The sequence below is a fragment of the Brachycentrus maculatus genome, unplaced genomic scaffold, assembly GCF_059751285.1.
Source record: "Brachycentrus maculatus isolate JH-2025_06_01 unplaced genomic scaffold, ASM5975128v1 h1tg000136l, whole genome shotgun sequence".
NCBI lineage: Eukaryota > Metazoa > Arthropoda > Insecta > Trichoptera > Brachycentridae > Brachycentrus > Brachycentrus maculatus.
Genome location: NW_028280889.1, coordinates 490,033 through 550,000, shown reverse-complemented (window position 1 = coordinate 550,000; position 59,968 = coordinate 490,033). Strand labels below are relative to the sequence as shown.

At 34.7% G+C, this 59,968-nt stretch overlaps 2 protein-coding genes across 2 annotated transcripts in view; one reads left to right on the top strand and one right to left on the bottom strand.

The window, feature by feature from the left end:
* Window positions 1-3,681, top strand: part of LOC148309212 (uncharacterized) — a 128,974-nt gene extending 125,293 nt beyond the window's left edge. Inside the window, exon 11 of the mRNA XM_088260464.1 lies at window positions 754-3,681. Within this exon, the coding sequence (XP_088116590.1) occupies window positions 754-1,662 (909 nt within the window). The 3' untranslated portion in view covers window positions 1,663-3,681. The remainder of the gene's footprint in view (window positions 1-753) is intronic.
* Window positions 3,682-34,368: 30,687 nt separating this feature from the next.
* LOC148309211 (modular serine protease-like) lies at window positions 34,369-58,544 on the bottom strand. The gene is made up of 13 exons (XM_088260471.1): window positions 58,466-58,544; window positions 56,597-56,636; window positions 54,289-54,482; window positions 51,891-51,927; window positions 49,807-50,015; window positions 49,273-49,318; window positions 48,658-48,857; window positions 46,702-46,902; window positions 45,428-45,589; window positions 43,745-43,869; window positions 40,601-40,780; window positions 37,975-38,134; window positions 34,369-34,580 (listed from the first exon to the last, which is right to left on the bottom strand). The coding sequence occupies exons 1-13, from the start codon at window positions 58,506-58,508 to the stop codon at window positions 34,369-34,371; spliced, it is 1,809 nt and encodes a 602-aa protein (XP_088116597.1). The 5' UTR covers window positions 58,509-58,544.
* Between the last annotated feature and the right edge of the window lie 1,424 nt (window positions 58,545-59,968).

Here is a 59,968-nt window from a genome sequence, read left to right as displayed (position 1 = left end):
TTTTTCATTCAAACCCTTATCCGCACCCCAATAGTGCATAGGGCACTACATATATAATCGCAGTGTTATCTTGATCGTTATCGAAATCTGATCAGCCTCCCGCTTCAAGTACCAGTCCAGGGTGATATTGAAAAAATATTAGAGTGAAAAAATCAATTTTATGAATTAAACCCCCCCCCTTGTAATCGTATTCGGGACCTCCCGAACGGTAGCCGAGCGGCTGTCCATTACACTACGGAGGCGGGCAAAAACTATTTATATAAAATATTTAAAACGCCAGAAAATATCGTTTTCATTTTATTATTTGACCATTTTCTTAAATGTTCTTCTTCTCACATCTTTGTTGAGTTGTCGAAAAATAATTTGGAAAATAACTCCTTTAATTATAAATATATATATATATATATATATATATATATATATATATATATATATATATATATATATATATATATATATATTTATATAAACATATAAATATATATGTATATACATATATATATGTGTATATATATATATATATATATATAGATACTATATATATATATATATATATATATATATATATATATATATATATATATATATATATATATATATATATATATATATTAGATACTGTGGAGCCATATTATATATTTATTTATTTACGAGTAGATAGAGTGTATACTCTAACCTTTTATGAAGGCGTAGTTGGGTGATGTGAATGAATTTAAAGTTCTTTTAAGTTGATTTTGAATATTTTTCTTGCAGGAACATATCCGGCAGTCCAGAGAGGGCCACCTGGATGAACTGGGTCAGCTTCCTACCAAGATAGCTGAACCAGTTTCCAAAATAAGCCTCAAGCAGGATTCCCTGTCACCAAAATCCAGATCCGACCACCACATGGAGAACGTCGACTGCTACGTCCCTGGTGTGGGAGAAATACTTCCCATCCTGCTCCAGGGAAACAAGAGGGAACGATCAGTCGGAGACTCGTCACTCCCGCAGAACATCAGCATGAACAACAGGGAGAATGAAATTATCGTCAGGCAGCAGAGCCTACTAAGGCAGGAACCCATGGAAAGAGACAAAGAACTCGAAAACGACGACCGAGGAGCCAACGATACAGGAGGCAGTGGCATAATCCCAGAAATGTGCGACAGCTCTTGTCAAACTAGAGAAAGCCTGTTCCACACTCCGGCATTCAGCCAACCAGGGTCCGACAGGTCCTTCTCTCCAGCTCCGCCCAGCGTCGATTACTCTAGAAAACCTGGACGCAACAGGGAACACTCCGATTCCAGCGCCAGACCTACATATCAGCAAAACTCCACGCCGTTCAGCACCTTCGGGTACAGCAGAAACACTCGAGGCGATAGCAGATCCCAGGACAGCAGAAGCAAGGACCCAAGATACAAAGCCGAGGCGGTTATAGAAATGGACAACTTCGACAGCGAAGGCAATCACTTGAGCGATCCGAACAGGAACTCAGAAAGCAAGAGGAACACCCACGACCTGGACGAACGGAACCGCAACAAGTCCGAAGAGCTCGCGGGAAGAACATATCTAGAAGACAGTCTTAAATACGACAAAATGCAGAAGAAGCATCTGGAGCGACGGCCGTACAGCGTGGAGACCACCAAGTCCGCTCCCGACGTGATCATCATGACTAAATCCCACTGACACGACGACTCGCTGCCGTCTGAATGGGAGCCCTACAAGCGAAGAGTCCCGAAGAATTTTCTGAGGACAACGGGGGGCGTCCTGAAAAATCCCGGAGCCGGCTTGTGTCCGCATTCAGAGTACAAGTCCCCGGTTGTGTTTGTCAGGAACTGCCAGACGCAGACGTACGACGAAGATTTCTTGGCTATCGAGACCTTGTTCGAAGCACGAGACAACTCTAGGGATTATTTCCTTACATGATATTCAGACGTGTTGACTGATTTGGTCCATTAAGAACAAGGTATTCTTGGCTATTGAGACCTTGTTTGAAGCACGAGACAACTCTAGGGATTATTTTCTTACATGATATTCAGACGTGTTGACTGATTTGGTCCATTGAGAACAAGATCTTCTTGGCTATCGAGACCTTGTTTGAAGCACGAGACAACTCTGGGGATTATTTTCTTACATGATATTCAGACGTGTTGACTGATTTGGTCCATTGAGAACAATATCTTCTTAGCTATTGAGACCTTGTTCGAATTTCGAGACAGCTCTGGGAGTTATTTAAGACAATATACAACTAAATATCATGTCAGAACATGATATTCAGATGTGTTGACTGACTTGGTCTATTGAGAACAAGATCTTCTTGGCTATCGAGACCTGAGACCTTGTTCGAAGGCCGAGACAACTCTAGGGATTATTTTCTTACGTGATGTTCAGACGTGTTGACTGATTTGATCTATTGAGAACAATATCTTCTTGGCTATTGGGACCTTGTTCGAAGTTAAAGACAGCTCTAGGGATTTTTTCCTACATGATGTTTAGATGTGTTGACTGATTTGATCTATTGAGAACAATATCTTCTTGGCTATTGGGACCTTGTTCAAAGTTTAAGACAGCTCTAGGGATTTTTTTCTTACATGATGTTCAGATGTGTTGACTGATTTGGACCGTTGAGTCTAGACATTTGGTTCAATACTTTACGCTTGCAGTATTTTGAGTGTGTTCTAGTTTACCCAAACAAATACTAGATTTATTCCCATATAGTCATTGATAATAAGATATTGTTGACCTTCAACATGACATTTCTTGGTGGAACTGCACATTATTTAATAAAATAACAACTTTACAGTTTTTTCCACATTTATCTCATTCGACCAGTGACCGGGTTTTGTTGTTACCGACATCTTACGTTAAGACCAGTCTGATGATGTCAGTAACAATGAAACCCGGTCACTGGTCAAATTGAATAAATGTGGAAAAAAACGTATATAATTGTATTTTATCATATAGGCGAATAAGTTATTGAACATGAAAGTTTTAAATTTAAGTTTTACTAGGTAAATACCACATTTCTTGAAATCTATTGCGACACGTGTTTCGATGCATTCCGCATCATTTTCAAACACCTTAGGATGTTTGAGAAATAGTGGAAATAGTAGAAATAGTTACCAAGTAAAACTAAAATTAAAAATGGAAGGATATTACCACAAAATGACTGCCGATAAATAACATTATTATTGATGGGTAATATATCCAAAATAAAACACGGTTTGTTGGATTGAATTCTACATTTATTTGTGTATATGTTAGTACGTGACGCGTTTCGTCTTCTTAGGACTTCATCAAACACTGCTAAGGTAGTGTTTGATAATGTCATAAGAAGACGAAGCGCGTCACGTATTGACATATACATATTATTATTATTATTATTTTGACATCTCATCAAAGATGAAGAAGAATATGGAAGTCTGGGCATTTACGGGGCTGACGACCGTCATAGGCTGGTTTAAGTGATCACTTTACACACGTGTAACATTCACCAATTCTACCCATTATTGACAACCGCACTACTCAAATTCTTGGAAGTTCTATATATATGAACCAATTTAGAAACCTTGTTCTTGAATCACTAGAACTTCACTGGAGACATCTATTGTCGAGATATAAAGAAGCTTTTTACTAGGCAGAAACTCTCATATTAGTATGTCAGTTTTTAATAGATTTATATTATCCACTGACACTTCGTGATGGAATTGCATTTTTAATTTATTATTAGATTAAAACCAATATTTTTAGCTTTTCCACTTTTTTTATTTGACCAGCGACCGGGTTTGTCTGTCCGACATCATCAGACAGACCAGTCTGATGATGTCGGTAACGACGAAACCCGGTCGCTGGTCAAATAAAAAAAGTGAAAAAGCTAAAAATATTGGTTTTAATCTAATAATAAATTAGTATGTCAGGTCCGAATCCTGGATTATAATCACACACATGAGAAACGCCAGAAAATGCCATTTTCATTTTTATTATTTAAGCTTATAATTTGACTTATATTTATTTTAATTTTATTCTTCATCTTTGATGAGATGTCAAAAAAAAAATAAGTATTTGGACACACTCAAAATGTTGTTAACATATACATATATATAATTGTAGAATTCAATAAAAAAAACGTGTCTTATTTTGGATATATTACCCAACAATTCAATATGGAATTCTACCAACTGTCTGCAGTTACAATAAATAAGTTTATTATTATTCTTGATCTTAGGTTCTGTAAATTCCCAGACAACTGCATTTTCCTCTCCATTGAACGTTGCTTCATCTCTGTCAAGAGATCTGTTATCAATCTTAATAACTATCCTGTGACGGTTACTTCCAGTATTTGTTTATAATGTGTTCATATAGCTTAGCGGTTGAAGCATCTGACCAGACATCAGACGACCCGGGTTCAAATCCTGGCACAGAGTAGTAAGTTTTAAAATCAGAATTCTTTTTCCCTTATCTCCCCCCCCCAAAGGTGCATAGGGCACTGCATCGTATAGAAGCAGTGTTATTTTGATCGTTTAATACACGAAGGAAAGGTGATCAGCCTGTCGCTTCAGGTACCAGTCCAGGGTCATATTAAATAAATATTTGACTAAAAAAATCAATAATATTTATTTTGACCCTCTTGGGAATCGAACCCGGGACCTCCAGCATGGTAGCCTAGAGCGCTAACCACTACACTATGGAGGCGGACAACCAGAATAAGAAGGTTATTTAAAAATCACAGGCGTGAAAAGCATCTTCATCGCGTTGGCTCCAGGTTTATTGATGGTATATCTTTTATGTGTTAATTTTAAATCAAACACAGATTTTTTGTTATTTATATTCAAAGCATTTACTTTGTGGTCAAACATTTTAATTGATATTAGTAATGTTAGTAAATAACCACTCACCGACTACTTCTGTCTACCGGTTTCGAGACGTACCCGTCTCTTCGTCAGGACATACACTACACCACACCCACTTAGTACTATTCACATACACTATCACTACACATGCAAAACATGCAGAGCGAGTTGTTAGTCCCACCATGCTTTTGGGAAACTAAATAATAAAGTAAAAAATTATTTAGTTTCCCAAAAGCATGGTGGGACTAACAACTCGCTCTGCATGTTTTGCATGTGCAGTGATAGTGTATGTGAATAGTACTAAGTGGGTGTGGTGTAGTGTTGTTCGCATGATTGTTAAATTGTAGTGTATGTCCTGACGAAGAGACGGGTACGTCTCGAAACCGGTAGACAGAAGTAGTCGGTGAGTGGTTATTTACTAACATTACTAATATCAACAGATTTTTTGAGTCTACTAAGTTGTATTTTATTAACAAAAACACATAAAACAAAATATTGTGACAATTTTTTCGCCTTGTTAGGGCATAATTAAACGAATGTGTGTTTTTGCTGATAAAAAACAACTTAGTAGACTCAAAAAATGTGTGTTTGATTTAAAATTAATACATATATAAAATGGAGTTCTACAAATTAAACGCCAAATCAATAAATAGATGGCATATCTGATTTTAAAAAATATGTAATTTATTTATGACAATAATGAGTAAAAGTAATGTTTTCCATGTTATAATAACCCTTTGTTTTTCTTTTATTCTTTATACAGGATGTACTGAAAGTCATAAATAATACTGAAACTAATTTATCTAGTTATGACCTATTGTAATAACATAAAAAGACCTCATATTATTTTTTATTATTATTATTTCATTTTTATTATTTTTTGACATGTCATGAAAGATGAAGAAGAATATGAAAGTCTGGGCATTTACGGGGCTGACGACCGTCATAGGCTGGTTTAAGTGATCACTTTACACGCGTGTAACATTCACCAATTCTACCCATATTGACAACCACACTTCTCAAATTCTTGGAAGTTCTATATATATGAACCAATTTAGAAACATTGTTCTTGAATCACTAGAATTTCACTAGAGACATCTATTGGTGAGATGTAAAGAAGCTTTTTATTATTTTTTTTTCTTTACATCTCACCAATAGATGTCTCTAGAGAAGTTCTAGTGATTCAAGAACAAGGTTTCTAAATTGGTTCATCTACATAGAACATCCAAGAATTTCAGAAGTATGGTTGTCAATATGGGTAGAATTGGCGAATGTTACACGTGTGTAAAGTGATCACTTAAACCAGCCTATGACGGTCGTCAGCCCCGTAAATGCCCAGACATCCATATTCTTCTTCATCTTTCATAAGATGTCAAAAAATAATATGAAAATAACTCCTGTGATTGAAGATAATCCAGATTTTGTGAACAAGTATTTGGACACACTCAAAATGTTTCTGACAAGACCTCAGTAAAAATCTCGAGGATTTCAGGCTATACGATTTTTTATTAAAATATAGCTTTGTTTTAAAAATATTTTGAATATTGAAAGCATTAACTTTGTGGATCATTGTAATATATTATTTTTTACTATTTTTTTTTTTAAAGACTTTGTTTTTTTATCCACTCACAGCGGTCAAACAGGACTCCGAAATCACATGTGTGATACGACTAAACGTACACACAATGATGTATGTACGTTTAGTCGTATCAGGTTGTGGTCCTGTGACTAGTGTCGCGGACTTTTAAATCAGAGTTCTCGGTTCGAACCCACTCTTCCACAATTTGATACCTATTTCTAATAATGAGCCGCTTAGGCTCACAGAAATAGTATAAAATTGAAAAAAATTGTATAAATAAAAAAACAAATATTTCTCTTTTTGAAAAAAAAATATTTATAAAAATAAATAGTAAACCCTGAAGAGGGTGACAAGTTGTTGCTGAAACTAGTAGGTTTTTAGTAAAAATGTGAGTGGATAAAAAAAAAGTCCTTTTTTTTAAAAAAAAATAATTTATTGTTTTAAAATCACTATAAATATTTTATTTTAACTTAATTATAATGTCTACCGGTTTCAAAGCTAACCGCTTTTTTTTTCAATTACAAATGGAAACATGGAAACACGTGTCACAACAGATTTTAAGAAATACTGGTATTTACCAAATTTTAATTAAAAATTATAAAATTCTTTCGAACTTTTAACCAAAATTCCAAAATGGTCTGGAATTTTGAATTAAAGAATTTTTTAATTGATTGAAAAAAACTGAAGCCATTTTTCGTTATTTTATATTAATAGGTTACATATTATTTATTTTTTTCCTATGACGGTCGTCAGCCCCGTAAATGCCCAGACATCCATATTCTTCTTCGTCTTTGATGAGATGTCAAAAAATAACATGAAAAATAACTCCTATAATCGGAGATATTCTAGATTTGTGAACAAGTATTTGGACACACTTAAAATGTTGTAAATTAATAGGTTACGACCAGATCTACTTTCGGTTTTAAGACATTCATTATTTTTAGTACATCCTGTACAAATAAAAATAATATTGTGATTTGAAAAAAAAAAGAATAACTAAATATAATAAAAAGGAATTGATTCTCTATAGGTCTAAATTTTATGCGAACTTAAAATAATTGTAAAAAAAATACCTTAAAATATAATTTTAAAATTTGGTATAAAGTATAAAGGAACTAAAAAGGAATTTTGAATTTGACGCAGGTAACATCAAATTTTCTGGGTTAGTGGGTTTTTTTTTGTAAATGGGAAATTCATTTATTATTTACTTAGTTTATTATGTACAACGTTAATAGATCATTAAGTGGATTTTTGTTTTTTCTAACTGAATAAAGATGTTTTATTTCAATCTGTGTTGGGAACAGGAGGGATAGTCTAGTGTGGGCCAGTCGGGAACTTGTCAGCATTTGCTCATTGCTGGGAGGAAACCACGTTGCACTCCTCAGGAGAAGGCGGACCGCTGACTATCATCAGCAGACCTTCCGTTCCACTAGAAGAGGGTTGGGCATTTTGTGTCCTAGCTTGGTTTATGGCACCAATGTCTTTCACTATTTTCAAAGTGGATTACAATCGGTTGATAAATTTTCCTACATTGCAGATGTCTAGTTTTATCCTTTCAACAACTTCATAAATCAATAATCGACAATTTTCAGTTGTGCATGTTTTCGGAATGCCCAAAAAATGTACTATATCCCAGCAAAAGAGGCATATTTTTAACTTAATATTTACCCGCTACATGGCAGAAAGTGTTGTTTCTGCATTTTGAAGAAAAGGTATTGTTTAATTATTTTTTTAATTTTACTAAATATTTTCCAAAAGGAGAAAAAACAATCAGGTTTTTATATTATATACCTTAAATGATGTGTTGCACAGTAAAAAGTTCAAGAAGTGGCTTGATATATATTTCTAATACATTGTATTATATTTTTAAACTTTAAAAACGTTCTCCTGAAAAATCAAGTTTTTTAAAAATATAATTGTTGTTGTTGCAAGGGGTGAGTGAAATGTCAAATATCATTGACATTTCACTCACCCCTTGTCAAATATCATTGACATTTCACTCAATATATATATATATATATATATATATATATATATATATATATATATATATATATATATATATATATATATATATATATATATATATATATATATATATATATATATATATATATATATTGAAAGAAAAGTATTGGTGTTATTTTTTACAGAAATACTTCAAGTTCATTTCTCGGCATTATTAGAAATAGGTATCAAATTGTGGTAGAGTGGGTTCGTACCGAGAGACTGTGACTCGAGAGTCAGCGACACTAATCACGGGACCACAGCCCGACATATTTTTTTTTTAATGGAAACTGCGATAAATCCATAAATGTTTGAGTGTGAGCACTATTCACGAAAAATCATGTATGTATATAAACATGTTTATACCGAACTCTCTTTTTCCAGCCTATGACGGACGTAAGCCTTTTTTACCCATCCGCCTACTGGCCGCCAAACGTTGGCGGTACCTTTCGTTCATATGTAAACGATCAAGATAACACTGCGTTTATATGAAGTAGTGCCCTATGCACCATTGGGTTGCGAATAAGGGTTTTATTACTATTTATTAGAGCTAACATTACAAAACTGTTATATTTCAACTTAAACTATGGGCAATACATATAGGAATATTCACATTTTTTCCTCGTTTTTAAACCACATCTTCTTTTGGTTTTAAAAATACATATCACACGGAAGTTTTTAACAAGGTTCACGCTTGAAAAACAGTCGAAGAGCCCTTCCGCGTGTATCGCTCACTCCATCCAAGAACGTCATAAATCAAAAAACTTGATTTTTCAGGAGAACGTTTTTAAAGTTTAAAAATATAACACAATGTATTAAAAATAAATATCAAGCCACTTATTGAACTTTTTACCGTGCAACAGATCTTTTTATGTAAAACCTGAAGTATTTTTTTCCATTTGAAAAATAATTAGTATATTAAAAAAAAAATTAACAATACCTTTTCTTCAAAATGCAAAAACAGCATTTTCTGCCCTGTAGCGGGTAAATATTAAATTAAAACGTGCCCTTTTTGCTGGGATATAGTACATTTTCTGGGCATTCCGAAAACATGCACAACTGATTTTTTTGAATTTTTTTTAATTTATTACGTTCTTGAAACGAGTGAGCAATATGTGTGCAGGAGCCGCACTTAAAAGGTCGTCTAGCGAGCTATAGTTTGCCAACTCAAGGCATATGGGTGAATCATTTTTGCCATCCTTAACCCTTTCCGACCCATAAATTTTTTTTTAAAAAAATCCACCAGATCCACAATAGATTTACAGCATAACAGGGTAAACAATACATCCAAGTTTTTTTTTAAATAAAACTACACATGTGTTAAAAACTTATTTTTATTTTGAATGTATACAATCTTGTCTCTTATTATTACATTTTACACTAAATACGAGTGAGAAAAAATATGTTTGCTTGTATTTTAACACTAAACTGATGAAGAAAAAAATGTCGAATGACATTCGATATAGGACCGGAAAGGGTTAATTTTTCAATGATTTTTAAAAATAAATCTAAAATACAATAAGCAAAGTTTTATTTAATTTTTTGATATCCTAAATTGATTTTTACGCAAGGACACCTAGCCACAAACTTCTCATTTCATTTTAGTATCCTTTTTTTACACGGAAAAGCGTAAACGATGCAAACGGAGAGTTCGGTATATTGGACGATGTAAATATTTCAATTGTAATATAGCGAAAAGTTGTTTTATGTAGTTTTTAAAATCTGTTTTTATTTATTAAAATTATTTATGATATTACATATTAAATGATAGTTTATTAAAAAAAATCTTTAATATAATATGTGAGAAATATGAAACCTTGTTTTATTTCCTATTTTGCTTTTATATATATATATATATATATATATATATATATATATATATATATATATATATATATATATATATATATATATATATATATATATATATATATATATATATATATATATATATATATATATATATATATATATATATATATATATATATATATATATATATATATATATATATATATGTATATATATATATATATATACATATATATATATATATATATATATATATATGTATATATATATATATATATATATATATATATATATATATATTATATATATATATATATATATATATATATATATATAAATATATATATATCTATATCGGTAGTATAAAGGCAAAGGGGTATATCTGTCTCAGACCAAATTTTACAGGAGAGCAAAAACAAACTTGTGAAATTAAATATTTTGTTTGGATAGCATATATACATATCTAAATTAAACTAAATAAGTATTGCAACTACAGCTATATTTTTTTGCAAAATTATGAAATACACTATTTTGGACATTTTGACTTATTCACATCATTGAAACTTAGAAAATGAAAAATTTGACAGATATACACGTTTGCCATTACACTACCGATATATATATATATATATATATATATATATATATATATATATATATATATATATATATATATATATATATATATATATATATATATATATATATATATATATATACATATATATACATATATATATATATATATATATATATATATATATATATATATATATATATATATATATATATATATATATATATATATATATATATATATATATATATATATATATATATATACATATATATATATATATATATATATATATATATATATATATATATATATATATATATATATATATATATATATATATATATATATATATATATATGTATATATATTTATTTATATATATATATATATATTTATTTATATATATATATTTATATATATATATATATATATATATATATATATATATATATATATATATATATATATATATATATATATATATATATATATATATATATATATATATATATATATATATATATATATATATATATAGATAACGATAGAATGACTAAGTAGATTTATGTTGCGAATGTGAGCGGGAGGAGAGAGCGAGGATGACCGAAAAAGACTTGGCACGATCAGATGCCTAAAATCTGGTGATGTCAAAAGTATGCGTAATCGGAGCGCATGTATGGCTAGATGTATGGATGTGAAGGAGGCGAGGAGTGTCTGTCAGGACAGAAGAGTGTGGCGGTCCATCCTCTCTGCCTACCGTAAAAACATAATGGTAGTAGTACAAACATACTCGTTTATTAATAAATGTGAGTGAGGAAAGAACGGTAAAACATATTTATGAAGCGAAAGTGGGTGAAAGTGGGAGCCGAGGAAAAAATGGCACGATCGAGTTTGTCAAATACTTGGCCGCGGTCCGGTCAGGAGTCGGAATAGTCGGCGGGCATGTATGAGGCGAAGAATGTTTTCACAGACAGAGCGGTGTGGCGTTCTATTCCGCCTACCCCTGTGGGGAAGCGGCGTGATAGTCAGTTGATTGTTAAAATACGTTTAATTTTTTCTTCTTCCTTTCAATGGAATTAGTCTTGGTTCCATATAGGACAATTAATCTTCATACGGAAATAAATAAATCACATTTCCTTATATCCTTTAGGAATCGTGTGAAAAAGTTTCACGAAGGATTTTTTGCGACAGCCCAAAAATTAAGGTTCTTTTTGCTTGCGTATTCGTGAAAGCCAGGGTGCAACAGAAACTACTGGAATGCCAATGCTTATATGGTTATCTGGAATGTCCCTTAGATACAAAATTAAGAGTTCACACATTCATGGAAGCCTGGCTGTAGCTGACATCAATTGTAAGGTAGACGAAAGGCTATCAAGATGGTATGGGCACATAGGACGCAGAGAACCTGAACATGTTGTGAACCAGGTAATGGCCATGGATCTTCCTCGGAAGAAATCTAGAGGAAGACCAAAGAATTCGTGGATGCTGTAGAAAGATAACATGATTTGAAGGTATGACCTAGGTTATGTTATATATGTTAGAAGGACTTACAGCCTGAGGACGAGGAGAGCTGACCTTAGCATTCTACAAAGACGATAAGTTAGGGTGTAGGAAGAAGTATATATGTATATATATATATATATATATATATATATATATATATATATATATATATATATATATATATATATATATATATATATATATATATATATATATATATATATATATATATATATATATATATATATATATATATATGTATAGCCTAGAATTTTCACTCATGAATTACATGCAATTATAGTAACTTTAAACATAAAGGGTAATTCAACTCACAAGTAGGCATAGGCTATGAAACTTATAAAGTTGAAGCCTGAGTATTGCATAAGTAATGATAAACGGTGTTGCATAAGCCGTAGCTAGATTTCAGAGTCACTTGGAAGTAATTTAAAAAAAACCCAGACATTTATCTCCTTATTATCTACATATGTAGAGAGATTTATCTTATACATGTACGATGTATAAGATATGTCTCTTATATTCATCGTGAATTGAACATGCCACTTTTCCGCACCCCAATCAATGGTGCATAGGGCACTGCATCACATAAACGCAGCTACATTTACAGGGTTTACTACCGTCATAGGCTTGGTTACCCTGTAAATGTCCAGATTTCCATATTCTTCTTCATCCATGTTAAGACATCAGTATCTTCAAAGCCTTATCCGCACCTGATAGTGCATAGGGCACTGCATCCTATAAACGCAGTCTTATCTTGATCGTTGGTACATGAAGAAAAGGTGATTAGCCCTCCCTTTTCAGGTACCAGTCCAGGGTGATATTGAATAAACATAAGAGTGAAAATCACTGATATTTATTTGACCCCCCCTGGGAATCGAACCCGGGACCTCCAGAACGGTAGCCGAGCGTGCTAACCATTACACTACGGAGGCGGACATGCCACTAATACTAAATTATAAATCGCAGTAATAGATACTGCGAGGGGTGGTCGTGGGGTGGTACAGAGGGAGGATAGAGCGGTACATGTCGAGAGGGGGGCCTCGAATTCAATCGTAGAATTCCTGGCTCTCTCGGCCTAGCGGCAATAACAGGAAGCCGGCATTCTTTAAGCCAGGGCTGTAAGCCTTGTTAAATAAATAAACGTCTCTTCCACAATTAATCTGGGCAAACTGGGATGTTTCTTGCATATCAACAAAGACGCATATGAATGTCTAAGTAATTAACAGGGCTTACGACCTGTCAAAGACTGCTTCAAGTTATCACTGCATACACGTGTAACATTCAAAATTCTACCCATGATTGGGATCCACACTACACAAACATTTACATGTCACACATATTTATATACATGACATAAATACTTTAAAATATATACATATATACATACACACACACATATATATATATATATATATATATATATATATATATATATATATATATATATATATATATATATATATATATATATATATATATATATATATATATATATATATATATATGTGTATACATGTATATATTTATGTATATATATATATATATATATATAAATATATATATATATATATATATATATATATATATATATATATATATATATATATATATATATATATATATATATATATATATATATATATATATATATATATATATATATATATATATATATATATATATATATATATATATATATATATACATATATATATATATATATATATTTATATATATATATAAATAATATATATATATATATATATATATATATATATATATATATATATATATATATATATATATATATATATATATATATATATATAATATATATATATATATATATATATATATATATATATATATATATTTATATATATATTTATATATATATATATATATATATATATATATATATATATATATATATATATATATATATAAATAGTTATTGTTGAGTGTTATCATTAAAATAGCGTGGGTTGTAAATCATAGGTAGAATAGTGAATGTTACACGTGCATATCATCACATAGATCACTTCAAGACAGGTCGTAAGCCTTGTAAAGACCTACACTTCCATATTATTCTTCATCTACGGTTGATAAGTCATCAATAATAATTTTTAAAAAATATTTTCATAATACACCCCTCAGTTGCTTTTTATTTATTTTTTATTATTTATTTGATACAACCCTGGAAATGTGGATATCTTCATTATAGACGAATAGGATTCCAATAATTATATATAGGCACATATATATGTACATACGATATAAACCTATAAATATCCCGTATATATGGTAGTGGATCCTATCACCGCTTCACTTTCCTACTTATAGGACATAATGACAAGGCTTTTGATAGTATAGATTTATTTAATATATTGTTATCCACCTTAAAGTCTGTACTTTCTCAGCATTTTTTCTCCGTGTTATAATGGATAAGTGCACACGTTGTGTTTCACTCTCTCTTGCTGCTCGCTGATAGTGTGTGAAGAAGACGTGTATTTACCAGTGGTTACTATTTGTTATTTTATTATTATTTTATGTTAAAGACTTTTTGTTTCTATATAAGTGTATTCATTAGTATATTTTTATATTAGATACTGTATAATAATAAAAATAATCTTGGATGATTTATATAGCGCCATTTTCGTAAAAAAAACTACCTCAAGGGCGCTTTTACAGGTATGGATTATGATATGAAAATGATAATGAGAGAAAATAAAAAAATATACAAGTGAAAAATGACGTCGGCTGAGTCTGAAGGCAGGAAAGTGGAGCTGCCGTATTGTTGCGCTTTCTTCTCGGTCTTCTTAGGCTGGAGTGTCAAAATGTTGGACAGGACGCCTCACTGTGTAATGGTACTGCCGGAGAGCAGCTTGTTAAGGTCCCGTCATTGTGGATATTCAACTGCAGATGGCGGAGGTAATGCTGGTCTTCTTGTTGTCACTGGAGTATGTATTATGTTAAAGGCTTTAGCCGTTTAATGAATACTCAGAGTTAGGTAAGGTAGTATTTATGTCTTCTTCTTCCTGGCTACATCCCAGCTTATTGTCCATGTAGACTGCTGGAGTCAGCTCTCCTCGTCCTCAGGTTATAGGTCCTTCTGACCTGGACAACGTCACCTAGGCCATGCCTTCCAATCACGTTATCTTTCTGCATCACCCATGAATTCCTCGGTCTTCCTCTAGATAACCCTCGAGGAACATCCATTTCTATTGCCTGGTTAACTACATGTTCGGTCATGCAAGAAGTACTTATGTATCAAATCAAACACAGATTTTTTGAGTCTACAACTTAGTAGACTCAAAAATGTTGTGTTTGATTTGAAAATTAATACATAAATTATAATGGAGTTCTACAAATTAACAATAAATAAATAAGAGAGGTGTGTTGAGATATTTTGGGCACAAATGTGTATCAACACTGGTGGGAGCCACTTTATTCCATATTATCCTGGACTGGTACCTAGAGCGGAGGGCTGATCACCTTTCCTTCATGTGTCAACGATCAAGATAACACTGTGTTTATATGATGCAGTGCCCTATGCACCATTGGGGTGCGGATAAGGGTTTAAATGAATATATATATATATATATATATATATATATATATATATATATATATATATATATATATATATATATATATATATATATATATATATATACATATATATATAAATATATATATATATATATATATATATATATATATATATATATATATATATATATATATATATATATATATATATATATATATATATATATATATATATATCTAAATATATATATATATATATATATACACATATATTCAAACCTGGTATTAGGATCAGGTATAAGGATTAAACCCTAATGTATGAAAGTGAAGCATGGAGTTGGCAAGAGATGTAGACTGAATGCAGTTGGAATGCAATCTCTCTAACCTTTATCCCTTATCAGCACCCCAATAATGCATAGGGCACTGCATCATATAAACGCAGAGTTATCTTGATCGTTAACACATAAAGGAAAGGTGATCAGCACTCCGCTTCAGGTACCAGTCCAGGGTCATATTGAATAAATATTACATTAAAAAAATCACTTTTATTTATTTAACCCCCCCCCCCCGAACGAATCGAACCCGGGACTTCTAGTACAGTAGCCGAGCGTGCTGACCATTACACTACGGAGGTGGAGATACATAAATTAATAAATAATTAAATTATTAGTAAAATAATAGAAAATTGATATTTTCAAAACAAATTCGATAATTGGAGTCATCGCCATATATGTCTTGTGTAGGGCACATACTATATTACATACATTTCTCGAGTTGTGGGGTGAATGTGTGGTGTAGTTTAGAGGCGGAAGGCAGGGGATATCAATTAAATCGAAATTATACAGTATAATGTACATTTTTTTTTCAAATCTCAACAAAGATGAAGAAGAATATGGAATTCCGGGCATTTACGGGGTTTACGGGGTTTACGACCGTCATAGACTGGTATAAGTGATCACTTTACACACGTGCAACATTCGCCAATTCTAACCGTGATTGACAACCACTGTACTCAAATTCTTCGAACTTCTAAATATATTGTTCAAATACGAAACATTGAATTCACTATAATTTCCATAAGTTCTATATATATATTATATGAACCAATTTTGAAACATTGTTCTTGAGTCACTGGAACTTCACAAGAGACATCTATTGGTGAGATGAAAACTTAAACCAGCCTATGACGATCGTCAGCCCCGTGAATTCCCAGACTTCCATATTCTTCTTCATCTTTAATGAGATGTCAGAAAAACAATACGAAATCATTAAATCGCACCAAAACTTACGTTTTGGTTACCAATTTTGTTGTTGTTGCCAATTTTACAAGCTAGAATTAAAAATTACTTAAAATCATTTATAAAGTAAATGTAACTTTTTGGTGAGGACCTCCACAAATACAATACCCATGAAATTGTTGGGTAATATATCCAAAATTAAACACGGTTTTTGGATTGAATTCTACTTTTATTTACATATACGAGGATATATCGCTAACTCCTTTTAACAACGTCATATATCAATTAACGTGATTTTTCAGGAGATCGTTTTTTATGTTTTAAATACTATACAATGTATTAAAACCAAATATAAAGCCACTTATGGAACTTTTTACTCTGCAACAGATCTTTTTACGTAAAACCAGAAGGTTTTTCTCCATTCGAAAATTATTAAGTTAAACAATACCTTTTCTTCAAAATGCAAAAACAACACTTTCTGCCCTGTAGCGGTCAAATATTAAGTTTAAAATGAGCCGCTTTTGCTGGGATATAGTTCATTTTTTGGGCATTCCGAAAACGCGCCCAACTGAAAATCGACGATTTTTGATATTTGACGTTCTTGAAAGGAGTGAGCGATATGTGAAGCGTTTCGTCTTATTAAGACATTATCAAACACTGACTAAATAAATAAGACGAAACGCGTCACAAATTATTATATATTTTTAAATAAAAGTAGAATTCAATCCAATAACCGTGTTTAATTTTGGATATATTACCCAACAATTCAATATGGAAATCCACCAACTGTCTGCGGTTACAATAAATACAATACCCATTATTTGGCGTACAATTCCAATGACTAATCGAGGGTTATATAAATCATTTAACATGCTGCGCACCACGATATGTATTGGTCATTACAACATCCGGTAAAATGGCTGCCTACAGATTTTTTGGCGCGCGTTTTCTACGCCAAATCGGAAACGGAAACTTCCTGCTTTATGTAACGCTTCATACAAGAGATAACAGGAAGATAAACATGTTTGTATATATGTATATATATATATATATATATATATATATATATATATATATATATATATATATATATATATATATATATATATATATATATATATATATATATATATATATATATATATATATATATATATATATATATATATATATATATATATATATATATATATATATATATATATATATATATATATATATATATATATAAAACTACCTAACTAACTAACCATCACGCCGCTTCCCCGCAGGGGTAGGCAGAGAGAATATAGAGCGCCACACCACTTTGTCCTTGCAAACATTATTCGCCTCTTCCACGTTCATGCATCTCCTCATACATACCCGCCGATTGTTACGATTCCTAACCTGACCACATTCAAGTATTTGGCATACCTGATCGTGACATGTTTTTCTCGGTCTTCCTCTGCTTCTTTTCCCGCTAACATTCGCCTCATAAATTTGTTTTACCGTTCTTTCCTCACTCATTCGTTCTACATGTCCAAACCATCTCAACACACCTTTCTTAATTTTACCGATAATGCTTATCTCAGCTTTGCATTCCTTCCTTATTTCACTATTCGCACATCTATCATACATCGTTTTGTCGCACATTCGTCTGAGAGATCGCATTTTGACTTAGATAACTATTGTACTTTCGATAAAATTAACAGAGGTGTGTTGAGATGGTTTGGGCACGTGAACCGAACGGATTTTTGTATGTAAATTTGAATAATATATGGGTGAGTTTGGAACCGTTGGTTGACAATGGTACAACAACCAGCCTATGACAGGTCATAAGACCTGTAATCACCCAGACTTCCATATTCCTCTTCATCTTTGTTGAGATGTCAAAAAAAATTTGTATTTGTATGGATTATCAATCGTTATTTGTTTTATTTTCTGAGTGATGACTAAGCAGGTACATATCCACATCCGACAGAACAGTCCATGAGGGAGTCCCATGACCCATTCAGATGCTGGCTTCGTTACATTCATTTCCTTGGGGAACATAATTGAGGACAGTAAAAAACACGTATTCCACAGTAATTTTATTATCATAATTTATCATAATTCAAATATTGAAAGATAAAGTAAGGTCGTACAGTGACATATCAAAGACCGCTGGCTGCGAAAACTACGCATGAGACGCTCATTGGTGAACGTTGTTCACTGCTAATTTGTACCTTCTTCATCCATGTTCGATCCCTAGGTGGAGCATATGCCACTACAAGTCGTCTACGCCAATATTGTAAGTTTTGTAGCAAATCTTAGGTTATTATTCATTCTCGAGGCAAGGTTTGCATGACCTCTGACCAAATGGGTGTTTTCATATTATGTGCCAAATAAAGCTGTTTATTCTATGACGCGCTTCATGGCTAGAGCTGTAATGTTTATTCCCACCATTTGTATGAGAGTAATAAAATTGAAGACCCGTCTATTTGAATATGATATTTTAAGGCAACTCCTACTATGTAAATAATTCGCTAAAGATTTTCACATTCATTCTATGAAGGATTCTTCTAAACCACTATCAAGCATGGATGTCGTAAACGAAGTTCTACTCAAAAGACGCCGGTGATGTTTTCATTTAGAGCATGTTTAGACCTTTCCAGCATCACTTGGAGAGTTCGCTTCAGGCGTCGATTTTCCAAATTCGCTACTTCTGTACTCTTTCGGGCTTTAAAGTGTATGTGGGAGATAATAGGAACCATCGCGCTAAGTAATTGGATATCTACGGGTCCAAGGATGGGAATCGAACCCGGGCCGTCCAGCACTCGCTGACCAGCCTACGGAGGTGGATTAGATGTTAGTATTTAGAATGTGCTAGTTTCTTTTTTTCGCTTCGTTTATTTCTAGCACGCGCTTCGTCAAATAATATAAAGCTACAGGCAAAGTGAGTACAATAAAGAAACAGCAAAAGCACAGAGTTTCCCAAAACTGCGCGTCGGAGTAGGCTTTAGAGTCTATATTAAATATTGGGGACTTAGGACCTTCCGCGAGTAACGAGGGAAACATGTTGCCGTAGTCGTGAGGTGTCGTAGTGCGCTCATTATTCACCAGTTTGTTTTCTACGTCAAACTCTGTTTCGTCTTTCGTCTCGAGTGTGGTGCGTGGTGTGCGTCTGGTGCTTCTGGCGTGTGTGGGGCCTGTAGAGGGTGGGGGGGGTGTGGTGGGTGTGGTGGGTGTGGGGGGTTTGGTAGGTGTGGTGGGTGTGGTAGTAACTGCAGCAGTAGTCGTTTCTTGGGTAGTCAGCTTGGTAGTTGTAGGAATAATATCTGATCGAATTATAATTTCTAATATTTTCATCATCACAAAACTGCTTTTATAATCTGAGAAGGCACCGGGAAAATACTCCTCTCCATAATGAGATCCAGTGTGTATTTCTACCTGCAACAAAAAACATAATTTGAAAATATTGTATCGTCTCTGCAGCCTGTTGCGGTCAGGTGTCCTCGTCCTCGGGTAGTAGATCCTTCCTCTTGCAGTTGTTTTCTCCGCTCCACTTTGCTTGCCCTGGACTTCGCATTATCGATAAAATTAAGAAAGGTGTGTTGAGATGGTTTGGACATGTGGAACGAATGAGTGAGGAAAGAACGGTAAAACAAATTTATGAGGTGAATGTTAGCGGGAAAAGAAGCAGAGGAAGACCGAGAAAAACATGGCACCATCAGGTATGCCAAATACTTGAAAGTGGTCAGGTTAGGAGTCGTAACAATCGGCGGGTATGTATGAGGAGATGCATGAACGTGGAAGAGGCGAAGAATGTTTGCAAGGACAGAGTGGTGTGGCGCTCTATTCTCTCTGCCTACCCCTGCGGGGCAGCGGCGTGATGGTTAGTTAGTTAGTTAGTTAGTTATAAGCTAAAATAAATTAAAAATCATGTCTTCAAGAGTTTCTCTAGTATGTGAATATAATCAAGGATTCGGACCTCACATACAAACGAAAAAAGTCTCCGCTTAATAAAAGCTTTCCTCATCCCACCGTAGATGGCTGTTGCGAACTCCCGCATACTGTGTTACGAGTTTGATCAATATATTATATTTGCTAGGGCCCCAGTGGCTGTTTGACCTCGGCTCTTAACGCATGTTTGTGCTGCAACCCCTAGTGCATGTCGGTCTTTGGGTTGACCAAAAATAGCACGTGTTAAACATTTTGTGTAGTTTTAAGTGTGTAAATAGTGCTATGGTAGTGAAGGGTAGTATTGTTTGCATGCTGTGGTAGTGATTGTCCCGACCAAGAGACGGGTACGTCTCGAGACCGATAGACATAAAAATCTCGGTGAGTGGTTGTATACTAATATTACTAACATTTTTGTAAATAAATAAATAAGTAAAAAATAATACTAACTTGGTCCTTTGGATCTGCGTATAAATCTGTGCATGTGATTTTTCTACATGGCAGCTCGAAACCAGTTGGCTCTTCGCAAGGCGTTGTCATAGTACTCGCGGTGTTACACAAGCAATGACTCCCTGAAATACTTATAACGAATATTACAAAGGTTACATCTGTAATAACTGTGATATCCACCGCTACTCTTATTCGATAATCATATCCCGTTGTGAACTTCGCGCCAACACAGAAGTTTTTGTTCCTTTTCAAAGGTATGGAATAGTAAGACTTAGACGTGTCAGGACCCGTCTCTTTAACATGGTAGTGGCATCTAACACGGGGACAACTGCAGACACCGTCGTCCTCTCGAAAAAAATCCTCGGGACATATTTTCATAGGGAGATCATAGTCTTTGCACAGACACGGAGGAATAAAAACCAACGATAGAAACACAGAAAACTTCAGGAATCTGTTAATCATTTTAACAAATTCTTCCAAGAGCACCAGACTTCAAAACCTGCTTAAAAACATAACGAACAATTGAACGTAGAAAATTTTTGAATTTAACTTTTTTTCATATTCTCAATATTATATGTTTTAGGTAGGATCTCCATTATCTTTGTGTGTGTAAACCTCGTGTTAAGAAACATTAATGATACTTTTATTCTCAAGTTAATTGAAAATTAAATATTATAAGCACAAGTGTATTAGACTCTTGTTGCTTTGAACAACAAAAACAAAAACGTCATTTAATATTACAGTAAAACCTCTATAAAACGGACCTGTATTTAAACTTCGGATATGACGGACAAAACATTTTACATAATATTATTTTTTGACATCTCATCAAAGATGTCCACCTCCGTAGTGTAATGGTCAGCACGCTTGGCTACCGTTCTGGAGGTCCCGGGTTCGATTCCCAGGGGGTGTCTAATAAATATAAGTGATTTTTTCACTGTAATATTTATTCAATATTACCCTGGACTGGAACCTGAAGCGGAGGGCTGATCACCTTTCCTTCATGTGTAAATGATCGAGATAACACTGCGTTTATATGAAGCAGTGCCCTATGCACCATTGGGGTGCGGTAAGGGTTTATTAGTTTTATCAAAGATGAAGAACAATATGGAATTCTGGGCATTTACGGGGCTGACAACCGTCATAGGCTGGTTTAAGTGATCACTTTACACACGTGTAACATTCACCGATTCTACCCATTATTGACAACCATACTACTCAAATGCTTGGAAGCTCTGTATATATGAACCAATTTAGAAACCTTGTTCTTGAATCACTAGCGACATCTATTGGTGAGATGTAAGGAAGCTTTTTACTAAGCAGAAACTCTTATATTAGTATGTGAGGTCCGAATCCTGGATTATTAACACAAACATGAGAAACGCCAGAAACTATCATTTACAATTTTACTGTTTAAGCTTATAATTTGAACAGACAATTTATTTACAACATTTTGAGTGTGTCCAAATACTTGTTCACAAAATCTGGATTATCTCCAATTACAGGAGTTATTATCATTTTATTTCTTGACATCTCATTAAAGATGAAGACGAATATGGAAGTCTGGGCATTTACGGGGCTGACGACCGTCATAGGCTGGTTTAAGTGATCACTTTACACACGTGTAACATTCACCAATTTACATCTCACCAACAGATGTTTCAAGTGAAGTTCTATTTTTTTTTATTAAACCCTTATCCGCACCCAAATGGTGCATAGGGCACTGTGTCATATAAACGCAGTGTTATCTTAATCGTTTATACATGAAGGAAAGGTGATCAGCCCTCCGCTTCAGGTACCAGTCCATGGTAATTTTGAATAAATATTACAGTGAAAAAATCACTAATATTTATTTTACCCCCCTTGGGAATCGAACCCGAGACCTCCAGAACGGTAGCCGAGCGTGCTGACCATTACACTACGGAGGCGGACTATCACCGGGAGGGGAAGGTTAATATCGCTCACTCCTTTCAAGAACGTCATAAATCAAAATCATTTTTCAGGAGAATGTTTTTAAAGTTTAAAAATATAATACAATATAGATGTCTCTACAGAAGTTCTAGTGATTCAAGAACAAGGTTTCTAAATTGGTTCATATATACAGAACTTCCAAGAATTTGAGTGGTGTGGTTGTCAATAATGGGTAGAATTGGTGAATGTTACACGTGGGTAAAGTGATCACTTTAACCAGCCCTAATCACTAATATTTATTTTACCCCCCCTGGGAATCGAACCCGGGACCCTCAGAACGGTAGCCGAGCGTGCTGACCATTACACTACGGAGGCGGACATTATAATAAATACTTAAATATTATTCTAATTATTTTTACTGCATTCCATTCTTCGTTTCTTTCTAGACACCTTGTTGGCCTTAATCCTAAAATGAGTGATGGAAATTACTCATCGGGAATATTATACATGTTACCCGTATGTATGTTATATGTTTTTAAAAGAAATAAGTAAACATTATGGTGAGAAATCGATTTTATTTATTTAGACCCGTATACGGTTCGGTCCATATTAAAGGCATCTACCCTGCTTCGCTTACCCTACACGCCGTCATTGTTTAGGTTAATGAGTAATTATATCGGGTTATACGACGCCTGAGGGAGGGATAGGATAACTCGGTTATTTCATTTCCCCCCGAATCCCGAGGATAAACCATTCCTAATTGAAATTCGGGCTGGACCTCTTGTACCTTAAATTAGGGCACTGTTTTACATCGTGCCAAAAATAACGGACTTAATATCACACATGATCAAGGTGTAAGGTTTCAAACTGTTCAAATCGGTTTTAAATATTTATATTACATTTACAAATATGGAACGAATCATTTTTTATATATTTTTTTAAATTTCCTCTTTTCTGAAGAAGAGTTTGGGAACTCGCTGTCTTCTTGTAGTACAAGAAGACAGCGAGTTCCCAAACTCTTCTTCAGAAAAGAGGAAATTTAAAAAAAAATTATAAAAAATTATCCGTTCCATATTTGTGTGTGTAGTGTGTTCCTAGCTCCATCATAACTTATCGTCTCTGTATACTGTTGGGGCAAGCTCTCCTCGTCCTCAGGCCGCAGGTCCTTCTATCATATTGTCACCTAGGCCATGCATCCGAATCATGTTGACTTTCTGTAACATTCGTCAATTTTTTGGTCTTCGTCTAGATGCCTTTCGAGGAAGACACACAAGATTTGGAACTCGCTGTGTTTGCTCGCAAATGAAAAAAACATCAAGACAAATAATGTCGATGCGATCTAGTGCCCTAAGCCTGGTAATGATCAAAGTTAGAAGACGGAGATAATGAAGATCCTACCTGAAACATATAATATTGAATTTATGGAAAAAATCTAAATTCAATAATTTTCTGCGTTCAATTGTTCGTCGTGTTTTTAAGCAGGTTTTGAAGTCTGGTGCTCTTGGAAGAATTTGTTAAAATGATTAAGAGATTCCTGAAGTTTTCTGTGTTTCTATCGTTGGTTTTTATTCCTCCGTGTCTGTGCAAAAATAATGATCTCCCCATAAAAATAAATCTCAAGGATTTTATTAAAAAGGACGACGGTGTCTGCAGTTGTCCCGTTGGATGCGGCTATTTCAATGTTATAAAGACGGGTCCTGAGACGTATAAGTCTTACTATACCTTAATTCACAGAGAGGACGTAAACAACTGTGTTGCCGCGGATTTCTCAACGGGATATGATTATCGAATAAGAGTAGCGGTGGATATCGCATTTATTACAGATGCAAACTTTGTAATGGTCGTTCTAAGTATGTCAGGGAGTCATTGCTTGTATAACAACGCGAGTACTATGACAACGCCTTGCGAAGAGCCAACGGTTTTTGGGCTGGTATGTAGAAAACTCACATGCACAGATTTATATGCAGATCCAAATGACCAAGTTAGTATTATTTTTTACTTATTTATATATTTACAAAAATGTTAGTAATATTAGTAAATAACCACTCACCGAGATTTTTATGTCTACCGGTTTCGAGACGTACCCGTCTCTTGGTCGGGACAATCACTACCACAGCATGCAAACAATACTACCCTTCACTACCATAGCACTATTTACACACTTAAAACTACACAAAATGTTTAACACGTGCGATTTTTCGTCAACCCGAAGACCGACATGCACTAGGGGTTGCAGCACAAACATGCGTTAAGAGCCGAGGTCAAACAGCCACTGGGGCCCTAGCAAATATAATATATTGATCAAACTCGTAACACAGTACGTGGGAGTTCGCAACAGCCATCTACGGTGGGATGAGGAAAGCTTTTATTAAGCGGAGACTCTTTCTATTTGTATGTGAGTTCCGAATCCTTGATTATACTCACATACTAGAGAAACTCTTGAAAACATGTTTTTTAATTTATTTTAGCTTATCGTTTGACCAATATATTTATTTTCAACATTTGGAGTGTGTCCAAATACTTAAATCTTTAAACTCCAATATATACATCTCAAAATAGGTGAGGTCCAGGGCAAGCAAAGTGGAGCGGAGAAAACAACTGCAAGAGGAAGGATCTACTACCCGAGGACGAGGAGACCTGACTGCAACAGGCTGCAGAGACGATACATTGGGATGGAGCCAGGAAGAAGAACAATATTTTCAAATTATGTTTTTTGTTGCAGGTAGAAATACACACTGGATTTTATTATGTAGAGAAGTATTTTCCCGGTGCCTTTTCAGATGTTGATATCGGTTTTACGGTGATACATATATTAGAAATGATAATTCGATCAGATATTATTCCTACAACTACCAAGCTGACTACCCAAGAAACGACTACTGCTGCAGTTACTACCACACCCACCACACCTACCACACCCACCACACCCCCCCCACCCACCACACGCCCCACACGCGCCAGACGCACCAGACGCACACCACGCACCACACTCGAGACGAAAGACGAAACAGAGTTTGACGTAGAAAACGAACTGGTGAATAATGAGCGCACTACGACACCTCACGACTACGGCAACATGTTTCCCTCGTTACTCGCGGAAGGTCCTAACTCCCCAATATTTAATATAGACTCTAAAGCCTACTCCGACGCGCAGTTTTGGGAAACTCTGTGCTTTTGCTGTTTCTTTATTGTACTCACTTTGCCTGTAGCTTTATATTATTTGACGAAGCGCGTGCTAGAAATAAACGAAGCGAAAAAAAGAAACTAGCACATTCTAAATACTAACATCTAATCCACCTCCGTAGGCTGGTCAGCGAGTGCTGGACGGCCCGGGTTCGATTCCCATCCTTGGACCCGTAGATATCCAATTACTTAGCGCGATGGTTCCTATTATCTCCCACATACACTTTAAAGCCCGAAAGAGTACAGAAGTAGCGAATTTGGAAAATCGACGCCTGAAGCGAACTCTCCAAGTGATGCTGGAAAGGTCTAAACATGCTCTAAATGAAAACATCACCGGCGTCTTTTGAGTAGAACTTCGTTTACGACATCCATGCTTGATAGTGGTTTAGAAGAATCCTTCATAGAATGAATGTGAAAATCTTTAGCGAATTATTTACATAGTAGGAGTTGCCTTAAAATATCATATTCAAATAGACGGGTCTTCAATTTTATTACTCTCATACAAATGGTGGGGATAAACATTACAGCTCTAGCCATGAAGCGCGTCATAGAATAAACAGCTTTATTTGGCACTTAATATGAAAACACCCATTTGGTCAGAGGTCATGCAAACCTTGCGTCGAGAATGAATAATAACCTAAAATTTGCTACAAAACTTACAATATTGGTGTAGACGACTTGCAGTGGCCATATGCTCCACCTGCGGATCGAACATGGATGAAGAAGGTACAAATTAGCAGTGAACAACGTTCACCAATGAGCGTCTCATGCGTAGTTTTCGCAGCCAGCGGTCTTTGATATGTCACTGTACGACCTTACTTTATCTTTTAATATTTGAATTATGATAATTTTTATAATAAAATTACTGTGGAATACGTGTTTTTTAATGTCCTTAATTATGTTCCCCGAGGAAATGAAAGTAACGAAGCCAGCATCTGAATGGGTCATGGGACTCCCTCATGGACTGTTCTGACGGATGTGGATATGTAACTATTTATTCATCACTCAGAAAATAAAACAAATAACGATTGACAATTCATACAAGTAAAAACATTTTTGATATTTCAACAAAGATGAAAAGGACTATGGAAGTTTGGGTGATTACAGGGCTTATGACCTGTCGTTGGCTGGTACCATTGTCAACCAACGGTTCCAGACTCACCCATAAATTATTTAAATTGACAAACAAAAATCTATTTCTTTAAAAAAAATTACAATTTGAAATCAATCTTAAAACCCAAACCATAACTTAATTGTATTTGTTTTCATAAAACATTTCTTAAATTTGCTGAATTAATGTTTATTTTGTCAGAAATTTTTATATAAAATCAAGGTTTCAAGTTGTGTATATAACATGGCATTTTGTCTAGCCTCACACCTGTCTGATGATGTCAGTAACGACGAAACCCGTTCACTGGTAAAAAAAAACATTTGTGGAAAAAAAATTTACAGATTTTTTGTTACTTAGAATTGGACGTTTTACAATTATTTTTTTTTTGTATTTTATAATTTTTTTTTGTATTTTTAAAATATATTCATAGTAGAACTCCTGATTTAAAAAAGTAGTATTGGAAATCTCGCCTGAAAACTTGAGGGTACGCATCGCGCGCATAGACTACGACAGCGCGCCGCACAGGCTTGCCAACTTGACGACAAACGCTTTTTAGGGATAATCCGCAAAGCCTCTACTTTTAAAGGCTTGTCTGCAGGTGGGATAGTAAGGATAGGGAAGGTAAATGTGAAAAATACATCACAAACACTCAGACCAATCGAACTTAAGTCTTTACTACATTGAACTTAGTTATGTATTTACTACAACTCGGCTTTTGAAATTAGAAAGTCAATTTAAAATATATTATTTTTTGATATCTCATCAAAGATGAAGAAGAATATGGAAGTCTGGGCATTTACGGAGCTGACGACCGTCATAGTCTGGTTTAAGTGATCACTTAACACACATGTAACATGCACCCGTTATTGACACCCAACCTACTTAAATTCTTGGAAGTTCTGTATTTATGAACCAATCGCGAAACATTGTTCTTGAATCACTAGAACTTCACTAGAGACATCTATTGGTGAGATGAAATAATTAATTACTCTAATTACAACTCCTATACTTGGAGATAATCTAGATTTTTGATCAAGTATTTTGGACACACTCAAAATGTTGTAAATTTATTTTTCTCTAGGTGGGTATCGAACCCGTGACACCAGTTTTGTAAGTCAAACGGTTACCGCCTGTCTGAAAAAAATATTGATGTGGGCAGGTTCTTGTACACACTAACGTTATATGAAAAAATGTTTAAAAAAAATTAAATTTAAATTTAAATTTTAAAAAATTTAAAAACTCTTTATGAAATACAATATAACGTCCAATTTGTTAAATAAAATTTCCAAGTATTATTTTTTTAACTTATAATATTTTCTCAAAACATATTACGTACATAAGAAATATATTATGTTTATACTAACGTATATTTATATAATATTATTGATGAGTAATTTCCATTTCTTATTTTGTGACATGGGATTAAGGTTAACAAGACTGAAACACAAATAATAATGTTGAAAAAAAGGTAAAAAAATTAAACATAAAATATATATATATATATATATATATATATATATATATATATATATATATATATATATATATATATATATATATATATATATATAAATATATATATATAGATATATATATATATATATATATATATATATATATATATATATATATATATATATATATATATATATATATATATATATATATATATATATATATATATATATATATGTATATAGATATATATATATATATATATATATATATATATATATATATATATATATATATATATATATATTGTATTGTTTATGACCTTCGTACAGTAAATAGGTATTTTAACAAAAACACAAGGTAAGAAGCATGTTTAAAAGAAACGAATCGCTCACTCCTTTCAACAACGTCATATATCAAAAAACTTATTTTTCAAAAAAAGGTTTCTCAGGAGATCGTTTTTAAAGTTTAAAAATAAAATAAAATGTATTAAAAATAAATATCAAGGCACTTTTTGAACTTTTTACTGTGCAATAAATACTTTTAGATAAAACCTGAATGTTTTTTCTCAATTTGAAAAATATTCAATATATTTAAAGAAATAATTAAACAATACCTTTTCTTCAAAATGTAAAAACAACACTTTCTGACCTGCAGCGGGTAAATATTTAGTTAAAAATATGCCGCTTTTGCTGGGATAAAGTACATTTTCTGGGCATTATGAAAATAAACACAACTAAAAATTGACGATTTTTGATATATGGTATGACGTTGTTGAAAGGAGTGAGCGAAATGAGAGATATAACTTATCACTAACACAAATATCTGTCCATAAAGTTTTTTTATTTTTTTTATTTATTTCGGATCCCTGACTGCGTTCTATTTTATAGTTCTAGTTTAGTAAATTTGATTTTAAATGCACTTTGGTATTATACAAAGTGAACGACGAATGATAAGGAGAGTATTAATCAGTCTTGATAAAGAAGCGGTTAGCTTTGAAACCTTCGTCTTTTTGGCCACATCCCAGCTTGTTGTCCTTGTAGACTGCCGGGGTCAGCTCTCCTCGTCCTCAGGTTATAGGTGTTTCTGTCCTGAACAACGTCACCCAGGCCATGCCTTCCAATCATGTTATCTTTCTGCATCACCCATGAATTCCTCGGTCTTCCTCCAGATAACTGTCGAGGAAGATCCATTTCTGTTGCCTGGTAAACTACATGTTCGGGTTCTCTGCGTCCCATATGCCCATACCGTCTCAATTGTCTTTCATCTACATTACTATTGATGCCTGTTACAGCCAGGTTTCCACGAACTCTTTATTTTGTCTCTAAGGGACACTCCCACTGACCATCTAAGCATTCGCATTTCAGCGGAATCTAGTTGCCTAGAGAAGGTGATATACATCGTCCAGCATTTGTAGCTTTGAAACCGGTAGACATTATAATCAAGTTATAATTCAACAAGCCAACTGTTTATAATCCCTGTTTGTTGGATGATTTATGTTGACATGGAATAGGTACTACACACACACACACACACACACACACTCACCCCAACCAACATAACTTTCATAAGAATAGCATTATCGGAGGATTTTTTTAATTGGCCATAGTTTTGTTAATTAATGTTGTATAATATATTGTTTTGGCTGTAAAAATCCCAAATAAAATAAAATAAAATAATAAAATATTTATGGTGATTTAAACCCTTTCTGGTCCTATGTCGAATGTCATTCGACATCGACTTTATTCCGGTGAGTCCTATGTCGAATGTCATTCGACATCGACTTTATTCCGGTGAGTCCTATGTCGAATGTCATTCGACATTTTTTTTCATCATCAGTTTAGTGTGAAAATTCAAGCAAACATATTTTTTCTCACTCGTATTTAGTGTGTGTGTAATAATAAGAGACAAGATTGTATACATTCAAAATAAAAATAATTTTCTAACACAAGTGTAGTTTTATTTTAAAAAAAAACTTGGATGAATTGTTTTACCCTGTAATGCTGTAAATCTATTGTGGACCTGATGGAATTATTTAAAAAAAATTAAGGACCGGAAATTAACTTCTTAAATATTAATAATAAATTAACTTCTCCCTGCAAACTTAACATTATACAGACCTATGCGCCCACATCTTCTGCGGATGAATCAGATGCTGATGAATTCTATGCAAAATTAGAGACTGTACTTCGTAGCATTCCTAATAAAGAAGTGACACTAGTTATTGGAGACTTCAATGCAAAAATTGGAAAAACATCAGACTCTGACCAACCGAGAGACATTGTCGGACACTATGGAATTGGCACACGTAATGATAGAGGCGAGAAACTACTGCATTTTTGCACAGAAACTGAACTGACTATTATGAACACGTGGTTCAAAAACCACATACGCAGACTATATACCTGGAAGTCACCTGGCGATAGATACAGGAATCAAATTGATTACATTATGATAAGTAAGAGATGGAGATCGACTGTTCGTAATGTGAAAACTTTCCCAGGAGCCGACTGCGGTTCTGACCATCAACTTCTTGTTGCTGAAATACAAATGAAGCTGAAAAATATAAAACGAAATGTGACTAAAAAACGAACTACCCCTTCTGAAGACATCTTGAAGAAATTCCAAGTAAATTTCTCATCCATGATCCAGAGTTCTCAAGATAATTCTAATAATCCTGAAGACAAATGGTCACAGCTAAAGAATATCATAGCGTCAAGCATCAAAGAGTCTCAAGCCCCGAGGACAAATATGGAAACACGAGGTCAATGGATATCCGAAGAATCCTGGAAATTAATTGAAGAGAGGAAACGGCTTAAGAAATTGAGCACATCTACCCAGGAAGTAAGAGTCCAATACTCCGAACTGAACCGAAGAGTCCAAAGAAGTTGCAGAGCGGATAAAGAGCGCTACATCAATTCGATTTGCGAGGATATTGAAAGTCACGCTAACACTAATCACACTCGCGACTTGTTCCAAAAAGTGAAAACACTCGCCAAGAAGTTCAAGCCTCGAACATGGACCATTGAGGACAGGCAGGGAAATACCATCTGTGAAATCGACAAAGTCATCAGAAGGTAGAGAGAGTATTGTGCGGATCTATACAAAGATGATAGTATGCAACCCCAGGCAGAATTCAGTGATTTAAATCCAGATGAACCCCATATAATCCTCCAGGAAGTAGAGAATGCCATTAAAAAACTCAAATCCTACAAATCGCCTGGAAAGGACGGAATCCAAGCTGAGTTCCTAAAGAATATGACCGATGACGGCATTAAGAGGATGCACGATATATGTAATTCGGTATGGGAATCAGGAATATGGCCAACGGACTGGGTGGAATCTGTATTTATTCCAATACACAAGAAGAGTTCTACGCTAAAGTGTGAAAACTATCGAACTGTCTCACTCATCTCTCATGCCAGCAAAATATTGCTACACATATTAAAAGCAAGGCTAAAACACTACCTCGACTGGCAAATTTCAATTGAGCAAGCTGGATTCGTCAAAGGCAAGGGTACACGTGAGCAAATCTTGAACATAAGACAAATAATCGAGAAAAGTCGGGAGTTCAAGGTTCCGGTCGTACTTTGCTTTATTGATTATACAAAGGCTTTTGACTGCGTGAATTGGAATTGCCTGTGGAAGGTTTTGGAAGCAATGGGTGTACCGAGACAGTTGATAGTTCTTATTTACAACTTATACGTACAAAATTTGGCATCGGTAAGAGTTGATAATTTCCTCTCAGAGTCATTTCAAGTACAAAAAGGCGTGAGACAAGGGTGTATACTGTCTCCTGATCTCTTCAATATATATGGAGAATATATAATGAGGAAAGTACTAGACGGGTGGGAAGGTGGCGTATCAGTAGGGGGCAAAAAGATCTCCAATATAAGGTTTGCAGACGACACAACGCTAATAGCCAACAATGAGGACGAAATGGCTGAACTCCTCCATAGAGTCGAAATAGAAAGCCAGCATTTAGGACTTGAAATAAACAAAAGTAAAACCAAGGTTCTTGTCATCGACCGATTCGGCACCCTGATAAGGAACAATTCTTTAAGGGATTATGAAGAAGTCGACGACTTTATCTATTTAGGTGCACTCATTTCTAAAGACGGAGGCTGTGAAGCAGAAATCCGGAGAAGAATTGGAATGGCAAAATCAGCAATGTCTAGTCTGGCGAAGATATGGAAAAATCGGTCCATACTGAGGAGAACGAAAACCCGTCTAGTGAAATCTCTTGTATTCTCCATTGCGCTGTATGGAGTGGAAACATGGACACTGAGGAAAAAGAAAAGACATATGCTGGATGTGTTTGAAATGTGGTGCTGGAGGAGGATGCTGCGCATTCCTTGGACTGCAAGACGCACAAACGTCTCCATTCTCCGCGAACTGTCAGTGACAGAAAGACTCTCCACGACTTGCAGGAAAAGGATTCTGTCCTACTTTGGGCATATCGCCAGAAAGAACGAGAAGAGTCTTGAAAAACTGGCAGTAACAGGTACAGTTGAAGGCAAGCGGGCAAGAGGACGGTCTCCAACAAGATGGACAGACCAAATAAAGGAATTAACCGGATCCTCGCTAAACGCAGCCATCAAGTTGGCCCAGGACCGGGAAGAATGGAGAGGACTTGTGCACCAAGTGCCTGACATTCCAGAAGACCACGACGCTCAGCATTGAGCAAGAAGATGAAGAAGAAGAAGAAGAAGGACCGGAAAGGGTTAAAACAAAGTTATATTTTAAATATAAAATGGAAATGCGATCTCTCAGAAGAATGTGCGACAAAACGATGTATAATAGATGTGCGAATAGTGAAATAAGGAAGGAATGCAAAACTGAGATAAGCATTATCGATAAAATTTAGAAAGGTGTGTTGAGATGGTTTGGACATGTAGAACGAATGAGTGAGGAAAGAACGGTAAAACAAATTTATGAGGCGAATGTAAGTGGAAAAAAGAGCAGAGGAAGACCGAAAAAAACATGGCACGATCAGGTATGCCAAATACTTATAATATAAATAAAGTAAGTGGTCAGGTTAGGAGTCGCAACAATCGGCGAGTATGTATGAGGAGATGCATGAACGTGGAAGAGGCGAAGAATGTTTGCAAAGACAGAGTGGTGTGGCGTTCTATTCTCTCTGCCTACCCCTGCGGAGAAGCGGCGTGATGGCTAGTTAGTTAAATTCACAACGTAAGTGCTTCAGATATAAATTTTATACAAAATTATAGGTCAAGGACTTTGAAATGCTCGAAGACCCACTGACGCAGGTAGAATAACTGCGTAAAGGCGGTGTAAGTGTTGGGGCGGCAAGAGTATCCTTCTTCAGAGAGCGGTCCGTTGCTGACGATCCCTCGCAAGTACCAGCGCCTGACGTCGTACTCCATCGTGGGGAACACGAGCCCGCCGCCGCTGTCTCCCTTGCACACGGCAGAGCCTGGAAAGTACCACAAGATGTCCCTCATTTAGCGTCGGTCATTTTTATCTTTGTCTGTTGTGTAATGAAGAGTCCGCATTTGCGAAGTGGACTTTTAATATTATTTTTTGACATATCAACATAGATGAAGGAGAATATGGAAGTCTGAGCGTTTACCGGGCTCACGACCGTCATAGGCTGGTTTAAATGGTCTCTTTACACATGTGTAACATTCTCCAATTCTACCCACGATTGATAAACCCGCTACTAAAATTCTTGGAAGTTCTATATATATGATCCAATTCAATCAAGTGAGATAAAGAAGCTTTTATTTTTTATAAAAGTTTCTGCTCAATAACTAAGCTTTTTCATCTCACCAATAGATGTCTCTAGTAAAAATGATTTTTGTACAATATTTCGAAATTCGATCATATATATATAGAACTTCCAAGAATTTTAGTAGTGGGGTTATCAATCATGGGTAGAATTGGAGAATGATACACATGTGTAAAGAGACCATTTAAACCAGCCTATGACGGTAATTTTGACGGTAGAATTTGAGTAATGTGGTCGTCAATTATGGTTAGAATTGGTGAATGTTACACGTGTGTAAACTGATCATACACAACCAGCCTATGATGGTCGTAAGCCCCGTAAATGCCCAAATGTCCGTATTCTCCGTCATCTATGTTGAGATGTCTTAAAATAATATGATTCTTAAAATCTATTGTGACACGTGTTTCAACGCATTCAGCATCATTTTCAAACACCGTCTGTGAATCTAAGTCTAAATTTTAGAGTTGAAAGGAGCGGGCGGTGATAAATTTCGTTTTATCAATGAAGTAGAGCCAAAGAGTGGAAGATTAAGTATAAATTAGTCATAACTTTATTTAATTATTTATTCAAACTTCACACTGGGGAACTTCTAGAAAATTTGGTGATGGACTTACAGCCTTGTATTATTTAGATTGGCAGTGACAGGTATATTGAAAGCTTTTAAATGTAAATTCATAGTAAAATCGGGATACAATTTTATGTTGTTTCACATTTTCAATAAATTTCGCAATATAGTTAAAAAAAAAAATTGCTTAGCAAGAGCAGATCTGTCAGGAAGCCTAGATGCTTCTGTATCAGATCTGGGCATGCGGTGGGACAGCTTTCAATATTTAAACTTCATGTACAGAAAAGAAGTAAGTACATTGGCGGGCTTATTGCCAAAAAGCAATATCTTCCAACCAAACAAAAACAGACTAGTGATATTGGTCAAAACGTTTGATACCATATATAGCTGTTTGCAATCAGAGGGTAGATAGTAATTGAACATTAAAAATAAACACAAATAACAAATTGATGATAGCAAAGAAGGCAAAGGTCAGAATGTTACGGTCAATGGAGAGCGCTACAGAACCATGATTACTGACTTCTTCGCACCTCAGTTGAATGGCATTGATGTGACAGAGCTGTGGTTTCAACAAGAGGGCGCAACATGCCACACGGCGGGCGCCAACATCAATTTATTGTGGAATTTTTGAATTTTTGAACTCGAAAAAAAAAACAGCCATATATATTTTTTTAATTTAAACTTCATGTACAGAAAAGAAATAAGTACATTGGCGGGCTTATTGATAAAAAGCAATATCTTCCAACCAACCAAAAACAGACTAGTGATATTGGTCAAAACGTTTGATACCATATATAGCTGTTTGCAATCAGAGGGTAGATAGTAATTGAACATTAAAAATAAACATAAATTGCAAATTGATGATAGCAAAGAAGGCAAAGGTCAGAATGTTACGGTCAATGGAGAGCGCTACAGAACCATGATTACTGACTTCTTCGCACCTCAGTTGAATGGCATTGATGTGGCAGAGCTGTGGTTTCAACAAGATGGCGCAACATGCCACACGGCGGGCGCCACCATCAATTTATTGTGGAAATTTTGAATTTTCGAACTCGAAAAAAAAAACAGCCCTATGTATTTTTTAAATTTAAACTTCATGTACAGAAAAGAAATATACTTATTTCATTAGCGGGCTTATTGATAAAAAACAATATCTTCCAACCAACCAAAAACAGACTAGTGATATTGGTCAAAACGTTTAATACCATATATAGCTATTTGCAATCAGAGGGTAGATAGTAATTGAACATTAAAAATAAACATAAATTACAAATTGATGATGACAACGAAGGCAAAGGAAAAGGGGAGTTTAGGGGAGGAGGTTTGATGGAGAGTTAGGATTCTAATGATAAATATTAATGTCTCAGATGTTTCTTAACACGTTATTAGAGAAGGTGCATTTAGGATTTTTACGGAGTGTGGAAGTTTTTGGTGAGAGTATTTTAATGATTTTGAATTAAAATAAACCCTGATGGTGACAAGGTTCTTGGCGAAACCGGTAGGTTAAATTGTATCAAAAAAAGTGGTGAAAACAAATTTTATTAATTTTATAAAGTTTATAAAATGTGCCACAAAGTATCTGCGGAAAACATTCAAGAAATGAAGGTGCATTTGTTTACAAGGAGAGGTGATTCATTCCATAGTCTGGTCGCCGGATAGAGAAGGAATTACTGCAGAATGATGTGTTACGGAGGCGGAGGAGACGGAGAAGTGTCTCCGCCTTCGTAGTGTAATGGTCAGCACGCTCGGCTACCGTTCTGGAGGTCCCGGGTTCGATTCCCAAGGGGGTAAAATAAATATAAGTGATTTTTTCACTGTAGTATTTATTCAATAACATTACCCTGGACTGGTACCTGAAGCGGAGGGCTGATCACCTTTCCTTCATGTGTAAACGATAAAGATAACACTGCGTTTATATGACGCAGTGCCCTATGCATCATTGGGGTGCGGATAAGGGTTTTTATTATTAACAATATTATATTGTGAAATGCAAAAAAATATGAATTCTAAAATTTAATTTAATTAAAAAAATAAATTCTAAATATCTCGAAGACTCTTGCCTGATATTTTTTGTACTTTAAATTATTATATTTTTTGTGCAATTAAAATAAAGTGCAGTGCCCTATGCATCATTGGGGTGCGGATAGGGATTTTATATATAATAATAATAATAATAAAACCCTTATCCGCACCCGAATGGTGCATAGGGCACTGCGTCATATAAACGCAGTATTATCTTGATCGTTTACACATGAATGAAAGGTGATCACCCCTTCGCTTCAGGTACCAGTCCAGGGTAATATTGAATAAATATGACAGTGAAAAAATCACTAATATTTATTTGACCCCCCTGGGAATCGAACCCGGGACCTCCAGAACGGTAGCCGAGCGTGCTGACCATTACACTACGGAGGCGGACAAATTATTATTATATATACATATATTATATATATTATATTATTATTATATGATGTGTTATGGCGAGGAGTGGAAAGTGTTCTTTGGATAGCTCACCGTTTAAATATCCTGCACAGATTTTGTCTAGAGTAAGGTATCTGTTATAATTGTATTTGTCCAACTCCTTGGTGCAGTCTTCAATGGCCACCACTGGGAGATTCAAGACTCTCAATTCCTCAGACGTATTTCCGGTCTCCGTTATCCCCCAACCAGCTACCTGAGGATAAACCAAGAGCACACTTACAGACAATATTAATTAACATATCGCTCACTCGTTTCAACTACTACTACTACTACTACCGTCACGCCGTTTCCCCGCAGGGGTAGGCAGAGAGGATGGAACGCCACACTCTTCTGTCCTGACATACACTCCTCGCCTCCTTCACATCCATACATCTAGTCATACATGCCCTCCGATTACGCAGACTTTTGACACTGCCAGATTTTAGGTTCTGATTGATCTGATCGTGCCAAGTCTTTTTCGGTCGTCCACGTTCTGTTTTCCCTCTCACATTCGCCACATATATTTTCTTAGTCATTCTCTCGCTATCCATTCGCTCCACATGTCCATACCACCGCAAAGAACTCTCCCTAATCTTTTCAATTATTCCTCGTTCAGCCTTACATTCCTTTCTTACATCGTCGTTTTTAATTCTGTCATATAATGATTTTCCACACATTCGTCTGTCATTCATTCACTCCTTTCAAGAACGTCATAAATCAAAAATCGCCAATTTTCAGTTGTGCATGTTTTCGGAATGCCCAGAAAATGTACTATATCCCAGAAAAATAGGCATATTTTTAACTTAATATTTACCCGCTACAGAGCGTAAAGTGTTATTTTTGCATTTTGAAGAAAAGATATTGTTTAATTATTTTTTTAAATAAACTAAATATTTTTCAAATGGTTAAAAAACCTCCAGGTTTTACTTAAAAAGATCTGTTGCACAGTAAAAAGTTCAATAAGTGGCTTGATATTTATTTTGAATACATTGTATTATATTTTTAAACTTTAAAAACATTCTCCTGAAAAATGATTTTGATTTATGACGTTCTTCAAAGGAGTGAGCGGTATTAACCTTCCCCTCCCGGTGATGGTCCGCCTCCGTAGTGTAATGGTCAGCACGCTCGGCTCCCGTACTGGAGGTCCCGGATTCGATTCCCAGAGGGGGTCAAATAAATATTAGTGATTTTTTCACTCAAATATTTATTCAATATTACACTGGACTGGTACCTGAAGCCGAGGGCTGATCACCTTTCTTTCGTGTGTTAACGATCAAGATAACACTGCGTTTATATGATGCAGTGCCCTATGCACCATTGGGCTACAAATAGGGGTTCGTTCGTTCGTTCCTAATGATATGTATTTACTACAACTCGACTTTTCAAATGAGAAAATCAGAAAAAAATATATTATTTTTTGACATCTCATCAAAGATGAAGAAGAATATGGAAGTTTGGGCATTTACGGGGCTGACGACCGTCATAGGCTGGTTTAAGTGATCACTACAAACACGTGTAACATTCACTAATTCTACCCATTGTTGACAACCACACTACTCAAATTCTTGGAAGTTCTATATATATGAACCAATTTTGAAACGTTGTTCTTGAATCACTTCACTAGAGACATCTATTGGTGAGATGTAAAGAAGCTTTTTACTAAGCAGAAACTGGATTATAATCACACACATGAGAAACGCCAGAAAATATATATTTTTTTTAATATTTAAGCTTATAATTTGACCAGATAATTTATTTACAACATTTTGAGTGTGTCCAAATACTTTGTCACAAGTTTTTGGACACACTTAAAATGTTGTAGTATAAAATATAATAGATTCGGGTTTTTTCAATAAATAATTTAAGCAAAATTTTAAATCGAAACAAACTTAGGTAATTAATGTCTTACATATAAGCCGCTTGTGCACGACACGGAATTTTACCGTCCGGCAGTCCGGTTTTGAAAAATGAAAGCAACTATGAGAGTTTAACATGATTTAATTTACGCAACTTAAACACACCAAACAAGAGCACCAATCCGAAGAAAGATGGGCAAAAGCACAAGGCAATCGTTTTAAAATGCTAACTGACATGCCGGACGGTACAAATCCATGTAATTCCGTGTAGAGCACAAACCGCTCACTCCTTTCAAGAACGTCATAAATCAAAAAACTTGATTTTTCAGGAGAACGTTTTTAAAGTTTAAAAATATAATACAATGTATTAAAAAAAATATCAAGCCACTTATTGAACTTTTTTCTGAGCAACAGATATTTTTAGGTAAAACCTGAAGGTGTTTTCTCCATTTGAAAAATATTTTTTTTATTTAAAAAAATAATTAAACAATACCTTTTCTTCAAAATGAAAAAACAACATTTTCTTCCCTGTAGCGGGTAAATATTAAGTTAAACATATGATTCTTTTTCTGGGGTATAGTACATTTTCTAGGCATTCTGAAAACATGCATAACTCAAAATTGACGATTTTTGATTTATGACGTTCTTGAAAGGAGTGAGCGAAACGCCCATAGTCTTTGTGGAATGAATTAAACAGTTTTGGAGCTATGAAAAATGAGTGTCTTTGCGCAAGTCTGGATTTGCAAAAAGGGATTTCTAGTAAATTATCCACTGATGCTCGCCGACTCTGTCCCTCTCTCTCTCTATCTCTTCCTTCTCTCTACCTTGCCGAGACTGTTGTGTCGGATGTGGTGCGCATTGTGCGCCTCCACAGACAGGTCGTAGCAAGCCGGGTGGATGGAGTCGTGGAACCTGAATGGGTCTTCTAGCACCAGGATCGCCAAATCACTCTGGTGATTCTGTTCATCTCCTCTGTACCTTCGAGGGAGAATTATCTGCCTAATCTGCAACACAAATAAAGAAACTCAATAAAAAAGCTTTCCTCATCCCACTATAGATGCCTCTAGTGCAAGGGTGGCCAACCCGCGGCCCGCGGGCCACACGCGGCCCCCCCGGGTGTCTACTTGCGGCCCTTTATTTATTATTTTTTTTATTTGTATACATTTATTTAAATCACAATTTATACATATTTCGAACTTTTTTTTGTAGAGACCCACCAAGCCACCTTGTGTGTCTTGTCGGTGGAGCTCTTTTTTAATACTTTTTTATTGTTTTTAACGATTTTAACCTAATATAGACACAAAAAAGAGAAAAAAATTGACAATATAAACATTTTACAATTTTCATAAAACTAACTCTTGATCATTTACCCATTCCTTTATTTCGCCTTTGTTCCATATTTTATTTTGACCTCTAACCTCCGTTGGCAACAAATTAAAAATGTTCGGAACGATATATTGCAGTGTTGGACTCCCATATTTACTGTTAATTCTTGGGACTATCAAACCTTCGTTGTGTTTAAATCATGTATCATGGTTGTGTACTAAAGGATTTCGATATTTTTGTCTAGTTTGTTGTTCAACGATGATACTCATCCACAATATTCCACGTACCGGCAGTAATTTTAAATGTTTATAAGTATATGAAGATTGGATTGTCCCTTTGATTATATATATATGACTGGGCACAATTTTTTTGATTATAGAATACTGCAGATTTTGAACCCGCGGAGCAAATCACACATTTTTTCTTTTATTGTACACAAAACCACCAAAAGAATATTCCATCGTGCGTAGTTCGTATTATATCCCATATATGGGTGTATTTCACTATCCTGACAATTTCAAGACCCATAACAGCGTCAAGTAGTAAAGACGTTAACAGAAGAACTGAGATGTTTTTAAGACAGATGGACTTTAAACTATTTTTTCGTGGAATTTAAAACAAAGCCAACATGCCTGATATGCAATGATTCTGTTTCTATCTTGAAAAAGTATAACATTAAACAGCATTACGAGGCTACACATGCAAACAAGTTAGAAAAGTAACTTATAATAACATAATTAACTTATAATATTATATCGCTCACTCCATTCAGGAACGTCATAAATCAAAAATCGACAATTTTAAGTTGTGCATGTTTTCGGAATGCCCAGAAAATGTACAATATCCCAGCAAAAGATATTTTTAACTTAATATTTACCCGCTACAGGGCAGAAAGTGTTGTTTGTACATTTTGAAGAAAAGGCAGTGTAATATTATTTTTTAAATATACTAAATATTTTTCAAATGCAGAAAAAACCTTCAGGTTTTACCTAAAAAGATCTTTTTAATAGAATTATATTATCCACTGACACTTCGTGATGGAATTGCATTTTTAATTTATTATTAGATTAAAACCAATATTTTTAGCTTTTCCACTTTTTTATTTGACCAGCGACCGGGTTTCGTCGTTACCGACCAGTCTGATGATGTCGGTAACGATGAAACCCGGTCGCTGGTCAAATAAAAAAGTGGAAAAGCTAAAAATATTGGTTTTAATCTAATAATAAACTAAAAAGATCTGTTGCACTGTAAAAAGTTCAATAAGTGGCTTGATATTTATTTTCAATACATTATATTATATTTTTAAACTTTAAAAACGTTCTCCTGAAAAATCAAGTTTTTTTTATTTATGACGTTCATGAAAGGAGTGAGCGATATATAGTGCATTGTCCCGTAAAGTGTGTGCCGCGGCACACTGGTGTACCGTGGTGACTAGTTGGTGTGCCGCGGAAAAAAGTCTAGTTTTGTGAAAATAACACAATTGCTCCGAATTTCGATTGCCTGTGCTCAGTTAAGTAGGCTCATATTTTGCATTTAACATAACATGTTAAATATGTTACCATAATATGGTAAATATGCACCTCTGAAATTTCTTAACTTGGTAGGTGTACCTTGAATAGAAAAAGTTTGCGGAACACTGCTGAACTCTCACACACTGTATTATTTGGAGGAATAAAATAACTTTAGCGGTTCACAACGGCGTGCTAGTACCGACACTAATGTATGGAAGCGAAACATGGAACTGGCAAAGGAAGGATGAAAGCAGAGTGAATGCTGTTGAAATGCGCTCCCTCAGACGAATGTGTGGAAAATCATTGTATGACAGAATTAAAAACGAAGATATAAGAAAGGAATGTAAGGCTGAACGAGGAATAATTGAAAAGATTAGAAAGAGCTCTTTGCGGTGGTATGGACATGTGGAGCGAATGGATAGCGAGAGAATGACTAATAAAATATATGTGGCGAATGTGAGAGGGAAAACAGAACGTGGACGACCGAAAAAGTCTTGGCACGATCAGATCAATCAGAACCTAAAATCTGGCGGTGTCAAAAGTCTGCGTAATCGGAGGGCATGTATGACTAGATGTATGGATGTGAAGGAGTGTATGTCAGGACAGAAGAGTGTGGCGTTCCATCCTCTCTGCCTAACCCTGCGGGGAAACGGCGTGATGGTAGTAATAGTAGTAGTAGTATAAAATAACTTTGTCCGCCTCCGTGGTGTAATGGTCAGCGTGTTTAGCTACCGTGCTGGAGGTCCCGCGTTCGATTGCCAGAGGGGGGTGAAAATAAATATTAGATTTAACACTGTAATATTCATTTAATATTACCCTGGACTGGTTCCTGAAGCGCAAGAGTGATCACCTTGCCTTCATGTAAGTAATTATCAAGATAACACTGCGTCTATTTAATGCAGTGCCCTATGCACCATTAGGTGCGTATAAGAGTTATAAATAGGTAAGTAAAAATAACTTTGTATTAAATGTTATATTTTATTGTTTAAAAAAAACTATAAAAAAAAACAATTATGTGACAATTGTTTCACCTAGTTATAGCATTTTGAAACGAATGTATTGATTAAATGGGCTGACGGCCCTTATATAGCTGTACTATGTATAATTCAGCAAAGCTACGATCTTATTTACCTTTGAAGTCTGTACTCCAATATCCTGCGGATGGTCCCAAGATCTGTAGTACTTTCCTGCAGCAACTCGATAGTACTCTTCAGCAATCTTGGTTTTACGTTGTTCATCAAAGAAGCAATGGGCAGCTGAAATAAAAATCAACAGGCATTAGGAACAGTTTGTATAGGGTACAGCTAGAGCCCTGGTGAAGAGCCAAGGTGGTCTTGCTCTCTCGGGGGAACAACTCTGGATAGATACAATGATTGAACGAAAAAGCAATGTGCAGCTGAAATAAAAGTCAACAGGCATTAGGAACAGTTTGTATAGGGTACATCTAGAGCCCTGGTGAAGAGCCAAGGTGGTCTTGCTCTCTCGGGGGAACAACTCTGGATAGATACAATGATTGAACGAAAAAGCAATGTGCAGCTGAAATAAAAGTCAACAGGCATTAGGAACAGTTTGTATAGGGTACAGCTAGAGCCCTGGTGAAGAGCCAAGGTGGTCTTGCTCTCTCGGGGGAACAACTCTGGATAGATACAATGATTGAACGAAAAAGCAATGTGCAGCTGAAATAAAAATCAACAGGTATTAGGAAGAGTTTGTATAGGGTACAGCTAGAGCCCTGGTGAAGAGTCATGTCTTGCTCTTTCCGGAGAACAACTCTGGATAGACACAATGACTGATCGAAAAAGCAATGGGCAGCTGAAATAAAAGTCAACAGGCATTCAGAAGAGTTTGTAAAGGGTACAGCTAGAGCACTGGTGAAGAGCCAAGGTGGTTTTCCTCTCTCCGGGGAACAACTCTGAATAGCCACTGGATATAGCAGCATAACATTATCCAGGCAGCCTTCATAAAGAACTGGGAGTGCGTTTATGTAACATGGTTTATCATTCAAAAGGCGTTTTATCTTTTTATTTCATTTAAATCAAAAATACATACATAATAAGTACTTACATAAAATAATAAAAGACTGAAAAAATGAATAGTAATCCATAAATAAAAATTAAATAACTTCATGTTACATAAAATATGTGTATGTATACATAATTATTTTTTTTAAATGGTTTTAATATGAAGATGATGAAGATATGGTATACAAAATTATACGAATGAACATTCGGTTAAAATTGGTAAAAAACAATAAAAATGTATTAAAAAAGAACTCCACCGACAAGACACACAAGGTGGCTTGGTGGGTCTCTGCAAAAAAAAAGTTCGAAACATGTATAAATTTTATTATTAGATTAAAACCAATATTTTTAGCTTTTCCACTTTTTTATTTGACCAGCGACCGGGTTTCGTCGTTACCGACATCATCAGACCAGTCTGATGATGTCGGTAACGACGAAACCCGGTCGCTGGTCAAATAAAAAAGTGGAAAAGCTAAAAATATTGGTTTTAATCTAATAATAAATTAAAAATGCAATTCCATCACGAAGTGTCAGTGGATAATATAAATCTACATGTATAAATTGTGATTTAAATAAACATATACAAATAAAAAAAATTAAAATAAAAATAATAAAAAAACTGTGATAAAAAATGTAGATACATATATATCGATTTACAAAAAATTTAATCAAAAAAACTTTTAGGCCGTAAATGGAAAACGTGCCTTAATTGAAGAGGGCCGTTACAGCGAAATGATGTATAAAGAGCGGCCGTATAGCGAGGTATGGGTGTATTTCAAAATCAAGGCATTACCGCTGATGACGATGTGTGTGTGAAGCAATGTTCCTCCACATATTTGCTCAAAAGCGTCTCCGACCCGTTGGTATACTCCAATATGCCAAGGAAAAGTATCCTTTTTGGTGACGGGAGCGTTGACAATGTGCGAGATCCCAAACGACTTCTCATAACCGCAATCTGAAATCGGTAATCACAAAAATGTATCGCCAATGCTGTACCGTCTTTGTCTCTGCCTACAGTTATCAATCCAGACTTCTCCAATTTATATCTTCCTATTCTTGCCTGTATAGGCCTACGTGTATCATCTCTACATATTTTTATCTATTTAAGCTTCTTCAATCTATCTCTTCCTATTCTCGTTTGTCTCTGCCTACCTGTATCATCTGTCTCTGCCTACTATTATCAATATAGGCTTCTTCAATCTATATCTTCCTATTTTTGCCTGTATAGGCCTATATGTATCATCTCTGTCTCTGAAGATTTGTATCATCTCTACCTATTTTTATCTATTTAGGCTTCTTCAATCTATCTCTACTTATTCTCGCCTGTCTCTGCCTACCTTTATCATCTTTGTCTCTGCCTACTAATATCAATCCAAGCTTCTTCAATCTATATCTTCCTATTCTTGCTTGTATAGGCCTACGTGTATCATCTCTGTCTCTGAAGATCTGTATCATCTCTACCTATTTTTATCTATTTAGGCTTCTTCAATCTATCTCTTCCTATTCTCGTCTGTCTCTGCCTACCTGTATCACCTCTGTCTCTCTTTATATTCATCATCTCTACTTATTATTATCTGTCTTTGTCTGTCTCAATCAATCTATATTTTCGCCTGTATAAGCCTACCTTTTGTTATCTATTTAGGCTTCTTCAATCTGTCTCTTCCTATTCTCGTCTGTCTCTACCTACTGTATCATCTCTGTCTCTGCCTAATTGTATCATCTCTACCTATTTTTATCTATTTAGGCTTCTTCAATATATGTGACGGATTTTGATTGATGGATATAAACTAAATGTGATATTAACTCTTACCACTCTGTAGGCCAGACATTCTGGCCCGTATGATTCTAGTAGGCAGCTCCGTGGGCCACAATGTCTGGCCGGGCGCAGGTATAACTTTAATCACAGTTATGAGAAAAAATGGTCAGAGTGGAAAGGGTTAATCCTTGTACATAATAGGCAAGAAAAATTTTCAAGGCAACATTAAAATTTAACCTGTCCGGGAGTATGGACGTAAATTTTTTCTCAGTTGTTCTTGCTTTTCTCAGTTGTTGGGAATAAAGTCTTACCTGGTCTACACTTGGGGGTGTCGGTCCACCTTCCTTTGCTGCATACGGCGTCGGTAAGTAACTCAACGGGTATATGGCCATCCTTGCACGTCGGATGTATGGTGGAACCGTGGGGCAGAAACTCGTCGCAAGGGATGATGCTGTATGTCGGCGAACGACATTCGAAATCCACCGAATGAGATATCAACATTTTGCATCTTTCTAAAAAATACATAAAAAAAATTATAATTAAAATGTGACTTTGTTTTAAAATCACCGTAAATATTTTAACTCTGTCCTTGCAAACATTCTTCGCCTCTTTCACGTTCATGCATCTCCTCATACATACCCGCCGATTGTTACGACTTCTAACCTGACCACTTTCAAGTATTTGGCATACCTGATCGTGCCATGTTTTTCTCGGTCTTCCTCTGCTTCTTTTCCCACTAACATTCGCCTCATAAATTTGTTTTACCATTCTTTCCTCACTCATTCGTTCTACATGTCCAAACCATCTCAACACACCTTTCTTAATTTTATCGATAAAGCTTATCTCAGCTTTGCATTCCTTCCTTATTTCACTATTCGCACATCTATCATACATCGTTTTGTCGCACATTCTTCTGAGAGATCGCATTTCGACTGCATTCAGTCTACTTTCATCCTTCTTTTGCCAACTCCATGTTTCACTTCCATACATTAGAGTTGGAACCAGGACTCCGTTGTGCACTGCCAGTTTAGCTTCCGCTGATAGGTTTTTATTTACTATAACTGATTTCAGTGCACCATTCACTTTGTTCCCAGCATTCACTCTCCTTTCTATGTCTTTATCAATCTTTCCATTATAATATTATAAAAATAATATTTTATTATAACTTAATTATAATGTCTTCCGGTTTCGAAGCTAACCGCTTCTTTATCAAGACTGATCAATACTTAATTATTAACATTTTAATTACAAAATGGAAAATCACAAAGTTAGTGCTTCAAATGTAAATTCCAAAAAAATTAATTGCTGATTCTTTGGGGAACATATTCTAAATCTCGAAATTGATCAAATAATTATGAAAAAAAAAAAATAATATATTTTTTTTAAATATAAATATTTGTGTTTATATTATTTACACAAATATTTCAATTAAATACTATTTCTGTGAGCCTAAGCGGCTCATTATTAGAAATAGGTATCAAATTGTGGTAGAGTGGGTTCGAACCGAAAAACTCTGCCTTAAGAGTCCCCGACACTAACCACGGGACCACAAACCGACACATCTTCTTTTTTTTTTAATGGCATCTCACCCTTCTAGAGTATTCTAGCCAGTGTCGAATGATTGATTATAATTACTTATAACCATAATAACTGTGGAAAGTCTGCCTCCGTGGTGTAATAGTCAGCACGTTCAGCTACCGTGCTGGATGCCCCGGGTTTGATTCCCAGGGGGGGTTGAAAATAAATATAGTGATTTTACACTATAATATTTACTTCATATTACCCTGGATTGGTCCCTGAAGCGCAGGAGTGATCCTCGCCTTCATGTAAGTATCGATCAAGATAACACTGCGTCAATACGATGCAGTTCCCTATGCACCATTGGGATAGCGGTTAGAAGAAGAAGAAGACAATTACTGTAAAATTGATGAAAATAAAGAATGAGGTAAATATTTTTTTTTAAAGGAAAAATAATTTTGATTTTATTATTTACACAAATATTTAAATTTCATACTATTTCTGTGAGCCTAAGCGGCTCATTATTAGAAATAGCTATCAAATTTTGTTAGAGTGGGTTCGAACCGAGAAACTTTGACTTAAGAGACCGCGACACTAACCACGGGACCACAACCGGACACAGTTGAAAGGAGTTGACAGGTAAGGAGTCGTAAGAAATCAAGGAAGAGATGGAATGGTGAACAGTTGCAAGGCTCGTTAGTGATGTTTGAGGCGCTTCTAGAAGGTCATCATAGATAGCTCTAACTCACTCAGGCAGACGGGTGTCGACGACCACTGGTTGTGCCCTTTGCACATTGCGTAGTCCTTCTCCGGGTCATACAGGTCTTCGCAGAATGGCCAAATGGCCGTTCCGTTCTTTACAATGCTTCCCGGAACTACTACACCCTGTTCGTATCCGGCCACTGAGTAATCTCCGTGAAGTGGTTTGGCCGGCAAAACACAGCCAGAACTGAAACATGGATTCATTTGGCCATCTTGATATATTCAGAATCGCAAAAACACACACTTAATAAATAAACAATCAATCGTGGACCCAACATTTTCATTTTCGTATTATTTTTTGACATCTCATCAAAGATGAAGGAGAATATAAAAGTCTGGGCATTTACGGGGTTGACGACCGTCATAGGCTCGTTTGAGTGATCACTTTACACATGTGTAACATTCACCAATTGTACCCATTATTGACAACGACACTACTCAAGTTCTTGGAAGTTCTATATATTTATGAACCAATTTAGAAACCTTGTTCTTGTATCACTAGAACTTCACTAGAGACATCTATTGGTGAGATGTAAAGAAGCTTTTTATTAGAGAAAAGAGAAAAAATTAAACAAAAATATTTCAAATTATTAATATTTTACCGTCCATCGGGCACATTTGGTACTGCCAGAACTTCTTTCACCTGTTCTGAAAGAAAAAAATTAAACAAAATTAGTCTAAATGATCGTAATTTACCAAAATTTCGATGAAAAACTAATTTTTACAATGTTTTAAGAAAAAAATTATTTTCGTAAAATGTTATCTGGATTTATAAAAAAACATGGTAGCGACTTAACGAATACTTGGCCTTCAGATGTTGGACAACATATAATTGGTTATAAAAAATAACGTTCCTTTGATTAACAACGATATAAATTTTCCGTAAAGTCCACTATTTGTTGACTATACGGAACATTGGTGAAGCAAGATTTGTAACCGCGCACTTTAGTTTCTTGCGACTCATATACCCTGACCTATTTCGACTAACATCCTTTATAGCAAGGTAGACCACCAAAGAGATGGATTGACAGCTGGGAGTCGACATCGCAGGAGGCTAATCCCTCTTAAAAACAGGCCTCAAGGCCTACACCACTCAGAAGAAGAAGAATATGAAAGGGATATTTAACTGTACATACTTGTGCAAGTCGGCGTAGCTGACCAGGATGACCCGTCACAGGTTGCCAGAGATATATCCGACACATCGTACCCAAATTCGCAAGAGTATTGGATGTATGAAAATTGTTGGATGACGTCTCCTGGCTTCAAGTCCAGCTCAGCGTCACCAATTACGACATATTTTCCGTTTGGTGGGAAGTTTGGAAGCACGCAACTGCTTTCTGTATTACTGCAAAAGAAAATTTACACAATAAAACATGTCGCTCGCTCCTTTCAAGAACGTCATAAATCAAAAGTCGTCAATTTTCAGTTGTGCATGTTTTCGGAATGCTCAGAAAATTTACAAAATCACAGCAAAAGAAGCATATTTTTAACTTAATTTTTACCAGCTACAGGGCAGAAAGTGTTGTTTGAGCATTTTGAAGAAAAGGTATTGTTTAATTATTTTTTTAAATATAGGTACTTAATATTTTTCAAATGGAGAAAAAACCTTCAGGTTTACCTAAAAAGATCTGTTGCATAGTAAAAAGTTCAATAAGAGGCTTGATATTTATTTTTAATACATTGTATTATATTTTTAAACTTTAAAAACGTTCTCCTGAAAAATCAAGTTTTTTTATTTATGACATTCTTGAAAGGAGTGAGTGATGTGTGTCGTTACTTGTGAAAGGGATCATTAATAGAGTGTCGATAAATAATGGTTGAGTGGGAAATGCGATGACTGACAATTTTCTGTATTTGCACTGTTCCGTATCTGTCTGCTGTGCTGGCCGGGGTTGTAGAAGCGTCTGTGTACCGGCCAACGTCGGGTCGGAATCGGATCTAGCTGACTAACTGAACTAACTAAATACTAATCCCTTTCACTGCCTACATCGGGGTACTTCTAGAATATTTGGTGGTGGATTTACAAACTTGTATTTATTTAGATTGGCAGTGACAGGGATATTGAAAGCTTTTAAATGTAAATTCACAGTAAAATAGGGATACAATTTCGTTTCAAATTTGCAATGAATTTAGTAACTTATTTCAAAACGAATATATTAATTGCTTTGCAAGAGAGGTCTATCAGGAAGCCTAGATGCTTCTGTATCAGATCTGGGAATGCGGTGGGACAGCTTTCAAAACTATTACCTAGTAGTCTACTACTACTACCATCGTGCCGTTTCCCCGCAGAGGTAGGCAGAGAGGATGGAACGCCACACTCTTCTGTCCTGACATACACTCCTCGCCTCCTTCATGTCCATACATCTTATCATACATACCCTCCGATTATGCAGACTTTTGACGCTACCAGATTTTAGATTATTTTACGGTTCTTTCCTCACTCATATGTTCCACATGTCCAAACCATCTCAACGCACCTTTCTTAATTTTTTTGATAATGCATATCTCAGCCTTGCATTCTTTCCTTATTTCTTAAAGAGATAAATATATTAAAAGATCTAATATAAAATACAAGTATTTGATTTTAACAGAAAATAAAAAATAAAAAAATAAAAAATGTGCTTTATTATATATTCATAAATTAAAAGAAGAAGCTACTTAGATCCGTTTTTTTAAATAAATAATTTCATCGTTATCTTAAATTTAAGCAATTGATGTATATCATATAGAACATTTTGAGTGTGTCCAAATACTTGTTCACAAAATCTGGATTATCTCCAATTACAGGAGTTATTTTCATATTATTTTTTGACATCTCATCAAAGATGAAGAAGAATATGGAAGATCAAATTATTTAAGTGATCACATTACACGTGTGCAAAGTGATCACTTAAACCAGCCTATGACGGTCGTCAGCCCCGTAAATGCCCAGACTTCCATATTCTTCTTCATGTTTGATGAGATGTCAAAAAATAATATCTATCAAATAGTCTTTATGGAATGAATTCAACAGATGAACAAGAATACAAAAGTCTGGGCTTATGACCTATCATAGACTGGTTAAGTGATCACTTTACACACTTGAAACATTCACCACGATTGATTACCCACCCAAGTGAAGAGTGACCATGGCTTGATAGGATGGAAATATATACATATGTATAAAAGAAAATTGACGCGACATTTCTCACAAAGTACTTGATGCAGTAGATAATATTACCTTTCAGTTATTTTGGTTGGCTCGATTGGTTGGATTTCTGTGAACAGAAAAATATACATAAATTTATGTGTACACAGTTGATGGAGATTACATTAACGACATGTTGAGTGTGTCCAAATACTTGTTCACAAATCTGGATTATCTCCAATTAAAGGAGTTATTTTTCATATTATTTTTTGACATCTCATCAAAGATGAAGAAGAATATGTAAATAAATTATCTGGTCAAATTATCAGCTAAAATAATAAAAGGAAAAGGATATTTTCTGGCGTCTCTCATATATGTGAGTTTCTGCTCAATAAAAAAGCTTCTTCATCTCACCAATAGATGTCTCTGGTGAAATTCCAGTGATTCTTGTACAATGTTTTGAAATTGGTTTATGTATATAGAACTTCCGACAATTTGAGTAGTGTGGGTTGTCAATCATGGGTAGAATTGGTGAATGTTACACGTGTGTAAACACTTAAACCAGCCTTCGACGGTCGTAAACTCCATAAATGCCCAGACTTCCATATTCTTCGTTATCTGTGTTGCGATGTCAAAAAATAATTTAGATTACATTTATCGTCATATTTTTCATATTTGCAATCGTAAGACGGCAGGGGAGCCTGCCATGTCGTCAGACCCGTAAATGCCCAGACTTCCATATTCTTCTTCATCTTTGATGAGATGTCAAAAAATAATATGAAAATAATAGGGGGTTGAATTAATTCTCGCCGTTTTTTGTAGTATTTTGAATTGAAAATATTTTTTTTATTTAAAGTAAGAATTTATTCAAAGTATTGCCCTTCTTTCTCGACTACTTTGGCCCATCTTTCAGGAAGAAGTCGTATTCCCCTATAAAAGAAAACCTTGTCTTTTGAGGCAATCTAATTTTCCACCCATAACTCGACTTCTCGATAACTTTTGAAAATTTCTCTCGATAATCCATGCTGCATGGACCGAAACAGATGATAATCGGATGGTGCGACGTCAGGGGAGTAGGGCGGGTGTGACAGAACCTCCCAGCCGAAGGAGTTTATCTGTTCTTTTACCACTTTGGCAACATGCGGGCGCGCGTTATCGTGCAGAATAAGAATCGACTCGTCCCTGGCTGCGTATTCTGGACGTTTTTCTTCAATTGCTGTTTTCAGTTTGATCATTTGCTGCTTGTAAACCTATGCTGTGACTGTTTGGCCTGCTTTGAGAAGCTCGAAAAAATTACTCCCTGCTGATTCCACCAAATGCAAAGCATCGTTTTTGAGGCGTGAATGTTGCGTTTTGCAATGCTGGCTTCAGCAGGGAGTGGCTGACCTGGCAGGCAGATGACAAAGAAGATCCACTTTTCATCGCTGGTGATGACGCGTTGCAAAAAACCTTTTCTGTGATGCCGTTGCAAGAGTGAATCACACATGCAAAGTCGACTTTCAATATCTCTCTCCTTCAGAGCATACGGGACCCAGTTTCCCTGCCGATGAACAAGGCCCATAGCCTTAATTTTGAGGCGGCTTGAGGCGGTTGAAAGTGCCACGTGGGTGTTCGAGGTAGCGGGGGACAGGAAAACAAAAAAAAGAAAGGAATATATTTAAATCACAGAGAAATATTAAATTTTTATAAACGGCAAGAACTAATTCAACCCCCTAATAACTCCTGTAATTGGAGATAATCCAGATTAGTATTTGGACACACTCAAAATGTTGTAAAAACCACTGACCTTGATATTTTATTTATTTTCATACCTCAAATGGGACTCAAGTTTTTACTTGCATTTTGTACACTAAGTAAAAGTATCGTTGGGTAATATATCCAAAATAAAACAAGGTTTCTTGGATTGAATTCTACATTTATTTATGTATATGTTAACACGTGACGCGTTTCATCTTCTTAGAACATCATCAAACACTGACAGTTTTGCATCCTAAACAGGTCAGTGTTTGATAATGTCCTATGAAGACGAAACGGGTCACGTATTAACATATACATAAATAAATGTAGAATTCAATCCAACAAGCCTTGTTTAATTTTGGATACATTACCCAACAATTCAATATGAAATTCTACCAACTGTCTGCAGTTACAATAAATAAGTAAAAGTATCATTTGATACTTTTAATTATTTATTGTAACTTGTAACTCAGGACCTTGCCCGAAAGGCGTGCAATATGGAACCATGTAATACGTCAAGAAGGTCTCTTGCATGCCATAATGGAGGGTATGACCGAGGGGACAAACTCCAGGGGACGCCCACGCCCAGAGTACCTGGAGGACCTGTGCTGAGACTAGGACGTGCGCTGCTCATCATATGCACATTTCAAAAGAACCGCACAAGACAGGGAAGAATGGAAAAGAAGAACAGAGGAAATTGCTGCAAACCAATCCCAGGATTGAAACCAGAGAAGAAGATCATTTGATAACTTACTTTGTATGCATCTGGGCCGAGTGGACCATGAGGTTTCCTCGCACACCGACACTCCGTTCTCTGTCAGGACATAGCCATCGTCGCAAGAGTACTCTATGAAGGTGTAGTACGGGACGGTTCTCCGGGCAGCGGCCGAAACAACTCTGGACGATAACGTGTACCTCCCATTCTCAGGAGTCGGAGGCAGTTGACATCTGTTGGCAGAATTAATTACGATTAATATTATGACAAGAAATAAAATTGAAAGCTGTCCCACCGCATGCCCAGATCTGATACAGAAGCATCTAGACTTCCTGACAGATCTGCTCTTGCTAAGCAATTTTTTTTAACTTAGTTGCGAAATTTATTGAAAATGTGAAACAATATAAAATTGTATCTCGATTTTACTGTGAGTTTACATTTAAAAGCTTTCAACATACCTGTCACTGCCAATCTAAATAAATACAAGATTGTAAGTCCATCATCGAATTTTCTAGAAGTACCCCAGTGTAGGCAGTGAAAGGAATTAGTGTTTAGTTCAATTAGTCAGCTAGATTCGATTCCAACTCGACGTTGGCCGGTACACAGACGCCCACAACCCCGACCAGCACAGCAGACAGACACGGAACAGTGCAAAGAAAAGAAAGTGCAAAGTGCAGTGCAAAGACATATTTCAAATTAGCTTAATTTCACAAAGCTTGTGTGTATACAATATTAAGGCGACTGTCGAGAAGCAGGCTGTCCGCCATGAGCAATTATTAGTATTGCATAATAACCGGAAACACCGTAAGAAACACTGATATCCACAGCATGTGTAAGACGGAAGATATCGTGAGGTGGGGACGACAATGTTTAATTTCGCAAAGCTTGTGCGTATACAATAGTAAGGCGACTGTCGAGAAGCAGGCTGTCCGCCATGAGCAATTATAGTATAATTGCATAATTGGTTTTATTTCAAACAAAATTCATAACATTGTTTGATTGTCTTTATTAATAATTTTGATTGTTAAAATTGATAAAAATGATTATTACTATACAGTTACATTAGTTTTTGGTTCAATGTGTATTTTCTTCTCACATCTAATCGCAGTAATGTTTTTTTTCTTCACAATTACCCTGATTGTACTTTCTGATTACCTCTGCATTTATATTATTTATAATCATAATAATTTTTTTATTTTCTCATTTGTTTATTTTAAATATGCTTCTTACTTTATGTTTTTCTCATTTATTTCTTTTAAATATGCTTCTTGTGCCCATTTATTATTCCTGTTTATTGTTTTTATATTTTGCCATGTATTAGTATTAGTTTTGGTTATTTACAAAAAATATTTTTTGTAACTTTATTATTTGTGTTCCAGTCTTGTTAACCTTAATCCCATGTCCCAAAATGAGAAATAGAAATTACTCATCGGGAATATTATATATATCTCTCACTCCTTTCAACAACGTCATACATAAAAAAAAGGTTTTTCAGGAGATCGTTTTTGAAGTTTAAAAATATAATATAATGTTTTAAAAATAAATATCAAGCCACTTATTGAAATTTTACTGTGCAACAGATCTTTAAAAACTTCAGGTAAAACCTGAATGTTTTTTCTCCATTTGAAAAATATTTAGTATATTTAAAAACAAATAAACAATACCTTTTGTTCAAAATGCAAAAACAATACTTTCCGCCCTGTAGCGGGTAAATATTAAGTTGAAAATATGCCGCTTTTGCTGGGATATAGTACATTTTCTGGGGATTCCGAAAACATGCACAACTGAAAACTGACGATTCTTGATATATAACGTTGTTGAAAGGAGTGAGCGATATATATATATATATATATATATATATATATATATATATATATATATATATATATATATATATATATAAAAATATATATATATATTTATATATATATATATATATATATATATATATATATATATATATATATAAATATATATATATATATATATATATATATATATATATATATATATATATATATATATATATATATATATATATATATATATATATATATGTACGACTTATATGACTTATGTATGAAATTGGTTGCAATATTTTTTTTAATTATTACTGTCTGTAATGTCACATGCCCTTAGGAAAATTTTAGGTCATCGATGCGGCCCAATTTGGCTCGGCCCGGCCTGCTATAGCTACTTCTGGAGCTGGTTTGTGAAGTCACGAGCTTCGCCTCATACCTGGAGCTGAAAAGGGCTGCAGAGTACGGGACTAATACCGATCCTTGCTGCAAACCAACGCACAGGATCGTGACCGTAAAAACAGATAGGTCCTACATAAAAATCTCACCCGTTATTGCTTTCAGCTGGAGATGTTGCAACCGCATCGACTGAAAACCAACAAAAAAAAAACTTCATTAGCCTTTTTTCATATTATTTTTTACATCTCGACAAAGATGAAGTCTGGGTATTTACGGGGCTTGCGACCGTCAAAGGCTCGTATTTAGATGATCACTTTACACACGAGTAACATTCACCAATTCTACCCATGATTGACAACCGCACTACTCAAATTCTTGGAAGTTCATATATATGAACCAATTTAAAAACCTTGTTCTTGAATCACTAGAACTTCACTAGAAACATCTATTGGTGAGATGTAAAGAAGCTTTTTATTAGAGAAAAGTGTTTATATATATATATATATATATATATATATATATATATATATATATATATATATATATATATATATATATTTATATATATATATATATATATATATATATATATATATATATATATATATATATATATATATATATATATATATATATATATATATATATATATATATATATATATATATATATATATATATATATATATATATATATATATATATATATATACATATATATAATCCAATTTACTCACTAGTGACATCTATTGGTGACAAGAAGAAGCTTTTTTACTGAGCAAAAAACAAGCCTTTTTTCCTGGAGGGATGAACAACATAAAACATTGTACGAAAAAAAGAGATCGAAGCCCGCCAGGTACTAAGTATAAAGGCGATAGCACGATGATTGGTACGTCGTATACCTGAAAACGCAATCCGGCGCGGAAGTAAAAGCGCACGCTTGTTTCTTGCGACAATATAACGAAGAAATAACTAAAAAAATATTGTAACCTTATTGTGACCTTGGCATAGAAAAAACCTATTTAGCATACCCCATTGTAAAAATGTTAAGAAATATTTAAACAAATGAATCAGAAGCTCCAACGCAAATCCAGACTCGCGCAAAGACCCTAATTTTTAAAAGCTCGAAAACTGTTTCATTCATTCCACAAAGACTATACGTTAGACATTGATTACCCAAGTTTCTTTCGATTTAAAATTTTGCTTGAATTATTTATTTTAAAAAAAAACAAATCTTAGTACCTTCTTCTTATAAACGTATAACTCATACAGTATATATTTGCTAACTTTTTTCATTTTCATGGTTTTCAGATTTGTTTTTTTATTAAAATCAAACACATATTTGTAATTTATATAAGCACTTTTAACCATTTTATGTTTCTGATATATCGCTCACTCCTTTCAACAAAAATCGTCAATTTTCAGTTGTGCATGTTTTCGGAATGCCCAGAAAATGTACTATATCCCAGCAAAAGCGGCATATTTTTAACTTAATATTTACCCGCTACAGGGCAGAATGTTTTGTTTTTGCATTTTGAAGAAATGGTATTGTTTAATTATTTTTTTAAATATACTTAATATTTTTCAAAAGGAGAAAAAACATTCATTTTTACCTAAAAATATCTGCTGCACAGTAAAAAGTTCAATAAGCGTCTTGAGATATTTATTTTTAATGCATTGTATTATATTTTTAAAAATTAAAAACGATCTCCTGAAAAATCAAGTTTTTTGATAAATGACGTTGAAAGGAGTGAGCGATATATTGAATTTTCCCCAGTGCCCTTTATTATAAGGTAAAATAAAATGTATACCCACACACAGGCCATGCCTTTGTGGGATCTTTTTTTTATTAATATTATATATTTTTTGTACTTGTAATTATAATATATTGTAATATGCAAAATAAAGAAAAAAATGCTATCAAAATATGGAGATTCACTCGTATATTTACACCGATATTTCACTTGTTTTAAAAATTTATTCACATTATTTAAGAAAGTGTTTATTAAAATAATTTACCGCTGTTTATAATAAGAAACGAGGCAAAAATCAAACAAGACATATCTCAACGTCTCACTTCGACATCCCGGATGCAACTAAACAAGTCAAGTGAGTCGTTCGCGAACCGGTTCTTGCAAATTTGCGAAAACCGGTTTTTAAACCGCCGAGTTTTTTTCTTTATTTTAAATTCTTTTGCATTCCACAACATATTTTTTATTATTTTATAAAGAGAAATATTTGTGTTTTTGTTATTAATAACACTGTGTTTATAATGCAGTGCCCTATGCACCATTGGGGTGCGGAAAAGGGTTTGAATGAATTGTGGTAGAGTGGGTTCGAACCGAGAAACTCTGACTTAAGAGTCCGCGACACTAACCACGGGACCAGAACCCTATAATATAATCACAAGTGTCAAAAATATTTAATATTAATACAAAAAAGATCCCATAAAGGCATGTCCTGTGTGTGGGTATACATTATATTTTAGGTTATAGTAAAGGAGACTGGCAAGAATAAAATAGAAATTATCGGAATAAAATTAGATTAAAAGTGCTAATATAAACTACAAAATTTGGATTTTAACAGAAAACAAAAAATCAAAAATGTGGAAATGAAAAAAAATTGCAAATATCGCTCACTCCTTTCAACACCAACATATATCAAAAATCGTCATTTTTCAGTTGTGCATGTTTTCGGATTGCCCAGATAATGTACTATATCCCAGCCAAAGCGGCATATTTTAATGTTTGGGACTTGGGTTACCAGAGAAAGGATGAAAGTAGACTGCATGCAGTCGGAATGCGATCTCTCAGACAAACGGGCGGCAAAATGATGTTCGAATGGTGATATAATAAAGAAGGAATGCAAGGCTGAGGAAAGGCATTATTGATAAAATAAAAAAAGATATGTCGAGATGGTTTGGACACGTGGAACGAATGAGTAAAGAAAGAAGAGCAAAATAAATCTAGGAGAGGAACGTAGTTGGAAATAGGAGCGGCGGAAGGCCGAGAAAAGCTTGGCATGATCAAGTCGGTCAAACACTTGAAAGCGGTCAGGTCAGGAGTCGGAATAACCGGTGCAAATGTTTGAGGAGATGCGTGAATGTGGGACGAAGAACGTTTGTTGTGGCGTTCTGTCCTCCCTGGCTACCCCTGCGGGGAAGCGACGTGATGATTACTTAGTCAGTAAACTTTGAGCCGTTCAACTGAAGATCCGGATTTGAAAATTGAACGAACGAATCGGTCTCAATAAACTAATATTCGCTGTGTTATTACGTGGGTCGCTTGATAAGTACAGACACTGTTTTTTTGTCACTTTTTAATCTTCGTAATCGGATTGAGAACTGGCTGTACATATGGTGCAGTCACTTTCCAATATATATATATATATATATATATATATATATATATATATATATATATATATATATATATATATATATATATATATATATATATATATATATATATATATATATATAAATAAATATATATATTTAAAAATGTATGGTACGATGATTAG

Excerpts from the sequence above, each read along its gene's own strand:
- LOC148309211 (XM_088260471.1), bottom strand. The coding sequence starts at position 58,508 with ATGTCTTGTTTGATTTTTGCCTCGTTTCTTATTATAAACAGCG. Across the intron at positions 56,637-58,465 it reads GTTTCTTATTATAAACAGCG|TCGATGCGGTTGCAACATCT; the intron begins GTAAATTATTTT and ends GTTGGTTTTCAG. Across the intron at positions 40,781-43,744 it reads TTGGAGTACAGACTTCAAAG|ATTAGGCAGATAATTCTCCC; the intron begins GTAAATAAGATC and ends TTTGTGTTGCAG.